The sequence below is a fragment of the Myodes glareolus genome, chromosome 7, assembly GCF_982192425.1.
Source record: "Myodes glareolus chromosome 7, mMyoGla1.1, whole genome shotgun sequence".
Taxonomy (NCBI): domain Eukaryota; kingdom Metazoa; phylum Chordata; class Mammalia; order Rodentia; family Cricetidae; genus Myodes; species Myodes glareolus.
Window position 1 is genome coordinate 5548566 of NC_142032.1, and position 72089 is coordinate 5620654.

The following is a 72089-nucleotide window of genomic DNA, read 5'->3' on the forward strand; positions in this document are numbered from 1 at the left end:
CTCTTTGGGAAATGACTTCTGTTAGGAAGCCCTCCCAGGTGGAGCACATCAGCCCTACCTCCACAGGAGCTGCTGCTTGCTGTAGCCGAAGGGAGAAGATTTTTACTTCAGTCGATTATTGATCCACCCACCTGATAGCTATACCATGAGTAAGACCCAAGAGAAGACATGGGTAGCAAGGCAAGCAAGCAAACAGCACAGGTGAGGGGCCTGCTTAGACTGAGCATGTCTTTCACGGAGCCCAACAGCACAGCACCAGTCCCGACCTCCTGGGTTGTCTTTATGACCTGTGTTCTGGTGGGACACAAGCCAAGGGAGCAAATGACCGCTCTAGAGACCTGACCCAGGCTGAAAGGCCTGGGAAGGCTTCTCGATGCCTATGACTTCTGAGCTGGGAACGGGCAGATGAGGATGCACTGATGAGGGGAGAGGGCTGGGAGGAAGCTGCCTATATTTGGGCTGAGCACACAGGCAGGCACTGGAGAATGAAATGACTTATTTCCCAAGGACAGGAGAGTGGGCTCAGCCTTTGGGAGCCCCGGGGTCCGAAGAGCAGAGATGAGGCGGAAGACACAGGATGGGGCCAGGTCACGTGGTGGTTTGAACTTTCTTGAACAGGGTGGGATTTTAGACTTTTCCCTGAGAACAGTTCAAAGTTCCTGAGAACTTTCTCCTAATGGGCTTATTCCACTTTGCTCCACTGGGTCCGAACTCAACTCCTGACTATTGATGGGAACCTCGTTGTGATCAACTGAACAGCAGAAAGAAGACACCAGAAGAGAAGAACCTCTAAGCAAGGTGGCTTATGTCACTGTTCCCTCTCTCCCTTTATCTCCTGCTGTCCAGTACAGAATATAAAATCTTCCCAGGGAACGTTGTGAACTTAGTTTACTCTCCTACCTCACAATCTTGCCCAGAGCTTCACAGGGGGCATCAGATACCACCACCCTGACCAATGAGACAAACACACTGAAACTGGGGAGCCAGGAGTGGGTGCAGAGCTGTCAAGGACCCCCTGGCACCCCCAGATACTCTGAGAGTCATGCTTTGGCTGGTTGTCAGGGAAGACTCCCCCATCTCCTGTCTGAAATACGTATTTTTAGGCTTAATTATGTGAGTTTGCTTGCCCTTAGCTCAAAGTACTTAGATACAGGGGCATTTTAATGCTCCACAGAAATGAAATTGTATTGAAGCCAGCCCGACCTCAGACCGAATGTCAAAGCCGTTGGATTTTTCGGCAGAAGCACAATACTTTTTATAGAATGGGAAGTCAATTGAGAAATCATAAAAAAAAAAAAGTAGAGTTGGGAAGGGCTCTGAGTTTCCCAGGGTCAGGTCCCCAGAGCGACTGTAGCCTTGTTCCCTGTGGTGAAGGGTTTAATGTTTTGTCCACTCAAGTTTTAAATATCTCTACTGACGGCTCATCCCCGGGAGTGCCTCTCCGCAGGCCGCTAGATCTTGCTGTCAAGACCCTTCCTTGCTGTTCGGTGCCACTTTCTGCATTTGCTTTTGGCAGTGACATAGATGGGCATATGCGGTGGTTGAAACAAAAAGTCACGCCTTTGCCTTCCCTTTCATTCCAAGATTCCCCTCCCTGCGGAAACTTCCAGATCTGGAGGGGAGAGCGAGGAGGCAGAAAGAGGGAGGCAAGCCGAACAAGTTGGCGTTTGTTCTGGAAACAGCCTGTTTTAAGAAGCCAAAGCCCCGGGCCTTGAGAGGACATTTTTGCTCTGGGAACACTCAGGTTCCACGGAGCCGGGTTCACTAAAGCAGCAGGAACCAGCCACGGAGTGTTCTGGACAGCCCAGAGCTGAGCTGCCTCTTCACAGCAGCTGGGTCAGAAGGTGGCAGCAGAGGATCAGTCTGCAAGGCCCAAGCAGTACCGAGGCGTCCCAACCCTCTCAGGCGTCCAGATTCCTCTTCAGACACAAAGCTCACTGGAGTAGCCTAGAATGCCATGCTTAGGCCAGGAGGGGCCTGAAAATCGAGACCCTGGCCAGCTTTTAAAGACAAACCCCAAACATCCAAAAACAAAAAACAAAACAAAACAAAACAAAAAACCACAGTCCATTTTCTACCTGAAAGCATCATGTAGACAGAATTTAATCCAATAGATATTAGGAGACATGGGGAGGGTCCCACATGATCTAAACACAAATTTACCCTCTCGTCCCATGTAGCTGACTTTGAAATGAATTCGGGATGAGGGTCTCTCTTCCGCTGCATTCTTTAGCACTTCCAGCCATCTCTGAGTTTGCCTCTAGTGATCCCGCCCTTTCATTTGCTGGTCTTTTAAGAAACTTATTTGGTAGCGTTTGCATGTTTCCAAAGCGGGCTCCACACCATAAGCACTTCTGACTCAAGAGCTGGACTCCTGCTGGGGAGCCCATTAAATGCCCTGCCCACCAGGGAGAGGGTGATAGTTTTTATTACTTTCTAATTTCGGGCCCTGAAATGGCTTCAGTTATCAGAACGTTTCTCTGCCTAAGAAACCTAAAGGAGCCAGAGAAACGATGCCTTTGATTTGTGTTTTATTTGTAAGGGTCCGTCCTGACCAAGTGCGTGCTGAGGATTTCCCCCGGGGCCCCAGAGTGCTGCAGGAGTGGAAAAATCAGACAAAGAAAACAGCGACAAAACTTTCTCACTGAGTCGCCTCTTCGGAGTGGGAAACTGTCAGAAACACTGGGAACGTCTTTCTTTCTTTGAGAAGTCGGTGAGCTGAGAAAAAATGGATAGAAGAATCGGAACAAAACCATTTCAGTGGGTTTAAATCTACTTAAGCGACAATAGTCAATCACAACCATGCCTCCTTCTCAGTACCAGTGGCCCCAGTGGTGGAGTGTTTCAGAAATGCCAGCTAGGGAGACTTGTGTTGTTTCTAAATGCGTTCATGGGAGGCCCAGCCGGAGGTGTGAGAGTTCTTGCTTCTAACTTCTGTTTGTTTTGTGTTTCCTTCTCTTCTTGAGTTAGCACGAAATAGAAAGGGTGAGGGAGGGAGTATAAATAAACCCTAAAGAGGAAAAAAATCTTTTTAAAAAAAACCTAAAAAAAAAAATGAAATTCTCCCTGAATGCTTGAATGTTTATTTTTATTTATCTGGTAACAGGCAAGGATGCTTTATCATCTACAGGAGCTGCTGGATGAAACGAACCCTACCATGAAGCCCACAAAACACCAGAAACTCAAACGGGAGTCGCTTCAAATCCTACCCACTTGCCACTGACAGGGGTCTTGACTAAAATTTCTTCTTCTTTTCTTCTTTTATTTTTCACCTGACTCACTTGTTTAGCCAGGAGGTAATTCTGAGTCCGTATCTGAAGTCCCTCACTGGTATTCTTGGGGGACATTCCTTCTCGTGAGGGCTCCCCTTAAAAACAGAGGAGTTTCTGCTCCCGTTAAGTATCTTTCTGTGCTGTGAGTCTTTTAGTGAACAGTCGACGGGCACTGAGAACGAATGCTGAGCCCTGCTTACTAACAGTTTTCACAAAACGTGCTTCAGAAATGAGCATTCGCAGAGCCGTCAGAAGTCAGCTACTGTGTGCTATTAGACAATGCTCTGCTAAATCTTTCCTATCTCTTATGTAGAAGTCTCTTGGGAACAAAAATGTTTATCCTGATTGTGTACAGCATCTGCAAGTACCACTTTATCATAGGCCTTAAAGTTCAACAACTTAGAAGACTGTATTTATTGTGTAAAGAAAGGTTAAGTGTTTCCTCTTTCTCATCTGATTATAAAGCCACAAATGAATCCATCCCTCTCCCTCCTCTCTCCTCCTTCCTCTTCCTTCCCTTTTACTCCCCCTCCTGTTATCTTGCCTTCTTTCCTCCTCCCTCCCTCCCTCCTTCCTTTTAATCCCCCAAACTGGATGTTGTTGAGTTCTTAAAGCCATAACAATTCACTGCTCCCCCAGGACAAAGCATGAGATTATTTAAAACGACCAATCTCCACTTTCAGGGAGAATATTTTATATAACTCCAGCTAGAAAGGCAATATCCCAGATTAAAATATTGCCCATCTTTACAACAGAGTCAATTATACAATAAGTACGAACATGTGAGTGAATTCCCCGAGACTTGACACTGAAGGGAAATGCTGAAGTGTTCCGTGAAGATATCCCCTGGACCACCGCCTCCCCCCTCAGTTCACACAGAGGCCCCATCACCTCCCTTGAGCTCCTTAGCAGCTTCTTGCCTCTGAAGAGTAGCCCTATTTGCAATCAGCCAGTTTGGCATGTTGTGTTTTACAGTTTCTAAAGTTAACGCCGAACCCAAACAAAAACAAGGCTGGCGCAGAACTGCAGAAAGAGGACCTCAGCATCTGGTGTCTTCAAATCTGTTCACTATCAAAATTAGCTCCCTAGTTTGTGCCCCTCCCATTCTGAAGGCCTACTGTTAATTGGTCAACATGTAATTAGGCACTGGTAACGACCAAGTTTTCCAGGACTCTAGCTTAAAGACAGTACTTTAGAGAAGTCTGGAAGCTGAGGGGAGGGAGATAAGGTGGTGCAGAGACACGTGACACTCTGTCTGGCTCCCTGCTTCCATCACTCCACAGAGCAATGATGCCACAGAGCACCAGGGCTGGTTCAGTCCTTGTCACAAGCAGAGCTGTTTTCTCGGGCTTCCCTGAGGAATGTCCTCCCTGATGCCTGTATGGGCTATGACATCAGTCTACCCAGCTGCCAGGGCTCTGCCCTTCCTGCTCAGTCAAGGTGCTCCCAAGGTTTAACTCACCATGGCCCTCGAATTTGCCTCATTTTTCAACCCGTTCTCATTTGGTTGTTAAAAAGGAGCCGTGTTTCTTTTTAAGTCGCTTTGATTTTACAGTTTTGGTGAGCTGATCCATGAAACTGGAGAGTATGTTGGCAGAATGGAAGTGGGGGAGGGAAAAGAAGAGGGCAGAGAAGACCGTTTAAAAAACAAACAAACAAATATTTAACAGCTCACTTTCCCCAAGGGGGCTTCTGGCCACCACCTAAACCTAAACCTCACTTCCTGGGGTGTGCGATCTCCAGGGCTCACATCCCAGGAAAACCTGCGCAGCCAGCAGACGGAATCTCCACAGATCTACTGTCGGTCCTTTAAAGTCTGCCTCCTGCACCCCCACTTTCCACCTGACCATTTTAATTTAAAATTTCCTTCATCACCCTTAACATATACAATTTTCTAAAGCAGAGAGCGACTCTTTAGAGTCTCCATGTGCCCATAAAATTCACCCTTTGAGATTTTATTAATAATCATAAAAACATCAGTGCCCATCAAGATCACTTTGGGCAGTGGGAGGCAGTGCTTCTGAGTGCTGGGACTGTCTGAGGCCGATGGGAAGGGCAAAGGATTGACACAAGGTTTGAGCTGCCTCCCTTGCCCCATCTATCACTCACTGCTCACCCGTGAGGACATGCCAGAGCTTGCAAGTGGCACCCACAGCCAGATGCAGCTGCCCCCACAGGAAAGCCTTCCAGCCTCCGCCCTGCAGGCTGTCCATTTATCTGTGACTCGAAGGGAGAATTGAGAGTCCCCAGCACTACATATATTTTTACGGCATGAGGATGTGGTTTTTAGGAATCTGAGAAGTCCAGAATGAAGTGCATAAAAGGCCCAGTCAGCCCTAAACATCAGCCAATTTGCCTTCACTTGTGGACTGTCAGTTAAGAACAATGGAAAGACCCAACAGGGAAATGACCCCTGCTCCGGGATCTGTAGGTTGGTACCCAGGACTCACCTTTCAGAGAAACTAGACTATGTGATCACGCATGTCATCCTCCAGAGAAGCTCCACCTGGCCTGTCCTGTTCACCTCAGACCGTAAGCCTTGCAGTTGGACAAAGCTTTGAATGGAGAAACTCAAAATCCTTAACGAGCAAATTTTTGAGAAATTTGCTGTTAGTTTCATTGTTACTTTGACTGAGTGTCTGACAGAGACAAGGTAAATGGGAGAATTATTTCTGCTATTCATGGTTTCAGACATTTCAATCCATCACAATAGGGAGGGCTCCGCGGAATAGCTCACACCCTGGCCGGCAGTTAGGAGTAGAGTAACAATAGGACGTGGTCACAGTAAGCTATAGCTTCCGTGGGGTTCCCTGGTGGTTCACATCCTTCAATCAAGCTGCACCTTCCACAGTTCCATTACCTCCAATCAAATACTGAAGCCATCATTGAACCCTTCATTAGATCAGAGTCCTCACAATCCAATCCCCTCTGGGAGCGCCCCCACAGGTAGTCTGACATGCTCTTTACCAATTTCCCTCGGGCAAGTTGGCAATCAAAATTAGTCTCCACAGATATCAAGAAATGGATGGTTTATACAATGCAATAACCCAATCAATAGGAGAGTTCCTGAACAGTGACATCTACAGATATCGAGGCATCTGTGGCTTCCAAGGTTTAATACTAAGATTCTAGTAGTGGGTACTGTTGACTCCTGACCAGATGCTGTGCCCACCCTAATAGTTCACTTACATTATCTTAAGCAGTCCTCTTAAGAGCTCTATGCAATAGGGACTGGTACCCTTGCCATTTCACAAACAAGGGAACAGGAGCCCAGAAATATTAACTACCTGCCCCTTGGTTGCCCTTCACTGCGAGGCAGAGCCCACTCACCCTAATGTCAGAGCTCAGACTCTGACTGACACTAGAACCCTCCATTTTGACAGTGGCCCCACTTCCAGAACCAGCTAGCTCTCAGGGCCTGTCATCAAAAAGGAAGGAAGGAAGGACGTGCCATCACTATTGCTCTTCGAGATCCCACTTCATTAGGTCAACAAGACTAGATGCACTTGCATTCTTTATTCATTCATTCATTCATTCATTCATTCATATTCACTCACTCACTCACTCACAGAGAGACTTGGAAGTTGGGATGAGGGAGGGAAGAAATGTGAACAATGGCTTTCTTATTAGCAGGAACCTTAGAGAGCCGATGGGGACAGACATCTCTAGTAATCTTCATTGCTCTCTATTCAGTTTAAGACAATTGTCCTCGATTCTGAGTATGCCCGGATTTTTTTCTATTACCACAGATGGCATTCTGTGCTCGATAAATCTTTGCTGTGGGATTGCCTTGTGAACTGAATGGTCTTTAGTGACATCCCTGGCTTCGACCCTTTACATACTGATGGTATCCTTCCCTGATTAGGGGCCAACAACAATTCAGACATTACCAAATGTACCAAATGTGGGGACAAAATTACCATCACCTCTTCTGTGGGCTCATATTATATTTTAATACTTCTTCTGGATGAAATACCCATGCTACTTTGTGTCCTTTGAGTGGTGATCAAAGGTGAAGTAAGCAAATACATTCATTTGACAAGTACTTAATGTACATTTCTGATTATAAGGTCAACTTTTTATTCAAAAGCTGTTCCACAAAGTGGAAATCCTAAACATTTAACATCCCTGACACTTTCTCAGTTACTTTGACGTTATTAGCCTGAAGTGACGTCATTGGGTAAGGATTGGTGGAAAATATGGGTTAAGAGGTTTACAGATGTCACCTGATAATATCAGGAGGAAAAGGAGAAACAAGAACCACCTAACACAGGCTCTGCTATTATTTTTAAAGCAATGACTACATCATTGAAAATTTTTGAAGTATTACTTTAAGCAAATCTTCTGAAGTCCACTTTCTTTTTTAAAAGCATTTTATAAGTGATGACTTTGAGGAGATAATAAATAGCCTGCAGAAGGACAACTGGGGAGAAATTCACTGGGACACTGAATCACGTTTTTGAATGACTGCATCTTGCATGGGTACCAAGTGCTGTGTCTTGAACAATTTAGAAGTAAAGATGGCGCATGGTGAAGAGCTAAGTTAGAACAACTTCAGTGACAATGAAGGCATGACATGTCTACCAGAAGAGGATGATCTGACTGTTTCATGATTTAATCCTTTGATAGGAAGACTAGGGACATGATATGTTTGTATTACCTATGTAATGCACATATATGTAAGTTGACACTACTGTTTCATAGGTACAGCCCGCTCCAGAGGCTCTTCCAGGGAAAGACCCAAGCTCAGCATCTGCAGCAAGGATTCCAGGGCTTACGTGATTTGGGGTTCTCTTTCCCGGCACCTCCATCCCCAGATCTTCCTCTGCCCTTACGACCTCTGCCCTTGGGCCCTCCTCCACCATCTTCTACTCTTTGACCCCTGACCTTGTGACCTCTGCCCTTGGACCCTCTTCCACCATCTTCTACTCTTTGGTTTCTCTTATCTTTGCACCTGTTCTTTTTTTACCTCCCCCCCCCCCCATCCCTCCACTTGGCAACCTGCTTGCTCTTTCCCTTTTCTCTTGAGAACCCCAGCCACGCTTCAGCCTCATTTGACTCTCCTTTCCCCTGGGAACTTGCCTTGGGCCCTAGATTTTCTTGGGCTCCTTTGTTTTCAGTTTTTACAAATGTGTAGCTCCTCTCTCCACACTCCAGTTCTTCTCACACATCTGTTGGTGTCGTTACTCAAGTGTGCCTCTCCTTTTGTACTGCAGCCCTGAGGAGCCTGACGTCATCTTTTCCTACATATCACCTTGTGGGCAGGGCCTGTACCAAAGCGGACAGCAAGTGAGTAGCTGTTGAGTAAACTGTGGGTTCTGAAATATGCGTCTGCCGGGTTTCATGAGGTTCCCACCACTATCATTTAGCCAGGCTTCAAGGAGACAATGCTAAGTCAAGCACTACGTGTGTAGCACCTTGTTTAAATCTTAGTAAACCCTGTGAAGCAAATTCTGTTACTACCGACATCTTTGTCTTCTTGATGGCAAAAGGGAGGCTGGGAAACGAAGGGAAGAGACTTGGTAGGAGTCGTCGGCAGAACTGCTATGGAGGGGAGCTGACATTTGACCTCTTGTCTTCCTTTGGAGTTTCCCACTGTGTTATTGCTGTTTGAATATGCCTCTACCCCAAACTCACTTACCGGACACTTGTGCACAAGGCCCCATAATGACATTTCTGGGTTTCTGAGATGAGGGAGAGAGATGCAAGCTGGCACTCTTGCCCTGTCTCCCCATGTGATGCTGTCCACCATGCTGGGGAGCATCAGGGAGGCCTCACAGGTGCTGGCTCCCAACATTGACCTTTTCATCCTCTGATACTGTGAACTAAATAGACCTCGAGACTATAAATTCCCTGGTTTGGGATATACTGCCATAGCAATAAAAGATATGGTACACTCTTTTAGGCTGTATTATAATGTGTTTTTCACGTATTATAGTCTGTTTCTATCATGGACCCAGAAAACCCGGTAATACCACCAGAGCTCTTGACTCTGCTCCTCGTTTCTGGCTTCTTGGCTGCGTTGATTTTTTTTCCTCTTAGGAATTTGAAATTAGAGTAGAGACTGTTATTGGTCTTTAATAGGAATAATTCTGGATGCCGTGGAGGTTTTGGCTGGCTCCCTAGCGTAAGTAATTGGTATCCTGGCTTGCGGAATCTGTCTCATTATTTATAAACATATACCTCATGCATCCATACCTCCTTGCTCAATTACTCCCTCACTGAGACTGAATTAGAAGGCCCGCAGAGGCAGGAAATGCGTCTCCTGTTTCTATATGACTCATGGCATCTGGCTCAGTGCTGAGGACGTAGTGACGATTCCCTATTACTCCTTTATTGCTTGATGACATCATAAGGATTTCCTTCACACAGTCACTGGGAGTTCAGAAATGAAACATAAATCAAGCTAAGTCCTCGAGGCCTTTGATGTTATTGCCTTCTGCAGAATTTGATCTCGTCTCTAGTGGAAACAGTGTTTGCTTTAAAACTCTTGTAGACTTCTACCCACCAGCTGACATAAATTTTTGTTGAGGGCCCATAGTTGGTCAGGACCTCCATGTTCCCCGTCCCATTTCACTTCCTGGCTTATGGAAAGAGACACAGGCCCAGGTGACACTCACGCCAGCACTCTGTCCTGCGTATCTGTTTTGGGTATCTAGGTGATTTGGTTAACTCACTGGACCTGGGGTAGCTCTTCAGGAAGCTTCTTCATTAACACCTCTAAACACAAGCAGTTCACACAGCCCGGGAGCCTTTCAGCATGCTTGGATGCTTTACCCAGGCATTAGAGCCTCATCAACAAGGGACCTGCAGGCTGTAGAGGTCGTCTAGGAGCTCGGGAGAGCAGCACGACTTCTCAGTTATGAAGCAATGGGTCAAGAGAAGAACCAGCTAGGAAACGGGAGGCATTGAGTGAAGGCCCCAGTTAGAAGTCTTGGACAGCTGCCTTTACACCCACCGAAACCAGGCAGACGCTCTGACAAGGAGACACAATGAAATAGTTAATGCGTCGTTTCCAGTAGGACTTTCACTGCTATTTGGCCTAATTAGTTGTGATATTTCGCCCTGCATTTGAGAAGCTTCTGTAGAGGACAGAAATAGTAATGTGTCTCCTTGAGAACAAAGAACAAAGGGTTTCTTCTCTCCCCAGAAGCTCTCCTGTCATTAGCAGCAGAGAGACTATGACCGCTAACAGGAAAACCTCCTGCAATCCCTGGTTACCCTCTCCCCATAATTCCTCAGTAGAAGAGAAAGGTCTGAAGACCCAGGTCTTGCACACAGGTTAGGAAGGTATAGTTAGGGGCCATTGTAAATGAAGCAATGTTCCTTCGCCATTTTGTGACAGGTGTGTGTGTGTGTGTGTGTGTGTGTGAGAGAGAGAGAGAGAGAGAGAAGGTTTGTTTCTCTATGTGCCCTCTCCTACAAAAGACTCTTTTAGACAGGATTGATAGAAAACTCAAAATAATAAAACTGTACACAAACCACGTTTATCTCCCTGTCATGGGAAGTCAGCAGGAACAGGTCAGGGCCCACTGCCAACAGGATCTCAGACTTTCTCGTTTTTCTCTTTCTCTGCGATCGCCTCCCCGTCACCCCCGTGCATGGCTGGCTTCACTGTATAGTTCAAAATGGTTGTTTTATCTCTAATCATTGTTGTCTGCTTTCAGAAAGAGAGGATGGGGTATGGCTCCTCTTCCCAACACACCCTCCCTAGAATTTTAACTAACAACACTTATATGTATAGCCATGGCTACAGGTAAGTCCTTACTGCCCTTAACTAACTCCAAAGAGATAGGGATGTAATTATTATTTGGAGAAACCAAACACTCAGATAAAAGTCAAGAGATCCTACACCTCTTAAACACGAGGACACAGGTCTTAGAGTCTTGGGAGTCTTGGATAAAGTCTTTCTCAATCTGTGCCACCTTCCTCTGGCAACAGGGACAAATCAATCAATCTGTAGTCATAATGATAACCCGGACACCACATGCCCACGAATGAGACTGATAATGCACAGAAAACTCAGTTTGCAGCAATCATGTTCTCTCTTCTGGAAATTCAGAATCAAGGTTCCAGGTGTTGCCGGTCTTTCGGCAGCAGCAACACTGGTAGTGGAGACATGTTCTGCAGATGCTTAGAAAGAAGGAGGCACAAGAGTCATGTGACCCTGGCCACTGCTTTTCTGGTTTAGGGTCTCAGTTATGTTCCTTCCTTCCACTTCGATTAGATTCTTACCTGTCATGGCCTAGAAAAACTTCTCTTTCACTTTGGGCTTAGGCTGCTTTGGGTGGCGTCCTTTCTTTCCAACCAGACGAACCTGGACGATGACCTGTCTCTGTGTGGCTGGCTCTGGGTGTGGCCAGGTGACAACGATCATCTCTGTAATCTCCATCCTGTCTTTTTGAGCTTGTACAAAGTATACCTTTCCCCCTCAGGATTGTGGCCCCTGCAGCTGGCAAATCCATCAAGCTGACCTGCCCTAAGAGTTCAAGCGGCTCTTCTTCCTTCGTGACAACTTTTAAGTAGATCTCGGACACCCTGGAGCTACCACGCCACACCATGAAGTACCACGTTGGAAACACACCGCTGGAAGTACTAGAGCATAAGCTAGGGATTGAAGAGTCGTTTAGGGATCGGTGGGCCATTGGCGCACCTCTGATCACTCCTAGTGTAAAGTTATTTCTTTGCTTAGTGACAGACCTAAAGATTTCCACCATGCACCTAGCTTGCTGGTAAGGAAACATCGTCCTCATAATTGTGCCTTCCGTAGAAATAAACACGCCGAAAGAGCGAGGGACAGCAGCTAAAGTACTAGATGTTACGTCTATGACTGAGGCTTGTTCTTCCGTCTTTCAACTATTTTGTATCTGGAGAAGCCATCAAATGACTGGCGGACAATTTTCCTGTCTAAATCAGATTCCCAAGTACAATGATCTAGCTCAACTATCTGTCTCTCTGGGTCTCCATTTCTAGCTCTGTATAATGGCATGGGGAGGGGGTGGACTTCCAAAGACCCTTGCAATGTGGAGGTTATGGGAACCACTATTCATAGAGAGGTCAAGAGCACCCAATCATTTCTGGAGAGAGAGGATTCAAATGCCGGCTATGTTCCTGACTAGCTGGGTACAGCAGGGAAATAAACACCCAACCCTAGACTCACTATCGAATATGTAAATGACGAGTAGTTGTTGTACCTTCCACAAGGAGGATGCTCTCCCATGGGGCTAAATGATCACACTAAATACTCAGCAGTGTGTTTGACACATGGTATATGTGCAAGGAATGTTCATCATTCCTGTTTCCCAGAAGTGGACCCATGTTGCCAATTATCACACCCATCCCCACCTCCATATGACATGCCCAGCACCACACGACTGACTCTTCATACTCGGTAAGTGTTGCTTTTGCTAATTGCCTCTATGCGAGGGGAAAACCGAAACAAGGGATTAGAGGGAGTGACCAAGAAGGTGTCTGGGCTGTGAAAAAATTACTAAGTTATTTTCCAAATAATCTGAGTTGGCAAAAACAAATGAGAGAAAATGCCCTGAGCTAGTACAGCTCCCGCTAATTTGCAAATCCAAGTGTGTATTTCAGCGAAGATTCAATCCATATGTCTTCTGATCCTAACCTATAAAATTATTGTTTGAAAGTAACAATTTGATGCTTGCTAAACACCCTTGCCTGTTGGCTATCCCACAGATCTACTGACATGACAGTTGTTTGAAGGGCAAGCAGTACCAGTTGAGACCCAGGGTACCTCTCTACTCATAAAGCTGTGAACTGACAGGACTCTCTCCTCTTGGCCGGCAACAACTGGACTAGGGCAGTTATCTGAACTAAGGTGGCTGGCCATCTGTGGCCATGTTGGTCAGCTCTGAACACAGCATGATTTGAAAAGATGAGCTTCGCAGATCTATGCCTGGGGAATTTGAACAAAGTGTGGTGGAATAAAATTACCAATGGGCTATAGGGAGCGCAAGCTGCATAGAGACATAAATGCTGGACTGTAGCCATGATGGGCAGCTCGAGCAGGTCCCTCTATAGAGGCTGAGTTTATTAGGGAGGAGGCCCTAGGTGCATTGACTAGGGATGGGAAAGGGGAAAAGTCAGCGAATCACGCGTACACAGAGGGCATCCTTGCTGGAGAGTTCTGGGAGCCTCGAAAGCACGTGACCAGGGATGAGGGCAGGGGATACCTAACCTCTAGCTATGACTTGAAGGTCACTCACAAGAACTCTTGATTTCCTAGAGATTGTGCCTGCTTGTGTGTGGAATTTGTCTCAAGTGCTGACCAATGGAACTGCAATGTTGCAAGTGTTTGTGCAGGGAGCCCACAGTGGCATCGTGACGGCTTCCGTGAAAGCTGAGGCTGGGGTGGGAGCCCACAGTGGCATCGTGACGGCTTCCGTGAAAGCTGAGGCTGGGGTGGAGACAACAGAAAAGAGCACAGGGAGAGAGACACGTGCCTTCATTTTACTTCTTTTTCAAGCATAATAGTTGCCATGTTTTCTAGATTCCCCAAAGACTCTATCTTTCCGATTGCCTCTCTCATTTCCTGGGTCTGATTTGAGTCATGTGAATTTTCAGTGAAAATGCCCCTCATGCTCTCTGGCTGGCGGTGCTGTCGGCGGAGGTTTGAGAAGCATGGCCTTGTTGGAAAGAGTATGGCAGTGGTGTGGCAGAGAGAGATTAAAGAATTGTGTCGTTTCTAGTCTCTCCTAATGCTTTGCGAGTTATGAAAGTGAGCTCCTTGCATTGTGTTTTAGCTGCCATGTCTTCTGCCCCATGCTGTGCCGTCTCTGCTATCATGGACTCTAACCCTCTACAACCATAAGCCCCAAATAAACTCAGTCTTCTACAAGTTTCTTTGGTCATGGTGTTTCATCATGGCAACAGCTTTCTGGTTCTTGTACAGAAAGAAATGAGTTCCCTTTCTTTGCCTGGACAGAAAACACATGACCACAGCATATCAGAAAATAGTTGCCAACTTCTGCCTCACCTCAGTACATCAGCAAGGGTGACAAAGAACAGAAATCAACAAAGATAAATTCGAACAACAGAAAGGACAATTTACTGGGAGGATTGGAAGCATGCAGGGATGGAACGGAGACCCGCAGAGCTCAGCTAGGGACACACAAGAGCTAGTCATGAGGTCTCTGTGTCAGGCCCCCGCCGATGCTTGCCTGGGTACTGATGCTGTAAAGGGGCACTGCTCTTGCCTTTCAAGCTTACCAACTGGTTAAGGAGCAGTGGCAAGCGTGACCAGTTGGCCAAACTCTGCTCCCATGACCACTACTTGGCTGTGCTACACAGTAGGAGAGAGTACGTGCAGAATACTCTGAGTACTCTGAGAAGAAAATGCTCTTGGGAAGGAGGAGTAGAGGAAGGACAGCACACACACACACACACACACACACACACACACCTACGATACCCATGGATTTGGGAAACCTGCTGTGTAATAATGAGAGACTCAAAGATTATAACACAATATAAGAAATGCTGTAGAAGAGGTATCTGCATACAAAGAGCTCTGGGGACCCAGAGAAAGAGATAATAGGGGACAAGGGACAGACAACAGGGATTGGCTGAGATCCAGTTCAACCATGAGTAATTATTGCATGCCAGGCACTGTGCCCAATGTGACACTTATGCAGAGTCTGCAAAGATAAGAAAGAGTTTCCCAAAGACTGAAAGCCGACATCCTGGGGGAAGGAACAGCATGAATAAAATCACGGAGGTGTGAACCGGCGAAGGCAGGGACCACGGGCACAGGAAGAGAGTGGGGCGGGGGGGGGGGGGGAGTAAGAATGGGAAACGGAAGCGAGCTGAAATCGGGAAGTCACAATGGGCTGTTCATGCCAAATTTAGGAGACTGACTGACTCCCAGAGACACTGTCAGACATGAAAGAAACTGCCAGCGAGCTCTGGCAGATTGTGGCAGAGGGATCCTGAGCCCAATTATGGGAGAGACAATTCACTCGGGGTCAGAAGGTCAGCCAGTGCCTAGAACACTGCTCTGAGAACAGTAAGATCGGCGTTGGTGGTAGAGTGGTGAGCAGAGCTGCCTTCTGAGAGCAGTAAGGTGGTGTTAGATCACGGTGTGTGTCAAGGGGAGTGGATAGCTATGGTTAGTGTCTGGAAGGTAGGATTGGCAGGATTTGATCAAATGGAAAAGAGATCATATTCACATGCCGGGTGACCACATGTAGCAGTAATTTTAATGCCTTGTTGTCGTGGAAGTAAGAAGGTCTAGTCTATTGTTCAACAGAAATGCAGTGGTCACCATGGTTCTGCGAGATGTTTCTCAGAATTTGACCAAGAGGAAAAGTGTGCCATGGAGAGTCGTAGAGGCTGAATTAGTTACATTTCCCATCCCTGTGACAGAATGTCTGATGGAAGCAATGAAGGAGAAGGGTTTGAATTTGGCTCACAGGTCTGGGGGATTTCAGTCTCTGACAGTGGGACAACTTCATCTCTGGTGTGGGATCTTGAAGCTGTCATTTCCCACATCTTGGCAGGGGACAGGGTTGGAAGCAGAGCTGAGCTGTAGACCTCAAAATCACCCCTGACCCACCTGACCCCACAAACTCCCAGAACAGCCCCAGTGTCCGAGAGCTAGCAGTTCAACAGGTGGGTCCACTCAGACTGAGAGCATAAGGAGGGAGACCAGTGCATCAGGACTGCCTGTTCTGCAGACCGATGCTGGTCCTGGTCCCCGCTGCCTGGCTCTTAGCTTCATTCAAAGTCCTTGCACCCCAGCCTTACCATCTACTCGTTTTCTCCTCTAACACAATACTCCAAGCTACTTGGCTGCTTTCCACCTCTGGGACCTTGTTCGGGCATCTCACCATCTCAGAAGCCTTCAGTTGCCACCACCTACTTCTCTCTTCCTTAGAGCTGACCAGAGAGTCTCGGGGACACTCTGAGGGGTGCGGTGTTGGCTCTCTGTCAGAGCAGCCAAGGAAACACAGTGATACAGGCAAAGCTGTTTGTGCTCTTGCCTCCAGAGACACAAGAAAGGGAATGGCGAGCTGGGACATAGTAGATAACACATCGAGAGAGAGAGAGAGAGAGAGAGAGAGAGAGAGAGAGAGAGGATCCAATTATTATCTGCCCATCTGCCACCTGGGATTTACGTGTGTCACTGGGGGTGGGCTTTGAGATTTCAAAAGCCCATGGCTTCTCTCTCTCTCTCTCTCTCTCTCTCTCTCTCTCTCTCTCTCTCCCTCTCTCCCTCCCTCCTCCTTGTGGGTCAGTTATAAACTTGCAGCTCCTGCTCCAGCACAATGCCTGCCTGCCTTCTGCCACCTTCCCAGCCATGACGGTCATGGGCTCACCCTCTGGAACTGTCGAGAAACCTCAACAAAATGTGTCCTTTTGTAAGCTGCTTTTGTCATGGTGCCCCTTCCCAGGGACAGAACAGTAGCTAAGACAGCTTCTACATGGAAAGTATGTACCGCAGACCTTACATCCCTGCCACAGACTCCCAGGAGGGCTGAGGGAGAAGAAATCCCCCATTACAAACACTCAGCATGCTGCATTGTGATGGTTGGCATTAGCAGCCTAACTAGCAACAGCTAGGAGGCGCCCTTTGTGCTCACCAAGGAGGGCTGTCTGGATTAGGCTGACCTGTGGGCATGCTTGTGAGGAATTATCTACATGAGGCTCAGGTAGGAAGACCCACCTCAACTGTGGGAGGCACCATTCTGTGGTTGGAGTCCTGAATAGCTTGAAAAGGGGAAAGAGAGTTTAACCCCAGTGTTCCCTGTTTCTTCTTTCTGGACGAGGATGTGTCCAGACTCTCACGCTTACCGACTGTCTTCCCTATCGCTTGGTCCTCCTCTGGTTCTGTAAGCCAAAGTACCCACTCTTTCCTCATCGTTCAGGGATTCTGTCACTGCAGGAAAGGGAGTAGCTCATGCATGTAAGTCATACATGTAAGTCACAGGAAACCAGTGTGTCTCATGGCCTATAGTTAGGTCTGAGCAGAGGATTGAAGATAGTCAGTGGGGACCATTTACCCAAGGGAAGTAGTCATGACATCTGCAAGAAGGTGATTCTGAGGTCTCGGACTGGAGAAAGACAGGGCGGAGGCCTCCTGTGATACTTCTGCCTTGATGAAGCCAACAAACCTGAAGACTTTCTACCCACTGGGATCTCTGCCTAGAAACCCCACAGACAGCTTTTGCTTCTATATAGGATACTCACAGTAAGAGAAAAGTTGAGTTAAATACAGACAAAAGGTCACAGAGTTCAGTCTTTATCCCATTTTCTACCATCTAGTTCTGCAGCTGTAAGCAAGTCCCTCCGTTTCCCTCGGTTTCTGCCCGTGTGGAACAGGCACGCAAGGTCGCTCAGTAGAACTACGGGCAACACAGTGGTAAATGTGGCTGAAGAAGTTAAGCAAACAGACATCCCTCTCACTGTTAACAACTGCTCAGGCTGGGGTGTGATTGTACTAGACAACACTCGCACACACACACCCCACTCTGGAGACGGTTGTCTAACTATTGTTCATCTGAAAACTATCTGGCTCTTACCCCTGGGGCACGATCTACTAGAGAGTGGACCTGGGACTTCATCGCTCTCGCTGTAGTGAACCAGAAGTTTTTGGGCCTCTCCCAAGTCAAGAAAAATAGCGAGTGCATGACGCTTGCTCAGCATTTTGGTTGCTGTGGGGACACGTGCCAACATGATATGGATCAGGGACTCAGGGGAGTGTTCAAGCCAATAACACACAAATGAAAATAAAACAAGTTTGGGCAAGCAGCCTGGGATGCTAATATTCTGTTCAGTGTTATGAGCCACCCTTCCCTGAAAGTGATTGCCCCTAGAGATACAAAATAGAAAACCAAATAATTACTCTCCAAAATTAGAGATTTTAGTCCCAAAGCCTGAAATCTAGCAAATGCCAAAGCTGGTTTTGCCCTGGAACTCCTTCGAACTCTTATTTGGTTGTTAATTGCAGACTCTCCTCATTTTATCTCACTTTCCCTCCATGGTCCTGGAATTTCTACTTTGTTTCCCTGGCAAAGACCGAATGTGCCGGGTAGAAACGTTTGCTCCCCATCAGTGGCTCTAAACACGTTGCAAGGCTTTCCAAACTCTAAAGTTTCATCTTGCTCCACAGACCAGCTCATCTCTCTGTCTGCAGCTGTGCCAGAGAAGGACTCATAACAGGAAGTAGGCAAAGATAAACAATCAAACCCTAAAATACCTTAAACGCAAAAGCAGACCTGGGAGGAAAGTTCTCTTAGCCAGAAAAAAATGAAAAGTCCATTTGGCTTTGTGAAGGGAAAGGAACGCGTTGAGCAGCTGTCGGGTCCCTCTGGGCCTGCTCATCCCTTCCCCAGACAGAGAACTGATGTTCCCGTATAAACAGAAAGGACGTGGGCTGAGCCCAGGGAGTGGAGAGACTGAGCAGGTTGACTCTATGAGACTGACAATGGGGGAGGGGAGAAGCGGTGCCAGGGGAGGGTCCAATGAAGTTTCCAGCCATCCTATGGACAGTTCCACATGAATAGGCAATGAAGAACTGTGGTAATAGTTCATATACCAAACCTGCGTTTTCTGTCCATGGCCTCTGCGATTATAAGGAATTGCAAAGTAAAATTATTACTGTGGCAGGCACATGTCTCCGAACTCTGGACCATAACCTGCTTTCACTATTTAGTTTATGTGCGTATGTGTTTGTGTGGCTTTGAGTATGCGGAGGACAAACGTGGAGCTCAAGGGACAACAAGCAGGGTTTTCTTCAGTCTTTCTGCCAAGGGATCCTGAGATTGAACTCAGCTCCTCAGACTTACCAGCAGGTGCCTTTACTGAACTGTCTGGACAGCCCCTCAACCTGCTCTTCTGTTTCCACTGGTGGAGCCCGGCTTTCCTCTACACATGCATTCTTACTTTAAGTTGGTCCCCAGTGAGGAAATTAGCTGCCAGTTGGCACATCCCCACTTACACGGTCTCTGACAACATGCATACAGCCGTCAAAGCACCAGCCAGACCTGAGGTCCACCCCGACTCTGTGGAAGAACTAGGAAGGAAGGCCGAGTGTTGCGGTTTGAACAAGAACTGTCCCCAAAAAGGTTCATGCCAACAGCATTCCAAGGTGAGGCTGCCTTCATCTGAGGAAGTGATTGGACCATGAGGGCACTGCCTTCATCAGCAGATTCAGGTAGAGTCCATCATTTGATATCGTTATTGGGAAGGGAAGGCAGATTCAAAGAGAAACTGTCCTAGCTGTGGGAAGTAGATCATTAGAGCATATCCTCAGGACTAACTCATATCCTAGGCTTCCTCCTATGTCACTTTCTATCATTTCTTGGTCACCCTGAGGCCAGCAGTCTCTGCCACATGCTCCTGATGCCATGATACCCTCCAATGATCCAGCAAACCTTGGGTACAATGAACCTAGATAAACTCTCCTCTTATCGTTTGTCAGGTGTTCATCTCAGCAACCAATAGTCTGAGTGCCATGACGACATACCATCCTTATGGTCCAACCGTTCATCTCAGCAACCAAGACTCAGTGTACCATGATGACATACCATGCTTATGGTCCAGTCACGATTTTGATGATTAGCATCATTCTGTTCAGTAGTACAAAAGTTCCTCTAAGCACTTGGAACTCATCCAAATACTTGGCCCCATGAACACTCAGTTCCCCAAGAGTGTCTCAGGTTGGGTCTGTCTTACTCTTTCTCCCCCCTCTTCACCCAGCCTAACCCTTATCCTAAGTCCTTCATCTTAAATTCTACTTCCTCTATGATGAGCTTCCTGGCATTTCAACCAAGTTTAAACTAGGTCCTTGTCCTACACTCTCCATCCAGTGCCTTGTCTTTTTCCTTCTAGAGCACTTTTCACGATATTTCATAGCTGCCTGGTTAAGAATATTTTATTACACTATACTGAAGCCCCAAGGGAAAAAAAAAACCTATCTTTATCTCTTGGGTTCCCACTGCATCCTTGATGCCTCGAATAGTTAATAATGAATAATAAATAGCAGTTAGGTAGATGAGTCCCTTGTAATCTTTAAGCCAAAAGCTTGTTTACACAACTTACCAAAACGTCCTAGCATCAAAACCTTGGAGAGCAGTACCCTTGGTGAACTTTCAGGCCTTAGAAGGGGGCTGGAACGGAAAAGAACACGAATATCTGAAGGAAGAGAAGAACTGTCCAGACAGCACAAGTCATCACTGACCCTGAAAAACACAAGTGAAGGTGTTCAGTTGACTTAAATTATTGAGAATTCTGTAGCCTGCTCTGGTCCATAAACTCTTTTTGCCTCCCTTCATAAAACCTGCCACTCCCAGCAGAAAATGTGGACAGGTTCCAAGACAGTGGCCTTTCTCTGTCCAGGGTCAGCCCTTCTCATTCCTTTTGGTTCCAGCTGGTGCCCTGGACAAGGCACCAGTCACTTCTCATTTACTTTCTGCGTAAACTGGTCTCACAGCGTTTGAACATCAGTGGGCTCCGGTGTCTGTGGTTTACTTCACACACAATATTCTGGCTTTGAGCCCTGACGCCAAAGTGTTCACATGCACGGAAGGAAAGAGTTTAAAATAGTTTAATAGTTTCAGAAAAAAAATGATTGGTGTCTCACACCTTCTTGTCCTTGGTGATTTATTTTAAACTGAATGACTGTAAAATCTAGGCACTGTAAGGCTGACTATCCTCTGGCTTCCTCTCCAGAAAAAAACCACTTTGAACAAAATCAGTTAAAAATTGTATTAAGTGATGGGTATGTCCAACAAATAACAATAACAATACATGGTATCACCTTTATGGATTTGATTTTTATCTATAAAAACTGCCCACGAACATAACCGACTGTTGGTTTAGGTCACAAATTCTGAGTTGGTTGTGGGGTCTTCTGCTCTGAGCTGGTTCAGTTTTCCACCAATGGTCTCTCATGCTGCTAAAGGTCATAGGTGACTTGGTGACCATGTGGCTTGTAGTCTCTCTCACAGGTCAGATGATCTACAGGGTATATGAAGAGCAGTGGGGCTTTCATCCTCCAAAAAACATGTGTTTAACTCGAGCTATGGGGCAAGCCCAGCAAGAGAGACATCTCTGGACCAGCAATTTTCAGTCTTCCCTGTTTGCTTCGCATCTGCTAATGCCCAAGGCACTTGGATAAGCACGAGTCAAGAGGTGGAGAAAGGTTTCGTTCTGGTGAAGTATCTCCTCACAGGGGAAAAGAAGGGAGGAAGGACACAGGCATGTTCCTTTGCTTTGTCGTGGCATCTTCTCCACGCAGTTTGCTTTGTCAAGGGTTCATTGCTGCCTGGTGAAGGGACATTGACTTCCACTCTGTGGCTGAAGACACAAACAGGCAGAAGACAACTACATCTAACAGGATTTTAACACCAAGCCAGGGCTGAGCTGTGGTCTGGGCTCAGCTCCGGGTGGCTCTGAAGTGTGCCTTTCTAATTGTTCTGCTTTGTTTCTAAGCCAAGCACAGGCCAGTTGCTAGCAGGTTGCTAATCAGAATTCAAATCTTAATTAAAAAGAAAAAAATTGCATAGCTAGGCAACAACTTCTGCCTGTATTTCTTAAATACTTTCAAAATATTTTGCAAAGATTATTTTCATTTCAAGTTCAATGAAACTGCAGGACCCAGATGTGGTTAGCAGAATTTTCTCCTCAACTCTCAAGCCCTGGTGTTGTTTATGGTAATGTGACTCAACCCCTTAAGCTCTTTGGCGGCACTCCTTCCCACTTACACAACAGAAGCCATCTTCTATCCTGAACCCAGGAAATTCTGCCTCTTCCTCAACCCTTGGAAGGAACAGACTTAGAACCCAGGGGCTCATCCCTGCTTCCAGCCGCCTTTCTCCATCAGAGGGAACTCAAGGCCACACCCAGGTAGGTAGCTCTTTGAGAAGATAAGAACTGATCTTCAGGGATGAGAAGACGGCTCAGGAAGATGCTGACTTTACAGCCACGAGGACACAGGTTTCATCTCTAAAACCCAGACAGAGACAGCAAGGCATGTGACACGCTATGGGACAATGGTATTATATTTTATAAAGATTGGTGCCTTGTATTTTAATAAAATGCTGATTGGCCAATAACCAGGCAGGAAGTATAGGTAGGGTGACCAAGCAGGAAGTAGAGGCGGGGTGATGAGAACAGGGGAATTCTGGGACAAGGAAAGAATCAGTCTACAGTCATCATCCAGACACAGAGGAAGCAAGATGAGAATGCTTCTCTGATAAAAGGAACCAAGCAAAGGGGCTAGCACAGACAAGAATTATGGGTTAAGATGTAAGAATTAATTAATAAGAAGCCTGTGTTAATAGGCCAACCAGTTTATGATTAATATAGACCTCTGTGTTTCTTTGGGACTGAATGGCTGTGGGACTAGGCGGGACAGAAACCTCATTCAACAGTGACACACACTTACAATATCGGTGTAGGGAAGGAGGCAAGGACAGGTAGATCCTTAAGCCTTTCTGGCCATCTGGTTTTGCCTTCTTGCTTTTCCAGGCCAGTGAGAGACTCTACCTCAACAAAGAAGAAAGGAAGAACAGAAACAAAGATTAGTGGTGCCCGAAAAGGACACCTAGACATAACTCCTTTTGCCTTCACACCCTGGTGCATACAACGGCATGTGGGCCTCCATGACATGTGGACCTGCATATACAAGAACACAGGGACACATGCACACACAGACACGCACATGCACATACACGCAGAGGCACACATATGCACACATACACACACTCACACACACATGTACACACACATATATACACATGCACACTCACACAGACACACACACAAGAAGGTGAACACCATTTCTCTTTTCTGACCCTTCTGAGCTCTTCCCAAGACCTGCCTTTCCTTGCTGACTTCCCAGGGCTGCCCCATTATGCACCCTTCTCCCTTAATTTGCCCTCTTTCATTTCTGTTTTCCTCCCATCCAAGCTCCATCCGCCTCCCATACTTCTCTGTCTGAGGAGCGGCCGCTTAACAATGGCCATGGCCCCAAAGATGCCTTTGGGCAGTGTGGTGAATTAAGTGCTCTTGAAAAATTTGGCAATCCTATTTATTTTGAAGGAACCAAAACACATTATTATTTTATTATTTTTACTTACATCCATCCTAATTTGACTCTAGAGTCTCCCACTGAGTAGAAACAAATTTATCTTCATTTGACAATTTTGTGACTTAAATCAGCCAGCTCTGTCCATTTTTCTAATTTAAATGCAACCTGAAGACTAGAGCACTTTCACAGATAGCCAGGAAAGACCAATGGTGCTTGCTATCAAGACTGGGTTTCCCAGCCTGGGTGTGGGGCTCTGTGGGTGATGCTCGGCTCCTGAGTGGCCATTATTCAGCAGCAGTGGATGGTTCAGTCGTGGAAACAAGTGCTTCATGTTTTTTCTTTAAGATTTATTAAACCTCCTCAGAGGTTGTTTTTATAAAACCCAGCCCTTAAAGTGGCTGACCTTAAAATGTGTTTATCTAAGCTATATTCCCCAACCCGTTGACCAACATGATAAATAATTTATTTAACGTTTCCTTAAATATTATTTGGTTTGGTTTAAACCCAAAGTAGAAGGTCTTCTCCCCAAAAGGAACACTGTCTCATTTTTTAGTACAATGGAAACATTTGGAAACAAACAATCTTTTTCACAAATTTTGGTTTACCAAGTTAACCCTAGTTAACCCACCAGCTGCAAAATATAGTGGGTGTTAAATTAGAAGGTGGGGGATTTGGCTGGTGACTACGTGCTTACTTTGTGCATTTCTGTAGGCAAATAAATATCCACCACCCACAAATAAACATGGCAAGTAGGATACGTAGGGAAATGTCCCCTCCCGCAGATGCTGGAACCACCGCTTAGCCATGGAAGGATCTCGTCAGGGAATTTGCTGCAAGTCCTCTGTGAAAGAACTGTCTGTCCCCTACGAATGTGTCAGTCACAGCATTCCTATCTCTGGGCAAACCTTAAGCTAGGATACCCAGTCAGACATCACTCTCTGGGGCCCTGCAATTGTTCAAGCCAACCACTTGTTTATCTTGAGCTGATTATAATCCTTTCAGTTATGTTTGAAATACAAGGAGAAGACAATCTCCCGTGAGGTTATGAATCTCACAGTACATACAGTTCTGAAACTAGTCTATGGATGCTCATTTGGGGTCCAGCGGAGACATGCTCCTGGCTTTAAAAATGGGGTTCAGTCCCTCAGGTTGAACACCTTACTTGTACAGATGTGTTACACTCTCCCCCCAGATCCTGTACAAGCAGGTACCATTTCTTCTTATTTCACAGATCAAGAATGAGAACAGCTCAAAGCCTTCTCCAAGTCACACAAAAAAGAACTGTGGAGCTTGGATAGAATGCCAGACCTTGGGCATCCTATATCTCCCTAGACCTGGGATAGTGTGTTGAGAAAATAAAATGTATAAGAGTGACCCTTTGTGGGAGACTAGTCCCCACCAAAAATTTGGAAGGGTCTCTTAAGAGGCCACTAGGAAGAACATGGAATGTAGGGTTAGACTCCTAAGGACTGACATGTTGTCTTCCTCTTGGGACCCTCCAAGTGTCTGTCCCCTCTGATGTAAAGAAACACTGATTATTCTACAGCATAGAGTCTTCAAACGCAGCCTCCAGGGATCCCACCCCCCATCCATATGTGGCTCCCCTCTCCGCGTCAAGAAAAGGGGCTCAATTCTGCTATAAAGCCTGAGCTGGTTTCAGGATTCGCTTGTGCCAGTAAAATCAAGCTGAGGGCTAATAACATTTCTGGGGTTCCAGAGCCCTTCGTTTGGAGTTTCTGCCCTGTCCTCTTCGGAGCCCAGGCCCCAGCTTTTAAGGAAGTCCAGCTTAGAATAATGAATGACTAGAGGCTCACATGAGGCCTCAAACCCTAACAAAGCTCTCCCATTAAACACAGCCTCAGGAAAAACCCCAAGCGAGGAAACCCTGCCCAGCTGAAGCCCAGCCAAGCCACAGAATTTCAAGAAATGATAGGTGGTGTAATTTGAAACTATTACGTTGGGGGGTGATTTGTTATGTGGCAATGGGTACCTGACAAACTTACATCATTGGGTTGTTGAGGGGGATTAAACAGGCTAATGTATTTGAAAGCCAGACTGTTCGGGAATAGAACTTGACATTGGGGTATTTGGTGTGCTCTTAGCTGGGTGAATATTTTGTGTCCAAAATCGCTCAAGGCATTCAGGATACTAAGAAGAACAAGGTGGTCTCTCACCTCCCAGGGTTTATGCTGAAGAGGGGTGGGGGGAATATAGTAAGTGATCAGTAATAGAGGCTACACTGTCAAGGACTGCTTTCTGCCGAGAGGGTGAGAGCCAAACAATTCCACATTGCTTGTGCGCACGCTGAAGGTTTTTAATCGCCTTCGAGAAAGTCCATGAAAACAATCCACGCAGGCAGGTGGAGAGTGGGAGGTAAGGCTGATGCTATGTCTGATTCAGCAGTGGACCCCTACAACCTCAGTTTTAATTGTCTGTTTCATTTTAAAATGTGTATTTGCACTTATTCTTTGAGAGTTTCATGTGTGCACACACATTGAATATATTCACCCCAACTTTCCCTCCAGCTCCTTGCAGATCCCCTCCACACGTGCCCCAAATTTATGTTCTCTTTCTTTCTTATAATCCACCCATTACAATTTGGGTTATCCATCCATATAGGAATGTGGGGTTATTGACTCTAACGTGGTCAACCTATCAGAGCCCTCATTACTAAAGAAAATTACTGATTCTCCTACCCTTAGTAACGATCACCTGTCGATGATACCTCAGGTAGAGGTGGGGCTCCTCCCCTCCTCCCTCTCCTTGCTGGATGGAGTATTGATTGCCTGATCTGGGCAGGCACCAGCTCCTGAGTCCACAGGTGCAGCAGCCCCGTAGTGTCCAGAGACACTGTCTCATTCCTGCCCTCACTCCGATCTGGCTCTTATGGTCTTTTCTCTCCCTCTTCTGTACACCCTTATCCTTGATGGAGGGGGTGTGATATAGATGTCTGTTTATGGCAGGGCACTGCGTAGACACCTGGGGTGGGGTGTATATGTCTGTTTATGACAGGGCACTGCATAGACACCTGTTCCCTGCAGTTTGACTGATTATGAGTCTCTCTATTGATGCTGATCCACTGCACAAAGATTTTTTCCTGATGAGGAAGCTGATGTTGAAACGCTGAGAGGCTGTGGAATGATTAGGAGGCGAGGCCTGGCTGGCCGGCAGCTCCTAGGACAAGCCTTCGGTGATCATCGCCCCCTCGATTCCACTCTGCTCCTGCTTCCCGCCTTCTTCCGTGGGAGATAGCTCCACCATGCCTCTCGCCACCGACAGCTCTATGCTTTTCCCACTACAATGGGTTGAAAGTGGGAAACCAAATCCACCCTTCTTTCCTTGTTTCTGTCAGCTAGATAATCACTGACACAGAACTAACTAACGTAGATCATGTGCCAGAGGGGCCCCTTCAACCAGGAGCCTTTGAGCAGAACCCCAAGGACACAAGGACACCTACTTTCATCCACGTGGCCATGATTAGGCGTCTATTGTAATCACTCATTTTCATGTTGTCTACCTGCCTCGACTGAGTGCCCTCACAGGAAGATGTAGTTCTCAGGCAGATCCCTGGGGCTCAGGTAGGAGTGATGTCCCACAGGTGCCCAGAGAGCATTTGCTAGCTGTGTGAATATACATGGTACAAGCAAAGTAGGCTGTGTGCTGTGGTTTAAACCACGGAACTGAGAAGACCACGGATGTGTTCTGGGGAGCACTGAAGGGCTTGTTGGCACCCTGTCCGTCAGGCAGCTTTCATGCTTACCCCGAGGAAGCCTCCGTTGAGGAGTGGGACCCACCGTCCTGCGCTTCTACTGCGCTCACAGGAACACTAGAACACTGTTGTAGGGAGATGGAAATCTGCTTCCGTTGAGCTGAATCCATAGAGAAGCCTCTGAGGTACAGGCAAGGACAGGAGAACCCAGAGGCCTCCAGCAGTTCAACTCCTGCACCATCACACAGCTTCCTGGGGTTTGTTGGGAAGAAAGTTAGGTGGAGCCAAGATCTGTGCTCAACAGCAGAGAACCCACTTCACACCCCCCACCCCAGGAACAGCACCCCAGTGTACCTCACGCAGAATGTCAGAGCTGATTTCAAAGAAGGACCCTCGGTGTACTCAACCCAGGCCAGTGGGTGAGCATGTCCTTCTTTATTCTCTACCAGATCAGATGGCATGAGAGCCACTTTGTGGGGCCCCACGTCCCACAAGGAGCTGCCACCAGCAGCCTTCTCCTCCAGAGCCCTCGCTCTCCCCTCCTCTCCTCCAGCTGCTCCTGGTTCAAGCCGCTGACTGCCCCAGCTAATAATGCCTTGTCACGCGGTGACAGAATTACGGTCTCACGCTGGTTTCACATGTCACAAATAATTGTGCTCCTGGCGCATCATATTGAAGTTGTCAGGACTCTCTTACGCCTATAATTTGTGTGAGTTGATCATACTTTGGTAAATCAGTGGGTCATGACCCGTGCCCTTTCACCCCAGTGGCTGGCTGAGAACGACCTACAAATCTTGTGACAGGGACAACAGAGAGGGTACGAACTGTTCAATTGTTCGTGTCTATTAGCTGCCACAGAGAGAGCCTATGTGATTCCCGCCTCTCGCCATAAGTCCAGGCCATCCAACACCACACCTCACGTCAGGCCAACTTAATTTCCTCACATCTGGCTCTTTTCTCCCTAGATTTCTCTCTGTCTCTGTCTCTTTGTCTCGCTTCCTGTCTCTGCCACAAGATACTTTGGTATCGAACCCGAATGTCTTTCTTTCGTATGTTTTAAACACCTCCTCCGCCCCTGCATGCATCTGTGATAAATGCGAATAGCCCTTCCTCTCAGAGTCCAGCCTTGCAGAAGACTGCCCGGTGCTGTGGTTAAATCCTGCTGGCAGCTTTATGAGCGCCATTGCTAACACTTTATTGGATAACACACTCACCAATAGTGTCTGCCAGTCTCTGCTTTCATTAAGGCACAGCCTGTACCATCAAGTTGTGTCGAATTCACTGCCTGTGTTTTACCCACGGAATGGCTGGCCAAGTCCTCTAGTATCTGTACAGCTTTTAAGAGCCTGAATTTTTTAGTAATTAGTTAAAAAAAAAAAATCTGTGGGAAAAGTTCCAAGCTGTAGGCTCACCAATGTGCTGCAGTATGCTTGAAGGAGCTGAGAAACAAAACGGTTTTATGTGGGTCTGTCTCCAAGGAAGCTGTTGTAAGTCAGGAGGCCAGAGAGGGAAGAGAGGCTCTGCTTTAAGGGAAAGTCATGCCAGTTGTACCTGGAATGCCCCGTGCTCTGCTCTACACACCCTCCCCCGCCCACAGAGACACACCAGCAGATAGAGACTCTGAAAGGGGGTCCTGAGGCCAGAAAGAGAGAGTGACACCGTCTGTTGGAGAAATAGCAGATGTGGGGACTGGAGAGATGACCCAGGGACTAAGAGCTCACACTTCTCTTCCAGAGGACCCAAATTCACCTCCTAAGGCCTGTGCGGGACTGCTCACAGCCACCTGGAACTCCAGTTTCAGCAGCTATGACACCCTCTTCTGGTCTCCTTAGGTACCCCCCCCCCCCCGCCACACGCACACCCAAATCCACCGCCCACACTCACGCACCCCACACCCCACACACACCCACACACCCATGCACACACACACACCAACACACATCTACCCCCAATCCCACCCCCACCTCCACACCCCTGCCACACACACACACACACACACACACACACACACACAAACGGCATTGACTCACCTAGTCACATCATATGTAAATAAAGGCAATAAAAATAACCTTTGAAGATGAGAAAGAGCAGATGTCCAAGCACCTGGAGGACGAGGGACCAGATAAGCCAGGCTCCAGCTCCACACTGGACAGGCGCATGCACGTGCTTCATTTCTAAAGGCACCAAGGAGAGGGCACAACTGAGGCTGACTTCGGGTCACACTCGCAGCACAGAGATGCTACAGGGGCCAGAAGCTCAAGTTCAAGTCTTTCTGTCCCTTGTCACTTCTTCTCGTGATAGGCACAGAGCCATGGCCCTCTCAGCACTTCTGATGTAATTGTGAGGACGCAGCTGTAGAGCAAGCTCAGCACAGATACAGGTATGATATGCTCCAAGCTCAGGACTCTATGCCCTCTAAGTTCCCTGTTCACCCCCTATTGATGAAAGCATTTAACCCTTACAGTGTGCAGATGGGAGATAAATCACAGGACCACCATAAACTAACCTGGCAAGTAACCTTCACACTGTGGTTCCGACTATATCTTATCTTTTTGGTTTTTTTTTTGTTTTTGTTTTTGTTTTTGTTTTTTTTGTCTATTCCAGGTTTTTGTTTGTGAGCCAAACAGTCTAATAACTACGTGAAGTCGAAGGAAGTGTTTATAAGGATGCTAAGTAGCCTTGGGTCACCAAGGAGTCTGCAAAGCCAATGTCACTGTTGCTGTCCCCTGGGCTGTGTCTGGTCACTGACAGCCACCTGGTGCCACACTGGGCTCCAGACTTTCAAGAGCCTCTGCTTTTCTCTTTCCAGATTCGAAGTCTCCACGGCACGGCATCAGCTGACTCCAGGTCACGTGACTGCGGCTGCACTGGTGGTACATGGGAAGCTAGTATGTACCATGGGAACCAGGAAGACATCGTAACAGGATGAAATCCTTAGGTAAGTTTCCTCCTTCTCCTCCTCCTTCACACAGGGCTGGGGGAGGTTTTGAGGCATTTGTTCACAACCATTTAATACAGTACACATCTTGCTGGCCCTTGGGCAAGGGAGAAGGGAGACCCTACACCCTAATATCCTGGCCCATTTAAATGTCCAAAGCTGTGCACTAGACAAATGCACTGTTTGACAAGACAGCACTTAGATGTCTCATTCCTAATGAGCAAATGTGGGGAGACTCAGGGGAAGCAAAGAGATGGCATCCTGTAGGAACAATGGACACACACGATGGGTCACTGGTGGGAAAGACCTCTGGGTAACTGGCTGGGGTGGCTAAGTATGATGGTGGTCAAATTCATGGATAGGAAAAGAAGGAAAACATTCCTGAAGATTCAACCACATCCTTCACTATTGAGGACTTCTGTGAAGGAAGCTCAATGTTTTCGTGGCTTAGCGCTCAGAGTTGGTGATCTGTCGCTGACATCATCATAGGACGCCTGGCCCCAGAGCTTAAGGGAACATGGAATTATCGAACACACTATGCAGCCTGTGCCTTGGAACTTTTTTCCAAAGTAGGATATGCTTGCAGATCCTCTGGGGACAGCAGCACACACATGCACAATGGTACTCCCAGGGCACAACAGCATGAGTGCTTAGGAAATGGCTGGTGTTCTGTCTCCTCATCTCCAAACACATACTGGGGCTGAGGAGTCTGGGGACAAAAATCTTGAGGAATATTTCATGATCTGGAAAGCCCCAGTTCCTTTAATATGAAAATGCTCAACATAAAGTATTAAAGATGTAAGGATTCGGAGGCTACAGGGGGCCAGGGAAAACTACGAGATTCTTTATTCCAATGGGGTGCGTAGCATCTCTACTATAGGGTGGTGAGACTTCTCCCCGCCCCCTCCACTTCATAGGGAAATTGTTGCAAACTTTGAAGGAATGCCTTCTTTGTTCTTTAAGTTCCATGATTAATTAGGAAGAAGCTGTGTTTCAAAAATGTTTCGTCATTTATTTGTAATTCTCCCCGAGCGTGTGCAGCAACTTGGCTCCAAATGCACAGAGAACCTTGCCAACGCCAATCAGAGCTGCGACTTTTTTATATTTCCTCCTCTTCCCTCTCTGCCTTCCCCTGTGATACACTCACTGGAAGAACAAAGTTGTGTTGCCCTCAGAGTGAACACTGCTCCTTATGGATTTCCCTGGCCTGTTGGTAACCCCTACAAGAGGGCTCTGACACAGCCAGTGGGGGGCAGTGCTATCCCCACATGAGGGTGGAGACTGCAGGCTTGCCCTGTGCCTCTCAAATGAAGTTGAACATTTGATCTAAGTCTGCTTCCATTCCCCCATTTCTGTCTGTGTACTATACTCTAAGAGTGGCCTCTGAGGGCAAGGCAGCAAGCAATGGCGTGTAGTGATAAACATGCTTAGATCTGCTCATGTGGTCTGACTCAGTCTTTTGAGTCTCATTTTTCCTATCCATAAAATGTGAGTAATAATGGCTTTGGTGGTCCATGGGGGTTTTTATAGGATGGAATACACTTTGGCTCAGTGCTCCATTCAGAACTTGCCCTCTGTGAAAGTTCACCATCATGTCTGTCATTTTTAGCATGGTTCAAATCTTGATTCCAAACATGGGCTGTGTGTGTGCATGTATATATATATATATATACACACATGCCCTGAGTGGGTGACTCTGGTGCCAGTTTGAATCTGCCCAGAGAAATACATGTTTCTGCACGCACATACACATGTGTGCGCACGCACGCGCACATGCACGCAGACACACACACATAACCAAGCCCAAATGCAAATGTGCACTTGTATGCACACACACAGCCTCTAGGTTCAGTATCTACATAGCACTTTTGCTGACACAGGGCAGACACAGCTCCTCCTTCTGTTCCACCAGATTCCCAGACTCACTACTAATGTATCTTCATCTTGAAGTTTTTGTGCATCCCTCATTTTTGTCAAAAAACACCTCCCCAAAACTCAGGTCAGACATACAACCACAGGCTGTCTTCCCTTTGCTACTGTTGGTGACAACAGGATGCTGGGGTCACTTAAAATAGACTGTAGGTGGTTGAAGCTGTGACCTGCTACCATCAGGCTTCATCAGCCTGGGGCTTCAGAATATATCGGACTGGATCACTGGGTGCTGTTGTTGGATAGTTGTACACTGTGTGAAGATGCATTGTTGTGATTGATGTCATAAAAAACTGAACAGCCAATAGCTAGGCAGGAGGTATAGGCGGAACTTCCAGGCAGAGAGAACTCTGGGAAGAAGAAAGGTGGAGTCACCAGATAGACACAGAGAGGACATAGGTGCAAGATGGAGAAGAGGTAATGCCACTTGACAGAAGGAAGATTAATGTGTACAGGTTAATTTAAGTTATAAGAACTAGTTGAGCCAAGCCTAAGCTAAAGGACAAGCTTTCATAGCTAATAACAAGTTTCCGTGTCATCATTCAGGGCTGGAGATCCACGAATAGTCTGATGAGAAAGTACTGCTCCAGGGTGCATCTGTTTCCTAGGGCTGTGGTAGCAACGAGTCATAAGCTAGCGGACTTAAACACCAGGAGTTTGTTGCTCTTAGTTCTGGGGTCCACAGTCTAAGGTCATGGTGCTGGCTGGGCTGGTTCCTCCTGCTGGGTATGAGGGTGAATCAGCTGCCCGGCTCCTCCCCTCACTGCTGACGTTTTGCCAGCCACATCCTCTGTGTTCCTTCCTTCATGGACAACACTGCCAATCCTGCCTCCATCTTCATATGGCACTTGACGCACACATGACTCTACCTCTTATCCAGATTTGTGCTTTCATATAATGATATAATTATTTAGAGTAGGGCCTGCCCTAACGACCCCATAGTAACTAGGGCATCCTCAAAGACCCTGTGTGCAGCGAGGCCATGTTAAAAGGTACTTGGGATTAGAATTCCAGTGTCTTTTTATCCTGAAGGGAAGGGCCAAAGTTGCCAGTCAACCCACAGTGTAGGAGTGGATGGGTAATGAGAAATCGGCAAGAATTCAGGAAAGAAACACCCATGAGAAGGCCTGGGCCTGTCTTTAGCACCAAACTCAGATTCTTCTAGAACTGTAATTGTCAAGCCACGTAAGGATCACCTGTAAGCCCTTAAGAGAAAGTTTGAAAAGTAACAAACAGTGATGCTGGAGGTTGGAGGACAGGACCAGTGGGACACAGACATCGCTGTTGTCAAGTAGAGCTTGACAGGACCAGACTAAACACACAAACACCCCAGGTGCTTTTCCTTGGTCTAGCCACAGAGGCATGACTTGTTTAAGGACGTACAATGTTACTCAGGATGTTTAAATGACTCTTAAAAAATTAAACTGACCTCTTCTACAGAATTCCATAGGGAATATAGAATGTTAAAATTCTCCAGATGGTTGAGATTAAGGAAAAATAGACTCTTTCCTAAAATATGCAACCAGTACCTTATTGTCTGCCTGCATTCAGTGGATCAACCATTGCCTAAACGGAGTGGTAGAGACTGAGGTCTCCATGATAAATAGTTGTGAATTCTCTAAGATGCAAGAGGGAAAGACAGGACAGGACAGGGGAGGAAGATGCCATTTCTGTGATGTCCTGGATGACATTCCAGACAGATACACAATGTCTCTGAATGGTTTGGTGTGCTTTGTGGTCATATTGGCATCCTGTGTTCCCATAGTGGATTGGTGCATGAGGAACTAGCCCACAAGCCCAGATTTGGGAGAGAAAAGTCTGCATGAGCATTGTAATGATAGCAACAGGCAAGCATGCAGAAGTTCATGAGCACCTAACAGGGGAGCAGCATCCACATTACTCATAGATTTTGGCCAAAATTCAGTTGTGAGCTGTGAAGCAATTGAATGACTACATTCTCTCCTACACTCTAGAAATATGAACACAAACTAGATCCCTTAAAAATTAAACTGCTTAGAAGGACAAAAGACACCTAATCTTCACTGGCTGAGAATAAGTTCCTAAGGCTGGCAAAGAGTGGGGTGTGGCCCCTTATAAGGGAACTATGAAACTCCGCATCCTGGTGAAGTTCCGCTATCTATTTCAGAGGGAGCTGGAGGAGAGGGTATAAGCGGACATAAGACAGACAATTGAGAGTGCCTAATTGTTTGATGGCAGAGTCTCCAAACCTCAGAGATGCAAATGGTAGCCTTGGCTTCAGTATCTTAGCTATTGCATTGGCAATAACAAACCAGAGCTGGAGAGATGGCTCAGCAGCTAAGAGCTCTTGCTGGTCTTGCAGAGGACCCAGCTTTGGTTTCCAGCACCCATCAAATGGCTCACAACTGCCTGCAACAACAGCTGCTGGGGATCTGATGCCCTCTCCTGGACTGTATAGGCCATTGCACACATGTGCACATAACCCATACATGCTCATAATTTTTTATAAAACAAAGTTGTTGTTGATGATGATGATGATGATGATGATAGCCTATTAGTGGCCACAGGTTTTGCATCAGAAGGGCAAGGAAAATACAGACTGCTTGGGTGCTGCCAGGATAGAGAGCAAAGAACCCTCTTTTGTCAAGAAGTTAATCTGCAGTATTTATTTGGATGCAAGCAAAGTGGAATAATGGGAAAGGAGGTCCTCCATGTAAAAGAAACTCAAAAGCTTTACAGACTGACTTAGGTGTAATCCTTATGGGATCCCTGGCAGCTCATAAATAACTTTTAATGAGATTTCCAGCAAGCAAAATAGCACATGGGGGGAGAAGTATTTCTCTCTTTTTTTGTATTTTTATTTTGTGTTCAATAAAGTGCATACTTCATACCATTGTTTTCCAAACCCCTAACAAAAAGAAGGGAAGCCATCGCAATAAGAAAATACTAGGGCTGAAAATATTTAATTAACTGATAGGGACAGGAAACACTTGAATATGTCATTGGAAATACTTGACATTGAGCCTTAATCTATGGAAGCTTACAGGGCTGAGTCTCAAGCATGTTCCAGAGTTAAGCAGAGAAATAAATCAAGGTTTGCAAATGTCATTTAAGTTTTCACCTGTCCCACGATTCAAAATTATTGGCTTTCCAATGAAAAGCATATGTTGTGTCCCTTGCCTGGGGAGCCGTAATGAAGTGAGGCGGACACTCTCCAGCCTCCCTCCCATTGTGCCCCTCTTTATTTCCCATCGAGTAAAAATAATTACTGAACCCTTCAGGGAGCGCTTCCCTGCGTCTGGTCCTCCGATAAGCCCTGCCATGCTGGCTCCCCGAGCCCTGCCCCTTTTCCTTCAGGGACCACAGTTTGATTTATGAGAAAATAGTTGGCAAATTGGGATGTCCATCTTGATGGATGACATCATTTGTACCATTTTGCTGATCATGTATGACTACCTTTTTGTATGTTTGTTTAGCTTGGTTGCAATTGATCCACGGCCCCAACAGCTGAAAAGGGGAGGGGTAGTTATTGACTCCTCTTGGAAAGGCCACCAAGCAGAAAGATCTCTGGCCTTTGTTTCCTGAAAAGCCACCAGTGAGGTTCAAGTCATTCAGAGGGCTCTTGTAGACGTCATCTTCGGCGGTCCAAGGAAAGACTTAACACACGCAAAACTGATTATGCTTCTTCTTTTGGAAGATGGGGAAAGGGAACTCAGAGATTCTGACCGCTTGGTCCGACATCACACAGCTAGTCAATATCATGGCTTCAGTCCAGATATTTTGACTCCAAAACAAGCGTCCCTTTCTTGTTGTGCTGTACTCTGATGTTCCCCACTCCTGGTAGCAGTCAGCCCTCTATAGCATAAAAGTGTGCACTCAACGACAGACCCTACCTCCATCTGCACTGAGCAGTTTGTCTCCCTCGCTATTCCTCAGTTCCTACAGTTTCCTCCCAGCTCCCTGCTCAGCAGCACAAGCATTGTCATTAGACACAAAGAAGCCACAAAGTCACAAAGTCACTGCACTTGAAGGCGGTTCAGCATCTCCCATCCCCCACCCACAGAACTTCTCACCTCATTCTCCCAACAGGAAAGTTATAGAAGTGTGAAGTGGGTGTCTGCTTCCAATGTCCTTGAGACTTAATGCTTTACCTTAAAATCGAACCTAGCTGTTCCTTTTTACTCAATACATCCTTATTCTTTTTCAGTTAGAAACGGTAATTTTCATCTGAAAATTGTTAGTTAAAGCCATTGCCTGGGGTCTGTGCCTCTTCACTACTCTGGCTTTATGTACTTCTCAGTATACCTCTTCGTTTGAGGGAGGCTGGGACCCATCCTAGCTCCAAGAGATCAAGTCTAAGACTATAACTTAGACACCAGGGCCCAAGTTTGCTAGCTCTACTTACCTCGCGGATTCACTGCCTTACCCTTTATACCGGGTGAAGGCAATACAGGTCTCCAATACAACAGCCATACTGACTTTCCATGCCTCGGTGTCTCTACGCAGCCTCTTTTCTCCACTCATCCTGAAACTCCTAGCAAGAAACACACTTCACTTCTATAACACAGAAGTGCCTGCCCCCCACCCTGGGTATGGGTGCAGTTACAGCCCTACTGAGTGCACCCCACTCCTGGTAGCAGTTAACTCTTTGCAGTATAAACATCCATGGCTGTGCCTGTCTCCTCACTAAGAAACCTGCCTTCACCTGCCGGTATCATCGGCACACATTTAGAACTAGATAACTGCAGTAAAAGGATAAGAAACTTTAGACACACTTTCCCTAGGAACTTTTCCTAATCTAATTAATCTCAGTCATCATACATTATACAGTTTATAAGAGCTTTTACACATCTATTTAGAAGCCAACAGTGAAATCACTGTGTTGTATGCATGCCATATGCACGATCCTGTTTGATCTCTGTGACCATGTTATGAAGCCACTCCAGGAAATGGAGGTGAAACTCGGTGCTGGGCTTTGGATGCCTGTAGTTGGCTTGCCCTCACTCCCAGCTCTATGTGACCTCAGTTTTCTGGTCTGTAAATTGAGATTAACATGATATTTCCAACAGACAGTTTACCATGGTAATCAAGAGAATAAGCGCTACAGAGAAACACCCAGGTCAAGGACCAGGCAACTATAGCCATGGAACAAAACGAGCTAGCTATTCTGTGGTCTTTAAAGTGATATCTGTCTGTCTGCCTGCCTGTCTATGATCTATTTATCTACCTATCTACCTATTATCTATCTTTCTATCTATCTATGTATCTATGTATCTATCTATCTATGTATCTACCTATCTATCTATCTGTTTGTCTGCCTATGATCTATTTATCTACCTACCTATTATCTATCTGTCTTTCTATGTATTTATCTATCTACCTATCCATCTATCTATCTATGTATCTATCTATCTTCTATTTATTTAATAGTGTTGGGGATAGAACCCAAAGTCTTCTGCGTGATTAGCTAAGTATTTATCCCTGAGGTACAATCCTCAGCCATGAAAAGTTTTTAAACTTCAAGAAAGCAATAATAAATATGTCATGACACATGGACATTATATGCAATCAAGATACTGCTGTTTATAAGGAAAGCTTTGTTGAGACATGGGCCTCTCCACCTGTTCACATAGTGTCTGTCACTGTGTTTTATGCTGGAACAGCCGGGTTGAGTATCTGTGACTGAGACCTTAGGACAGCCTAACATGCCCAGTGCTGGCCTGCACTGAGGACGTTACTGGCCCCTGGCCACAATCAAGTCCAAGCTCCAACTCTCACGTGCTCTGCGACCTTGGGAGGAAACTCAAGAATCTACTTTGTGCCTCACTTTCCTTCTTCGTAAGCGGGAGATGGTAGAGCCGGTTTCATTGGCCACCATGAGATCACTCCAGGGAGAAAATAGGAATGCTTTCTGAGGACCTGGGAAACATCACAAATAGTACTAAACTACCCTCCCACGAGGCACTGATTTGCCAAGTCACGTAAGATGGGGTTCTAGTTCCTGCTGTATGATCTAACGGGATGTAAGACCTGAGTACAGCCCAGAGGAAGGAGACCACAGAGAGCTAATATGTAATCATTCAGGAGGGTCTGAGCCTCATTGGTCCCACTGCTCCCAGGGAGCTAGAGGGACAAAGTCAAGACTTACAAATCAAATTTATATAAGACCAGTTCCAAAGTTAGGAAGGAACACCAAAGACAGGGAATAGGGGATGAAGGGCTCTCTTCCAGGTTCTAGATGTCACTCTATGCAGGAGTTTGTTTAGAAGGCTCACCATTCTCGTCTCCCTATAAGGAGACGACAGCTCTGTGTGCTGGTTTGCCCGGGAGAAAGCAATAAATGACTGCAATGAGCCAGGCATCTCCATCCATCCTAATGTTAGTCCCTTTACCCACCCAGTTCTTCAGAGTCAAATACTCTGTGGTTCTCAGGAACACCAGCACCCACTCCGAGACACACACACCTGCAGTTGGGTTGTCCTGTCTCTCTAAGAACAGAGGGCGGTCACTTTTATTGAACCATCAAGTTGGAATCCAGTGTGCTTTGTCCTGCTTGGCTCTTACTGCATATTCCTGGTTGCTCGGTGTGTAGTGTGGACTTGTGCTCTGCAGGCTCCGATTTTCATTCAGCAAGGCCTCTGGAAGGCCTTGTTAGCCTACGGGTACTTTTTTTGTTGATAGTTTGGCAGCAACGCTGCAGATGGCTAATTGTTTATGATGTCAGGAAAGCAGTGATCCTAGACACACTGGAAGGTGAAAGGAAAAAAAAAGTAGGCAGAAAAACAGTGAATAACTAAAAAAAAAATATAGGCCAAGCATAACCTAAATGTTTCAACAGGCACTTTATAGAAATGTCTTTCTAATGTCGATATGTCCTCACAAGAGGGATGCAGGTGTGCAGCCCTCGCTCTCTATCATCTCTAATAAAGATGAGGAAGAGTGAGTTCGGAAGTCATCACCCAGGGGTAGGCTGGGGAGTTCTTCTGTGAAGTTTAATGCCACAGAATGTTTGGGCTGTCCAGGCAAAAGTGTGGACTCTTGTTTATTTGACAATTTTTCTCTCTTGGACGTTGTATTTAAACAAGTGTCTCCTTCTGGTTCAGCGTTTCTCCATATTTATTTATAGAAGGGCTTTGCCTTTCCTCCTCCTAATCTGTTTTTCATATTTTGGTGAAAGGGATAATATATAAAATTTTACAAGGGTTTCACTTTTTTGCATTTTCTATGCGTGGGCATCTGGAGTTCTCATCAGGTGAGCGATATCCATTCATGGACTCACCACGTCTCTAATTCATGCCAAAGAGCAGGCAGGGATGTGAGGAGGCTGTGGAGGGTCTCCTTCAGGTACCCACGGAGCAACCTGGTGCTACTTTCGATCTGCTCCTATCTCTACTTTCCAGAGTCCCCTTTCTGTTCTTTTTTAATGATAAAATACTTAGCGTACTGTTTTCTGTGCTCGGCCCAAAGCACACTGATTCATGCTATAGGCTTTCACTAGGGCCTGTGTGAATTTTAGGGCTAAGGAGAGCAAGAATATGAGTGCGAAAATTGAAGAGTGGGAGAGAGAGAGAGAGAGAGAGAGAGAGAGAGAGAGAGAGAGAGAGAGAGAATGAGAGAGAGAGAGAACAAGAGAGAGAGAACGAGAGAGAGAGAGAGAGAGAGAGAACAAGAGAGAGAAAGAGAGAGAGAGAGAACAATGCAAGCAAGTAGCACTGCATACAAAGAGTTTCTCGTTATAGTGAGCCCTTGAAATACTATACGCCTATTGAGAGCACCCCAGATTCAGTCAGATGGGGAAAACTCCGATTTCCAATCTCCTGAACGTGATATAAGCCCAAGATTGGCTCCGTTTCCGTGATGTCACTGATACATTTAATTGTGTGCAGAAAGGTTTGGCTAGCATAAACAAAACTCACAGGAGCATGCACATGCATACACATGTGTGCAATGCAGTAGTTCATCCCCGGGCCAGGACGTGAATGATGGTCCTGGAGTCTGCATCTCAGGGAGAGTCTCTGTAAACGCTGAATGGTGTCTTTATCGTTATCACGGCGGTAATTAGTGTGATGACTTAGAGCAGAAGTAGCTACAGAAAATGCATCATTGTTCATTGGACTCAGGTAGAGAGAGTCCTCTGGAACCAGGCTTTGAGTAATTTTCATTATTGTACGAAAGCACCAGTTGATTCTGGAAAGTTCTTAGAACACTAGACTGTCACTTATATGCGGAAACCCATTTAAGCTGACAAGCTGACGAATGAGCTGCCTGGGTAATAGGGATGGGTGTGGGTAAACATATTGGGTGCAATGTATTTTAATGATGTCTAAACAGTGAGATGCTGGTCCATTTAGCTGAGAAAGGTCTGCTCAAATGGAAATGCTTTGTTTCCTTCGTGCTCATTCTTGGTAATTTATGGTTCTGAATGCAGTTTGCAAGTTTGTGTATCCTGTTGTCTGCTTTTCCTCAGGGTTGAGACAGGACTCTGCTCCATTGGCTTGAATTTCGGTGGTTCCTGGGAGTGTATCCCTTAGCAGCAATTGGAACCCCCAGAACAAAGATGGACTGATCATTCTCCTGATGCCTCTGAACCCCACATGCAAGTTTGATGTTCAGGGCATAGAAGCTGTCCTAGATACAGCAAGGGGATGGGAGGCCGACTAGAAACAATAGGATGGGGTGCCAAGGATTACAGTGTTTTACCATTTCATGCACAAATGTTTTCTGGAACCCATCAAGGTTTGAGACATGACTCACAGGGAAGGCAAGGGATAAGAGAACAAGGCAAACCACACAACAGGGAAGCAACCAGACAAGGCCAGATGGAGGAACCTCCTGCAGGACCTCTGCCTTCCTCAACAAGCCAGAGACATCGAGAGGATTAGCCACACGGAGATGAAAGAAGCGGCAGCTACCAAATACAATGTGTAGCGCTTGTCTATACAGAGGTCTGGGCAAGCACCTCTAATGGGCACATCGGAGTCAGCTGGGGAAATTTAAATATACTTTAATGTTTAGAAGTGAGAGAGTTTTGAAGTTTGACAACACACCATACACACACACACACACACCACACACACACACACTATGAGGGAGGATGTTTGATACCCATAACAGTCTCCCCATTCACAAAACCCCTCTTATCACATACGATTACATGTACAGTGGTCCCAGGAGTAAGAACGTGTTCATCTTAAAGAGCATCGGTGGCATTATTTGCCCACATGGTAGAAAAATGCTTTCTTTTTATCCGTGTAGTTTTGCCCATCTATAATTCTGATTTTTATATAGCGTGTGTAGATTAGATCTTTAACATTCAACATGAAGTGGTGTATTTCCTTTTGGGAACTCTGCAGTTCTCCATTGGTGAACCTCAACTTGCAGAGGACAAAGGATTGTCCCACAGGTGGTGGCTCAGCTCCATCAGTAAGGAGCATGGAGGTCCAGGTGAGAGGATGCTTCGTCTCCACGAAACTTTGTGTGGACCACAGCAAGGCCATCGCCATCTTTCACTGAACACCTTACGCATACCACGTTCCCTGACTGAACACCTTACACGTACCACGTTCCCTGACTGAACACCTTACACGTACCACGTTCCCTGACTGAACACCTTACACGTACCACGTTCCCTGACTGAACACCTTACACATACCACGTTCCCTGTGGAAGTTTCCTGAGTTTATGAACCTATTTTATAGGTAAGGACCCCGAATATCCAATTCATTAAGCAACTTGTCCAAGGCCACCATTAGCTTGTTACAGAGTCAAATTTCAAACCCAGAGCCAGAGCGTTTAACTCCTGTTCATGTTTTCTCAAGGGAGAGAACTGGAATGTCCGAGACGTCTCTCGATAACCATGAGCAGACAGTCTTCTGAAACCCATGCTCACAGTCCACGCTGACAACGGCCCTCACAACCACAGGGCCAGAATTCTCCGACCAGGCAAACAAGCACAAGTAAGTCAGCACAGCTGGTCTGCAGTAGGACAAAGGTCCCCAGCTCCCTGCCTGCCTGCAGGTCTGTCTTTTCCAGAACAGACCTCCACCGATTGTTCACACAACGCCATTGCTCAACAACTGGCTGCTAGAAAAATAATCTTTTGCTCCAGTGTAAGAAAAAGTAATGAAATGAGAAAGTTAAGATTGTGTCGATGATGTAGGCTGGAGAGACGGCTCGTTAGAATCCTAAGCATTCATGTGGCAGATCACAACTGCACACACACCTGCAGACAAAACATACATACTAAAAATAATATTAATTTTTTTTAAAAGATTGTGTTGATGCTTCTGACTGACCTGAGAGGCCCATAGCTTTGGGGAAAGAAGCCAGAGCTGACCTCTGATGCCATTTGAGGGAGACGCAGTTGGGGGGATGGCAGTGTCTGCAAACGGGTGCGTCTTCCATCTCCTTGCTGATCCCTTTACACCAGGGAAGGCTGCAGTGACTTCCCAGCAGACCATAGACCGCACGGGCCCATGGGCCATAGGCTTTTTCCCACATTTCATTTCTCCTACTTGAAAGAACCACCGAAGGATGATGGCTTAGAACTCAGGTCAGGACCCTGGCTCGGGTTTCAGTGGTCCGGTCTCTAGGATCCTTGATGACTATCCAGTTGGTTCCGGTTCGCCTGGCCATATGTGTGGCATAGATCCAGAGAGCATGCGTGCCGTGAAACACTTGACTTGAAGATGCCCTCTGGTATGTAGAAGAGACCTCCCTTCGCTGGATGTGGTGTCTGACCCCTTCAGTTCTCAGCCTTGCTCGGGCCTCCAGTAGGACTCACTGATTGGAGCTATTGAAAACAGTCTTGCATTTGCCTCCTTGCCTCCACCATCCCTCGCCCCACAATTCAATGCTTCACTGTCCTGAGGCACTTCTCCAAACCCGGAGGCACTCCTTCAAAAGTGGCTCAGTGGCTCCCTCTTGCTCCAGAACAGGATAATTGCTTCTTTGAGGTTTTGACCCAGGTTAGCTCATTTCCTTCTCAGTCATTCTGGCACTGGCTCTGGGAGTCAGCACTGCCCCCCAGTTCCTGTAACATCTTCGACATGACCCCTGGTGGCTTATGGCTCTAGACAACAACATGGAGCCTGGCAGTAACTAGCCTGAGATGTCCCATACTGAACACAGCAAGAGCCTGGGTGAGTGCAGGGTGCCGATAGGTCAAGGGTACTAACATCCCAGTCCCCTGAGGCTGCCAGAATCAACACAATCAAAGTCACTGGTGCCAGAGGAGGTAGGGAAGGGCTTATGGTCCCCTCTTGGTTTCTGCAGATCCCCACACTTTGGAATATAGGAACAAGGTTTGGGTGCAGAAAACAGCCTAAAGCGCTCTACCCACAGATCCTCAGTTTTTCATCATGGCCTGCACACCCCTTTCCTAAGACAAGCCTACTTTCTCCTGGGCCAAGACACTGGAAAGCAACAAACACGGCCTCCTAGGTGTCCAGACATGCCTGAGTCCCAGGGAAAAGACTTTCCGAAGTATTCCACCCTATAGTATGAACCAGGGGCGTTTTGCCTGATAAAATATGTCAGCCGCATGCATCCAGGACACCAGAGGAAAGCAACCTTCTCTGAGGTCATGCCTCTGACTTTTCCTTTTTGTGTTTGATGTTTCTTTGGTTTTAACCAATAGAGGTATGAGAGAGATACACGGCCAATAACTGGAAGTGTGGGCTCAGGGCAGAGCACCCTTTAGCATGTCAGATGCATGCATGGCCAACTATAGGGAGTGTGGCTCAGGGTACAACACCCCTTAGCATGTCAGATGCATGCACGGTCAACTCTTGGGAGTGTGGCTCGGGGTACAGCATCCCTTAGCATGTCAGATGCATGCATGGCCAACTATTGGGAGTGTGGCTCAGGGTAGAGCACCCCTTAGCATGTCAGATGCATGCAGTCAACTACTGGGAGTGTGGCTCGGGGTACAGCACCCCTTAGCATGTCAGATGCTCTGCCCCATCCCCACATCACCCTAATCACTTCCACAGACCTGGGAAAGTCACCTCGGAGTCCACTCTCAAGAGAGGCTTCCACATGCTTCTGCTTTTGGCAAATGACCAGAGTCTCCACCAGAGAGCCAACGACATTTTCTGAGAGTCCCTGGAACCCACATCCCTGACCTCAATACCAGAACCCACCTCTGCCCTCATTCCGCTATCAGTCCTGTCCCAGCGAACAGAAAGCCACCAGCTCCAGAGCCCCAGCCCAGCCCTAAGCTCTGGGACTCCAGAGCCCCACCCCCTCCCTAAGCTTTGGGGCCCCAGAGCCCCACCCCCTCCCTAAGCTTTGGGGCCCTAGAGCCCCAACCCCTCCCTAAGCTTTGGAACTCCAGAGCCCCACCCCCTCCCTAAGCTCTGGGGCCGACCGACCGTTCTGTGTGCTTTGCAGCTGATGCCAAAAGCCAGAGCTTAGAGGAAAGTTCTTCCTTTTAGACATTTCAAGTGGGGTAAAAAAGTAAAGAAGGAAAACATATCCGGATCATTTTCAAAAATCACTGACAATCAGCTGGAAGGTATTCAGTGAACTTTGTTTTACAGCGTTTTGTGGCCAGTTACAAATTTGGGTCATGCCCTGCAATCAGTCTCTGCCGGGAACTTTCACTGAGTATATCAGGGGAATTAGACATAAAATGTTAGAGGCCGAGTCAAGAATGCACAGATGAGCTGGGAGAATGTGTGGCTGGCTTTCTGGACACAGGATAAAAGAACAGCTGTATGACTCTGGTCCAGCCCAGACCCAGGTTCTCATCCAATGTCACTCAAAATTAACGTTCAACCGTTGCTGATGGCGAAGAGACCTCACCGACTTAAGCGTGGAGAACAAGCCATCTCTTCGTGATTATTTTACTGGCTGAAAACACCATGAAATAATGGTTACAGCATGAAACTGCCTGTATCTGAGAGGCCGGAAGGAACGGCCAAGTCTACAGAATGTTCTATGGCTTATCAGCAAAGGAACTCCCTCTGCCCGAGAAGCTGAGCAAATCTATAAAAGAATGAGTGCAAATTTTCCCCAGACTCTGATGAGTAAAAACTGTTCTCCTTAATCAGTGTTCTTCCTTGGGGGGACGAGGAGGACCTGGCCTTCCTCTTGCAGCAAGCCCAGTGGCCGTGGAGACCATTGTCAAAGACACTTGAGGTTCTTCATGGAGGCTGGATGCTAAGCAAGCAGCCTTGTCTCTCCCCAGCAGTCTTCTCTGAGAAGAATTTTCACAGCAGCTGGAACTAAGACCTACCTCCACATGGGCAAGGCTTTTCCAAGATTTCAGTGGAGAAGTTGACCTCTAACATGAAATTCCCTGGGTGAAAAACAAAAACACAAACAATACAAAACAGAAATCAAATCCCTGGATCTTAATGATGGTGGTTCTTGTTGACATCCTATGTAGTAAGCAAACTCTCTAACATCTTAAAGCAGGAAACTGAGCTATAAAGCAAGTTTTAGTCATTTCCCGGATTCCATTAATTCTTAGAAGTGCTAGTTAGAGGGGTGGTGGGAGGGTTGTTGGAAGGGGAGAGGGTTAGAGAGAAGGGAGTAGGGGAGGAATGGAGAAAGCTCGGTTGACCGGGATGGGGGGAAGGGAGGAAGGATGAATGTGGGATCAGGGAAGAATATATTTCAACTAAGGGAGTCATATTAGAGTTTACAGGAAACTTGATTATATATGGGATCCCAGGTCCAAGGAGAGATCCCCAGATTGTTCTCTGGACAGAGGAGGGGGTGCCTGAACCAGCCTTGGCCCGTGACCATACTGATGAATATTTTGCTTATCACCATAGATCCCTCACCTGGCGTTGGATGACGATACAGATGGAGGCCCGCGTTGGAGCACCGAACTGAGCCCCCCAAGTTCCAGACGAGGAGCAAAAGGAGGAAGAAAATGACGAAGGACTGCGAGGGATACTATCACCCACTGATACAAGGGGTCGGATCTAATGAGAGTTTACCAAGGCCAGATGGACCATGACTGAAAGAGCATGTGATCCAACCAGATTCTCTGAATGTGGTTGGATTTTCTGAATGTGGCTGGCCTGCAGTCTTACTGAGAAGCCATTGACAATGACACTGGGACTGGTTTCCTCTGCATATACTGGATTTTTGGGATCCAGTCTGTTTGGATGCTCACCTTCCTGGACCTGGAGTGAGGGGGGAGGAACTTGGACTTCCCACAGGGCAGGAGACCCTGACTTCCCTTGGGGACAAAGAGGGAGGAGGAGAGGGAGGGGGGGAGTGGGAGGGCGTTGGGAGGAGGGGCGTAAATGGAAACTTTTTATAATTTAATAAAATTACTAAAAGAAAAAAAAAAAAAAAAAAAAAGAAGTGCTAGTTAGAGACAATATAACCAGTCACTCTAGCCACAGGAAATGGCTACCACTTTAGTGTCCTTATGTGTGCTAGGGTCTCCCCTACATGCTTTGCCCTTTAAGAACTCTGTGTAGTAAGTACTGGATGTGTAACTCGGTTGGTGGGTTATTTGTATAACAGGCACTAATCCCTGGGCCCCCTCCCTGATGCTACACAAACTGGGCATGGTTGGGTTGGGTGCACTTGGATTCCCACACTCAGGAGGTAGCCTTCACGGGCGTCCTTGGAGCTAAAGCAAACCTGAACTACTTGAAAGCCTGTTTTGTTTTTGATTGTTTTTGTTTGACTCCTACAGCATAGACAGTACTACCACCAGTGTTATTCTATGAGTAAAGAAACTGAGTTCAAAAGTTAAATAACTTGGCACAGCAATGAAACCGTATGGTTAGGGTTCAAACCCTCACCACTGTGTGCCCCGTGCTGGCTGTTGTTTCTTCTTCTTCTTCTTCTTCTTCTTCTTCTTCTTCTTCTTCTTCTTCTTCTTCTTCTTCTTCTTCTTCTTCTTCTTCTTCTTCTTCTTCTTCTCCTCCTCCTCCTCCTCCTCCTCCTTCTCCTTCTCCTCCTCCTCTTTTTCCTCCTCCTCTTCCTTCTTCTTCTTCAGAAAACAAACTATATTTTTCATTTTACATAGCAATCACAGTTCCTATCCCTCCCCTCCTCCCATTCCCTCCATCTTCCTCCCGACTCCATCCCCCTCATCCACTCCTCAGGGAGGGTAAGGCACATTGGTTTGAGAAAGTTCCAATGCCATCCCTACTATGTCTAGGCTGAGCAAGGTATCCATTCAAAGAGAATGGATTCTCAAAAAGCCAGTACAAATAGTAGGGATAGATCCTGGTGCCATTGCCCCTCAGTCTTCCCCAGCCATGCAACTGTTATCCACATTCAGAGGGTCTAGTTTGGTCCTATGCTGATTCCTTCCCTATCCAGCTGGAGTTGGTGAAATTCCCAGGAGTCCACAAGGATGACCCCAGCTAAGATTCTAAACAATAGTGGAGAGGATGCCTGAACTGGTCTTACCCTGTAGTCAGATTGATGAATATCTTAAATGTCACCACAGAACCTTCATCCAGCAACTGATGGAAGCAGAGGCAGAGACCCACAGAAGAGCACTGGGCTGAGCTCCTGAAGTCCAGCTGAAGAGTGGGAGGAGTGAGAATATGAGCAAAGAGGTCAAGACCATGATGCGGACACCCACGGAAACAGCTGACCTGAGCTAGCGTGTTGACTTTTTTACTTCCTCATAGCTGAGGAGGGAGGGCGAGAGTGGGCACGCTGCGGGACTGGGGTCAATACTGAGTTACAATCACGAGGAAGACAGCAGAGCTTGAGAAATAAGTCACTGGGGTGCTGCTCTGAAGTCCTCTGCCCTAAGCAGGTGAGGGGACAGCTGGGCTCCAGCGGAGAAAAGGGAAAGGCAGGAGCGAGGCTCGAGGCTAGTGTGGGGCTTTCGGAGGAGCAGGAGACCTTCCCTGAGTCAGCAGACTCTCTTCACTCAGAGGTCTAGATGCATTTTCATGGCCACCAGAAGTTTTGGTTTCTAGATGGAGTAAGGAATGTTTGGGAATTCAAATGGAAGGATCGGTGATGCCCATAGAGTCAGTGTGCAGACCATGAGTGAAAATACGAATGCATGCCTAGCCTTGTGCTCGGCACCCCAGACGCCCCCAGGGAACACGGGACAGTAGTTGCCTTATGAGGCTTATGAAGCTGAGAGGAATTTTCAGATGGATTTTTCACCCATGTCTCAAGTCCATCCTGGGACAACCAACTTCCTTTCCCAGGGAAGATTCAGGAAGCATCTAGAGAGACCAGTCTCCCATACCTTTCCCTTCCTGTCCACTCCTAACAGTCAAGGAGAGAGGTACAAGCCTGCACACCTCCCTCTGGCCCACTGAGTGCCACTCTAGTAGATGACACAGAAACCATTCCACACCTGGCCGTGTTCTAAATCTGCTCATTGGTCTAGAATTCTTCTTCTAAATAAAAGTCAACCTGCTTCATCTCAGAGATAAAAGAAGCTTCTGGACACAGACAGTTTTGATTATGAAATGAAGGCTGGCACTCAGACAGGAAGATGCTGTTGAGGGTTCTACTGAAGGTGTAGGTGAGGCCTGGGGGCAGCCATATTGACTAGCAGACTAAAGCAAACAGTTGTCTGCTCTGCTGACCCCTAGGGCGATGCTATCCTTGCCCTCCCTGGTGACCATTTCATTTAACTGTTGGAAGGCAAAGTTTATGGACTTTTCGCCAGACCCCAGCTCCATTGGAGGCACCTCAGGTTTCAGATGTTTACAAGAGTTGACTCAGGTTAGGATGCCCTTTGTGCAAAACACATTCACCTCAGGGGTCCCAGGGCAGGATGGTGCAAGTGAGAAACTCCAGGTCCAGAGAGAGGCCCAGCAAATATCCTTCTAGAAAACACAGCAGTGCGGTGTCAGAATTAGAACCACATCCACCCACCGTGTCATGCTAAAAGCGGAAGGCTCCGTCATGGGACTGCAGTGGTCCTCTCTGAGGGCCTTAGAAATAGAAGCCCTGGGAGACACTGGGAAAAGTCTCCATTGAAAAGACTGTTGCTGCCTTCCCGCCTCCACTGAAAAAGAGCCCAATTTTCTGGTATTTGAGAATGAGTAATATTTAAAGGTTTAGGGAAAATTAGTCAAATGCACCTTGATTATAAACACATGTACCCATTTCACTTGGCTATTTTAGAATGTGGGTTTTAACCAGCTGCCATTAACAGCGAGGGCACCGCCCGCTCGTTAGCCACTCCTCTTGTAACAGGCACGGCAGGAGGAGCACAATGTTTAGTCATCTCGGGTCTCTTTCCAGAGCAGGAAGAATTATTGAGTATAAATTGTGTCTTTCTATCACATGAAACAAATGAAACCTTCCAAATTAAATAAAAGGAAAATTAACAATCAGGATTAGGTAAAGAGCACTACATTTCCTCGGGGTTCGAGTTACAAAGATATGTTTTCGTAAAAGAAAGAAAGGTCAGTTACTACTATTAAACTTGTATATTGTTTTATACTAAGCCCTTTCAGTGGCCTCTCTGAGGGACCGTTTAGTTTGTATTACACTCTAATAAACTCCAGGTGTACAGGACAAACCGAATAATCAGAACCCGATGGCCCAAACTAGTTAAAAATAATGTGGTACATTCCTGGTTCTCTGCATTTAATTTATTGTTAATCACTGTTATTACTTACATTTATTGGGTAGTTTTTCCAGATTTATTAGGCACTGCATTTAACAGTGTTATCGCTTGTAACTGACCATCAGTGGAATCGAAAACATATTTTGTAAAGTCTCTTGCCCTAATTAGTAAGACGCTTCCTTCTGAGACTAAGCAGACCCCCAAAATGACTCTTATCCCCCCCCACTTGGAGTCACAAGGAAAGTACAACCCAAAATGCATGCTCTCCAAAACCACCTGCTGGTGATAAGGAAAGGGGCGCCATTGCAGGCTCTGAGGGAACCTTCCTCTCGGAGGAGACAATGTGAAGTGCATTTTACAGAACACAGGGTTCCCTTGCTGGGACAGGATGTTTTCCTGTAGTTCAGTCTCTAGGATGTCAAGGAAGGCTGATGTGGGGTGGGGGTGATCTGCCTCTTGCCTGGCAGCCTATCACTCAGAAACCAGACTAACGATAAATGGGAAAGGAGGTGGTTGCACTAGTTCACACTCAGACATTAGTGGGCTCACACTCCTTAGCACACAGCACAGGGAGCCACAGCAAGAGCTGCTCCAAGTGAGGAACAAGCACTGAAGAACAAAGCCTTCTGATTTTGATTGGAGCCTGGGGGAATGACTAGGCAGCCTCTGCAGTAGGAACTAAGAATCTTAGTCTCTTATTCCCTCTGCTGTGAGACCTTGGACAAGTCCTAAGCCATCCTGCAAAACTCGGTGTTTCTCCTCACCTGAGGGGGTCAGGTGATTGCATCCAGGACCCCAATTCGTTTACCTTCCCTGAATCCATATCTTTATCAGGTGAGTTTTCAGTTCCTCTCACTAAAGAGACTGAGCTCATTACTTCACACCTTAAACTTGAGTTGGTCCTTCTGATATGCAGACGTGACTGTGTGTCCATTCTCCTAAAGGTCTTGGGAATCCTGGATGCTTCCCTGCTGTCTGATCTGCCAGCTCTGTCTCTCAACCAACCTTGGCATGTCTGAGAGGAACAACAAAGGCTTGCGATTCCCTGCCCCTGGAGTTTTGTGGAATTTCGTGGCTGTTTGTCAGACAGTGCTATGGTAATGACGCTTAAGGATACATAGAGTAGAATTAAATAATCTCAAAGGCCATTCCAACTGACATTCCACCAGCAACTTAGAAACAGATCCAACCTGTGGACAAATGCCTGGTCTTAATCATATTCCTGAGTAACACTAGCCGGCCTCCTAATCTCCCTAGGATCACTTTCGATGAATAATGAAAATCACTATCCCTTCCTGAATATCTCAGGCTGGACCCTTCTAGGGGATATTTTCAAGGACAAATGGAATATTCAATGTGCAAATACTTTGGACCAGAAAAAAGGCAGGCTGTATGTGTGGTTAGCTAATTCGTCACCATATCAATACTCTTAGGGCTCTAAGTAGGAAGCAACCCTAAAGGGGTCATTAAATAGAAGACAAGCAACAAATTAAATCGATGTTGTTTAAGGACTAGTGTGGGTTTCCCCAAGGTATCCTCATCGTGTGCTCTGAGTTAGTATTTCTGCGTCAGAACAACTTTTGATGCCTCCAGGGGCACTTGCTCATTAAGGTATGGTTTTGATCCAAAGTGCTTTGATCCATGTTTTAACTACCTAGAGCTAAAAGAGAACAGAGACTCTGAGAAGGGGCAGCAAGATACAAAAAGACAAAAGAGAAGAGAGGTGGTCCTCCTTTTGCCCTTCCATTCTTGCAGTAAAGACCTGACAGGAGTCTATTATGCCAGGCCTGTATCTGGTCCTGGGCTTGGTGGTAATTAAATCTAATCCAAGTCTTTTCCTCTGAGGACTCCAGGTACGCGGTAGAGAGAGGAAGACACTGAGCAATTGATTACAGGATGCCAGGAAGCCAAATGACAACTGAATTATGGTGACGAGAAAGAAGGGCTGTAGCATTCACACTGCTTCCCTAATATTACCTAGGTCTTTGGACAACTAATTGGGAATTGAAGAAACGCTTCCCTTTTTTAGAAATATCTTACGAGAGAGAGAGAGAGAGAGAGAGAGAGAGAGAGAGAGAGAGAGAATATTGTAGAGCTGGGAGGCAGCTCAGTAGGTAAAATACTTGAAGCACACACACCAAGACCTGGGTTATGATCCCTAGCAGTCATGTAGTCATGTGAAAAGCGGGGCATAGTGGCATATACCTATAATACAAACACAAGAGTGGGCACAGAGACAGGAGGATTCCTGAGAGCCTTTGGCCAGCCAGTCTAATGGAATAAATGAATTCCAGATTCAGTGAGAGATCCCATTTCAGAATACATGATGGAAACCTCGACAGTAATAGGTTTCAATACAGTTTTTCAGGGGCCTTAAGTGTTCATTGTCCTTCCCTGTACGCCCTGCAAGATACACTAGTGAAATAGTGGCACGGATGTTATAGGCGTAAGCAAACACTTTCTGATCTGATTTAGGGCCCATCTCATGAGATACATGACTGATACTGCTAAAGCGGCCAAGAACCTGGGAACCTAGGGGAAAACCACATACTGTTTAATATTCTGCTCCAGGAGCATAGTGATAAAATAACTCCTGGTGGCATACTACTATACCCATAGATCAGTGACTTGCTCAGCCATCATCAGAGAAGCTTCTTCTCGCAGTGAATGAGAACTGACACAGAGATCCACAACTAGACAATGTGCAAAGGGTGAGAAATTTTGGAGCACTGAGTCCTAGGTGGGATGTCTTCACCAAACCCCTCCCCTCAAGACCCAGGGAGCTATGCAGAAGAGGGAGCGGGAAGACTGAAAGGGCCAGAGGTCATGGAAGACACCAGGGAAGTGGTGTCTTCCAGCTGCAGCAGTACTGACACACATTTGAGCTCACAGAGGCCACGACTGCATGGGGCCTGCACAGGTGCCAGCCCGATGGAGCCCCAGCTCTGAGAGGGAAAGAGGACACAGGATCCCAGACACAGGCTCCCACCCCTAACCAAGAAACTACCTAACAGTTGACATCTAGGTAAAGGTTAGACTTTACTGATTTCTGGGAGTTAAAAGAAAAAATCTATTTTCCTGCCTTTCCTACATTCCAGAGCCAAACGCACTCATTTGTAACATGAGGGCCTGCTCGGTTCTCCAGTCATTTAGTCCCAAAGAAAATCATACAGAGAGTTTACATTAGGTTATAAACTGATTGGCCCATTAGCTCAGGCTTCTTATTAGCTCTTATAGCTTATATTAACCCATTATTCTTATCTATGTTAACCACATGGCTCAGTACCTTTTTCAGCAGGGCAGGTCACATCCTGCTTCTCTGGTGATCTGGACAGGACTGGGAGGAATGGGCTTCCTCTTTCCCAGAATTCTTCTGTTCTCATCACCCCACCTCTATTTCCTGTCTGGTTGACCCGCCTATACGTCCTGCCTGGCCAATCAGCATTTATTTAAAACATGATTGACAGAATATAGACAATTCTCCCGCACCATTCATTAGCCATAGATTCTCTGTTTTAAACACCAGCAAGTCCTTTCACACCCGTCTCTGCAAACTTCTGCCTCCTTTGCCTACATGGAGGAGCCTAGGCAATGACATTGATCCCAGTGGATAATTCAGAATGGGTTCAATAGTTAAGGACAGTTGATTTGCAAATTCAAATCCACCCACAGCCTTAATTCTGTTTTGAGAGATACAACATATTCAAAGACTCTAAAAATATCCCCATTGGACATTTTGGGGAAGCCTTATAGCCTACTACACCAGGTTACATGCTGTGTGTCAGGCTCCTTCTTATCCAGGAGCCAGAGTGATAGAGGATAAACATGTGAGAACCTGTGATAAGGGAGCTTTGCTAGACTAGGGAGAAAGAACAGAAAGGAGTGACCAAATCAAAACACATCAGATCTCCCACTGATCTGAAATAAGAGTGAAGAGGAGAAGGGAGGTAAAGACAGCTGTGCCTCTGTCCTCCAAAACCACTATATGTCAGTTTACTCCTCCCAACATCTGGAACCAAGGCCCAGTGTCTGCTTTTCTGACCCATGGTGTCCCTGTTTTTAACTGATGGCTTTGTTTTGCTTTGTTTTTGAAGCTGAGTTTTGGTGATTGGGGCAGGTCCCTTTGTCTCTGAACTCAGATTCAGGCTGACTATTTCTTTAAGATCCTAGAACATTCCTGATACACTGCCTTTCTGCTTCTGGTTTCCAGCAGAAACATAATAATGGAGATTTCCTAAGTACCTCACCCTCTACCAACCTGCCTTGGTTGGTATAGAGGCAGCAAATAAAGGGTTTATTGAAATAGGCTATTCCAAATAACCCACAGCATCATTAGAACATCAAATTAAGTGAACAAAAAACAAACAGATTGGAGTTTCTGTCTGTAGTCAGATATTCCTTGCTAATGGCTCTTAGCATTACAGTTCCAGCTATGCCAACTGTGGCTTGCAGGTGAAGAATTCATTTTACAAGCAAAAAAAAAAAAAAAATCTTTAAATACTGGAAGAGGAAAAGCAAGGAAACAGCTTAGCTACAATAGACTTCCCGAATGAGCTCAATTTGCCCAAGCTTTCAGAACATCACGGAAGGGCAATCTTCAATCTTCAGCCTGCATCCCAAAGCAGAACCCCCTTTGCACAGTCAACCTCCAGCAACACGCTCCCATCTCTTCAATGGGAGAAAGGCTTCTTCATCAGAGGCTAGAATTTGATCAGGTGATCCAGAGTCTCAATGGAACTCCTGGCCTTTGGGATGGATCAGTTCATATGAATATGTTGTGGTCTTTAGTATTCCTCCACCCTCCCACTGAAGTCCAAGTGAGCATCATCATTGATTGAGCAAAGATGCCTTCAGACACTCCCGTCCTCCCCCCCCCACATCTAATCAAAGGCATTTCCAGCTGCCTCAGTCCATAGCTTCTTCATTCACAAAGCTCCCACAGTGTGTCCTCTCTACAGAGGGCTCACACTCATCACCATCGTTGTTATTATGGCTGAGATGCACTTGGGTCACCAAGAACAGATGTTGCACCCATCTAACACATCTGTTTCAGTCCTGAAAATGGGTGTGGATTCCCAGCTAGAGCACAGAGAAAAATTTGGAAGCACAACACGGAGGTCAAGGGGAAACGGGGTTTCAATCCAGCCTTTGATCTTTCCCTTATATATGACCTTAAGTAGTTACTTTCATCTCTGTGAGTCTTGATTTCTTTATCACTTCCTGGGTTACGTGAAGCAGAGCAGAGTAATTCATGGGAACTGCATAGATCTGCACCTGTCACTCAATACTTGCTCGCTGAAGACGGCCCTTCCGTCATTGATTGCATCGACAGGGAGCTTCCCAGAACGGAACATCACTTCAAAGGGGGTAGCACAAGGAGGTTCCAGCTGACTAGATGCGCTAGATGCCTTTTCTTCTTTTAGGTACTCTTTTAGCCTACAGGAGGAAGTAAATGTATTCTTAACTAACAAGTCATGGACCTAAAAAAAATCATGTGCCATCAATGGGCCAAGAATACTTTGCATTGAATAACGTCAATGATACAAACGGAGACACAATCTGCGAAGGAGATTTCCGTCTGGCTGTTAACCTTGGCCAGAGCGAAACCATTCACATGTTTGCTTGAGCCAGCCACCTTTGAATATTCTTTCGCCCCCTCCATCCACCTCCTCGCACTGTGCCAACTCCTCTCCTGTTCCCACTGCTGCCACTCAGACCACAGTTATCGCCACTTCTCCTGGAACACTGTGGTGACACTGTATTTGTGCTGTAACAAATAAAGCTTGCCTGAAGATCAGAGTGCGGAGCTGGCCACACGAGTTATCCAGAGAGTCCAGGCAGTGGAGGCGCATGCCTTTAATCCCAGCAATCAGGAGGCAGAGTCTGGTGCATCTCCATGAGTCTAAGACCACCCTGGGCTATACAAGATTGATCCAGTCTAATAGAGAAACAGAGGCGGGTGGTAGTGGTGGGTGGTTCACATATTTAATCCCAATATTTGGGAGTCACATGCCTTTAATCCCAACAGTAGAGACAGGAAGGGATATGACTGGACGGGGAGGGAGGAGACAGGAGTTCAAGGTAGTCAGTCTGAGGACTTGTAGAGACAGGACACCCCATTCGGTCTAAGGATTCATGGAGACAGGGTCTTGCCCACTTTGTCTCTCTGATGGCTGGGTGTTCTGCTTCTCTGTTCTTTCAATTTACCTTGATATCTGATTCCAGGTTTTTACGATTAAGACCAATTAGAATTTGCACTACAGAGCTCTGCAATATCTTCCCTGCTTAGCTCATTAGTCGGAACAAACCTTGAGAAACCACAGGAGTCCATCATTTTCCTGCTTGGGAATCTCCTAGGAAACTGAAACCCCATGATCCAGTATCACCTGGCGCTGTCCACCTCTCCCAACCCTTACCATCCAGGCCAAGTCCCTGGCTCACTCTGCCTCAGCCTCCCTCTCCTTCCCCGCTAACTGTCACCAAACCAAGCTCTTCCCTCCTCAAGGTGCCTGCGCACCTTTGGCTACAACTCTCCAAAGCCAGATCTTTGCGATCACACATAAGATTCGGCTCTTCTCTGCTGCTTTCTAAGGTCCAGAAGGAAGTCTGGGCTGCAACAAGCACTTGAATCAATAAAGAATCAAAACGGTCAGACAGAGCTTCGTGGAGGATGATGGCCACACCCTGCGTAACGGGCGACAATTCTTTCTGTGAGGGTTTCATCTAGTTAAGGAAAGATTAGTCTGAACCCTCAGAATTCCCAGCTGTGTTGGAGAAAAGCAGAAAGGGTGAGTCCAGAAACACAGCGAGCTGAGGGTTGCGTTCTTCAGGCAGATGAGCATCCGTCTATGCCAAATGCCATGTGTCGCTGCTAGAGTTAACCACCCTGTTTGACAATAGCCGAAGAACAGCCAGCTCGGCCCACGGCATTATCTGCAGCAGGGCTGACATTTCAAAGCTAATTTGATTACTTTGTCCTTCCTGGAAATTCATGATCCGGTCACATAATGGGACGCTATTCAATTAGGAGATTCCTGGTTGTTGAAATGTATAGAAAAAGTGGTTGATATGGGTACTGTTTTCCAAACTGGCTGCAAGCTTACCTTTCCCTGGAAAACAAAGTCAGTGTCGCTCTACTATCTGAGAGAAATTCTTGTCTCTTGATGAACAGAATTGCTGTCTGAGGCCAGTGTTTCTCAGTGGATACTCACGATTGCATCCACAGCTGAGGAATTAGCATGCTTGGTAGACAACTTGCCTAGCAGACACAAGCACCACCTAAACCAGATACAGCACTATTATACACCTGAAATTTCACCACTTAGGATGTACAGGCAGGAGGATCAGACATTCAAAATCATTCTCGGAAGCTTAGCCAGTCTGAGGCCAGCTTGAGACGTAAGAGGCCCTGTCTCGAAACAAAACAAACCAACAAAAACCAAAACAGAAGCAAGGTGAGGCACCTTGAAGACACAGCCCTGGAAACTCCAGGGGGTCTACCGTTGTCCTAATGTCTCCCTGACTCCATTGGCATCACATAATACAGTCTTTAAAAGCTGCTGGATTTTGCGTTTTTCTACCAGGGTTCAGCTCTGGGCCTAATGCATGAATCGGGAATGGAAAGAATAGACATCAGAAAACATCATTTTTAAAACATCAAACTGCAACATCTCAGTGCAATATTCAGTAGACATCAAACGTAGGAAATCGCCCACGTAATAGCATGTGTGCTGGGACCACAGCTGTCCTGCTCGTCTCGGGAGTCCTCTGCCCAGAATGGCAGAAGCAGGGACAACTCAGACCAGTTTGCCCCGACTGTCCTGCATTTAAAACAGAAAGCCCTGTGTCCTGGGAACCCCTCTGTCACCCTCAATAGAGCTTCCAGCAAGCGTTTGCTGAATGATTGAAAGATGTAGCTACCCCACAGAGATGCTGGAGGATCAAAGAAATTATATCTATAAAAGCCTTTGGAAATTCTAAATTGTGTCCAATTGGAAAGTATAGTCCAATGTCAAATGCAATTGTTACGAGTGTGTGCTGACTGACAGCGGGAGAAGGGCCTGCATCTTACTGTGGCAGACATACTTTCTCACCTGTCCTCAGCCCTGATGACATAGATGGACTCCTGGGATGAGGGATGGGCGGCTGGAAGGCTACAGGATGTGGTCCCCAGTCAAGCAAAGCTGTGTGAGCCCACCCCGCATTAAACTCTCAGGCTGTGGTTTCTATCTATGTTCTGATCTACAGGGGAGACAACGAACCCACACTGCCACCCAGTCCCCAATGCTGCCACCACCAATAAAAGACGGGAAAGCGGAGGTGACGAAATTGCTGACAAGTCAAATAAAATGAGCTTCTCCCGCCATTCCCAGATCTCAGTCCATAGCCAGGAAGACACTCATGAGTACAAGGCAGACGAGCAAACCAAGGCGGTTGGTGGGATTCAGTTGGTTCACCTATCGGGTTGAATGGAGGGCAGAAGAGGCAGGGTGGCTGGAGTTGAGGGGAGTTCTGTGGAGCAAGGTGGGAGGTGAGACACAGCAATGGACATTTTTATGACGCTCTGTGATTTGTCAATGTACCCCCTTACAGCCTCTATGTAACATGAGGCAGGCTGGTTTGTTTGTGTTTTCTGTCCCCGTCTGGTACCCCACAGCCGGCAGGCCCCAGAGAAAATCAACCACACAGAGATATCTATAAGTTATAAAGCTGATTGGCCCATTAGGTCTAGCACCTTATTAGCTAACTCTTACATCTTGATTAACTCATTTTTCTGATCTATGTTAGCCATGTGGCTCAGTACCTTTTTCAGTGGGGCAGCTCACATCCTGCTGCTTCAGTGGTATGGGCAGGAGTGGGGGAGGGAGCTTCCTCCTCCCTAGCCTTCTCCTATTCTCATTGACCCGCCTCTACTTCCTGCCTGGCCAATCGGCGTTTTATTAAAATACATGATTGACGGAATACAGACAATTCTCCTGCACCACCTCTACAAGAAAACTCATCAGCAAACTTCCCTGCTTTGGGTTTTTAGAGTGAACATGGCCACTCTCTCCTTTGTCATGTAAAAGCACCCTGCTGGATTTGGGCTTCACTTTCATTGCACCTGGTTCATGAGAAACAGAGCTGAGCTTCTTCTTGGTTAAATGACAAACACAGGCTGCAGTTGAAAATGGAGGAGAAAAAAAATGCTAAAGATATCTCAGCAGTGGAGTGACAGTCTAGGATCTGAGAGGCTCCAAGTTCAAGTCCCAGGACTACTATAGAGTGTGAGAAGGGCAAAGAGATGTACTAAGAACCCCCCACCCCAAATTGAGCCTGACATGTTAATGAAAGAGGCGGAGCCTGTGATGGGGACCGAGGAAGCATGCCATCTCGAGGGCACCCAAATAGTCATTTCAAAGGAACATGCTGTAGGGCTAGGTGCTGCGTGTTTACTGAGTCAAACCCCAGCATTGTTTTCTCCCATCCATAAACTTTACGTGCATTCTTTTGTAGCACGGAAAATGACAGAATGCTGTCAGGGAACCCGACGGCAAGGCCTTTTCTCCATACAGTAGTAGCTGAAGTCCTGGGTGCTTTGTGCCTTCCTGCAGTTCTGCGCACATTCATTATCTGACTGTTCCAGATTGAAGCTCAACAAAGGAGGCTGAGAGAACCTTTCCCGTTTAGCTTGAAGAAGCAGTAGAAATAAATCAGCCTGAAGCCACCTCAGAAACTCTGGCTTCTTCCTATGCCCCCAACCTCCACCCAACATTCCCATTTCCAGGGAGGAGGAAACAGACTTGAAGACCTGGAGGTGCCCGTGGAGCTGGAAACTAGACTGACCCAGCAGAAAACGGACACTCAGTCTGAGTACGAAGAAGTGCTGTTCCCAGCAGCCTCTGGGGCTTGTGCATATATCCCTGGGGCTGGATCTCTTCTAGTGATCTCATCAGAATTTGCTTCAACTCTTCCTGCTGAAGCCTTTGTGAATGTCAAGGCTAGAATCTAGACATTCACAGGACTTCTTATGAACTGTCAGCAGGGCCCTCTGGACCGCTCTGTGAAAAGACCCAAAATACCCCAGATTCCTCAGGGATGCCCAGCCATCAAAAGCCCTGACAACAGCCAACTGAGAAACCCTGATGAAAATCACTAGGTCATATTTTTCAATGAGCATCGTCACCTACTTGAAAGGCTGAGTCATTTTGCCTGTCTGGGGGAGGGGGGTGTCATCTGGATGGGAAGGATCCTTTTTTTCACCTTCTTTAACCTACTTCTCCAAGCTTTTGCTTGAGCACTCATTGGTCTGTCCTGCTCTTAAAATATCCCTATGGGTTACATAAGGCCCATCACACTGCTAGTGCAAGGCCACTGCTTGCATTATTGAATCGAAGCCTTTTATTACTCAGAATGAATGTTCTCGTTTCAAAACTCAGCCCAAGTTCTAATAGCAAAAATAATTTCATATCCTCCCACAGAGCTGGAAACTTAAACTCAATTATGGAAGAATTGGGCTTAAGAATCAGCATTGAAAAATAACAAAGTTTAGCTTCCCAGTACAAAGTAAGCAAAGAACTAGAGGAAGGAACAGGAAAAAATGAATGGGATGTAAAGCTTTCCTTTTTATCCGTTCCAGAAGACCAGAGTTCTCAGAGCGACTTAGGGCAGGGCTGTGCTTCCTCTGGTTTTAGTTTTAATGGGAGATGCTTTTTTTGGAATTTGTTGGCACAGTTCAGAGAAACCTCAAATTCTCTTTTTAATCTAGCCCAAATATGAACGGACGGGGAGGAGAGAAGAATGAGAAGAGGTGAGGTTCCTGCAAAGGTCGCTCGGCCACCTGATGCTCTGACACCAGGAAGGTTCTGGGGCATGGGGGCAGGCTACTGGGAAAGGCTGCACAGCATGGGAGCCAAGATCTGTCTCTATTCTTCCGTACCAGAAGCCTTTGCCAGCCATGTTAAATTCTCCGAGTTCACAATGAAACTCAGAAGCCTTTAATGTGCTTTTAAACCATCTTTTGTGGGTCAGAGTTGTTGCTCGGTGAAATAGCACTTGTCTAGTGTGCATAAGACCCTGGGTTCAATTTCGCAGTGTGTGTGTGTGTGTGTGTGTGTGTGTGTGTGCGTGTGTGTGTGTGTCTGTAGCAAGAGCAAAACAGGGTGAAGAATTGGGCTTATACTTGCTCAGTTCAAATGTCCAATCTTCTTATTTGTATCATCGAATTCAGCAGGTAGTATTAATTATATTATATGGATCTATAATTGCTGGAAAGCAAACACCCTCAACACCTAAAATTTGTCTCCCCTCCCCACCTCCTAGCCTTCCACAGACTAGGCAAGCACTCTACCACTCAGTCGTAGCCCAGACCAAAAGCACTGCTGCCTTGCTTAGGCACAGAGAGGGCTTTTCTGAGCAGCTATAGGATCTGCCGAGCTCGGGCCTGCTTTGCTATACTTTGTTCAGCTCAGCAATCTGCGTTCTCACTCAGGGAGCCAGGCTGAAGTTGCCTTGGTTCTTCCTGGTAGAGAACAGTGCCTCCAAGGACAAGGAGAAGCACTCGATGGCAGCCAGTGTCTCTGCTCACAATGGTCCACTCGGCTCCTCCATTCACATCCATGGGTCAGGGCAAGACAAACGGCTGAGACCAAAGACCATGAGCCAGGAAGCCTGGACAAGAGAGAACATAGCTGGATACTGGACTGCTTTCCTGTTGCCATGGTAAAATACCATGACCAAAAGCAACTGAAGAATGAAAGGGTTTATTTTGTCTTATGGTCCCAGAGGGAGAGAGTCCCAGTTGGTGGGGAAGCGTGGCAGTGGGAGAGAAAGACGGTCATCAGTGAGTAGAGGTTACATTTCACCATCCCCCCCGACACACACACAGAAAGCAGGGTGAGAAAGAACAAGAAGCAGGGTGAGGCTCTAAATCCTCAAAGCCTGTCCCAGGAGAGGACGTCCTCCAGAAGGCACCACCTCCTAAGCCTACAGAGGAGGATTATTAACACCCTTCCCTTAGCACAAATACTAGCGGACAGGCTACCCTGAGGGCCCAGCTGGAAGAAGAGGTGGCTCGCACTCAGCGGTTGTGGTCTTCGTTTTACCCATCAATTTGTCTGAGTCGGTGTCTGGGTGTTGAGTCAAATCTAACTCTCAATGTTTCCCTGAAGGAGGAGTTTGTATGAAGCTATCATTTAAAAGAGAGGGCACACACCTAAAAGCTCTGGGAAAAAAAAGGGCTTTGAGTCTCGTGGAATAACCTCCATAGCGTGCGTGAGCCTCGTCCAGTCAGTTAACCTCCATAGTGTGCGTGAGCCTTGTCCAGTCAGTTAACCTCTATAGCGTGCGTGAGCCTCGTCCAGTCAGTCAAAAGCCTGACTAGAACACATCGCTCTTCGACAGGAAGGAACTCAGCAAACACATGGCTCTTTCCTGAGCCTCCTGCCTGCCAGGCTCCCCTGACAACGTGGGACTTGGCAGTGTCCGTAATCCTATACACAAACAAACAAACGCATGGTTTGGCTCTGCTTCTCTGGGGAATGCTAGCATAGGGCTTCTGAGTGGCTGGACTCCCTCATCAGCTGTGGTGGATGGCCTTTGCTGAGATTTGGATCACGTGTTCTGGGAGATAATCCCCCTTCCTTAGCCATTTTCCAGGACTCCTGGCCCTGACTCTGGTAAGTGCATCCTGCTCTCCAAGACCCAGCTTCAGAAAACAGGGGCTGAGCAGCCACCATAGTCTGGATTCCACCCACGAGTGCTGGAGGCCAGAGATTAGTGTGGCATCCTGGATATCCACTCAGCCCATAAGGCAGGCTGGCAATGCTGTACTCAGACATTGGTTTCTCTCATTATTGTTGCTGATTTTTCATTTTGATTGACAAATTTTCACGTAGGCCAAGTTGGCCTCTAACTCATCATTTAGCTGAGCTGGTGGTCCCTTGGCCTCCACTCCACAAACACCGTGATTCCAGACACTCCTTGCTATTGTTGACTTAGAACCAGTTTGGTCCCAGAAACATCTACAGTCAGCACTGGTACCCACATGGTTTATATCATGTTTCCCCAGGTTTTCATCTTTGGGTTGACGTAACTGTAGGTGTTTTGGACTGAGAAGGACTTGGTCCAAAGACCCTCTGAGGCATCTTTAGCCTGAATTACTTACACATGCAAGTCCAAGAGCTGGGTTGGGGGTGGGATCACACTGGTTAGAGGTCCAGGCAAAGAAGACTAGTGAGTTCTCCCTTCTGTTCTTGACCTAGGGCTGAGTTTTCATGTAGAAATATTTTGCTGGCCAGGTGTGAGTCCTTTAACCTAATTCTGAGAATTTCTGGGTCTTTCTTCACTGCCTCTCATCCCTAGAAGCAGGAAGGTTGTTGTCAGAGCCATCTTCCAGGGCAGGTTGCCCTAGGTGAGTCATAAAGAATGATCAAGAATCTAGCTAAACCTGGCAGAAGGTACTGCTCCAGCAGGGCCTGCAGGGAAGAGAAGTGTTGTGTGCTGTGATTACCATTAATGAATAAAGAAACTGCTTTGGACCTATAGCAGGGCAGAACTTAGGTAGGCAGAGAAAGCTAGGCTGAATGCTGGGAGAAAGAAGGGTGGAGTCAGAGAGAAGCCATAGAGTCCAAGATAGACGCTGAAAACTTTAGCCAAGTGGCTATACACAGCTTAATGGAGATGGGTAAAATCAAGATGTGAGAGTTAGCCAATAAGAAGTTAGAGCTAATGGGCCAAGCAGTGATTTAATTAATACAGTTTCTGTGTGATTATTTCAGGGCTGAGCAGCCGAGAATTAACTAACGGCTTCCTCTAACAGAGAAGTCCCTAAGATAGAAGTCAGCTAGCTGTCCTAGAGGGCAGGGTGGCTACAACTGGGCACATTTTAAGAGGGAGCACTGGAGACCCAGACTGTGGAGAGCTTACAAGATAAGAGGAGCTGCAGGGTCACTGGGCAGTGTGCTGTCCAGGGGGTGTCCAAAGGTCATAACCAGCAGTTGTGTGTCAGACGTGACTCAGTGCGTCTTTCTTTACACAGTGTGTGTGTGTGTGTGTGTGTGTGTGTGTGTACAGCCAAATGTCGACCACAACCACATAAGGCCTTACAGTTCCATTTTTAAGACCTTAAAAACAAAACAAACAAGAAAACTATGCAAAGTTGACTGCTAAGGTCAATTTTGCCGTGGCAGGTAGCAGAGAAGACCAATTGCTCTCAACAGCACTGGTAAGCTGAGGCCCCGTAGTGGGCTGAGCAGAGGCCCCGGGGTGGCCTGAGCAGAGGCCCCGGGGTGGCCTGAGCTGAGGCCCCGGGGTGGCCTGAGCAGAGGCCCCGGGGTGGCCTGAGCAGAGGCCCCGGGGTGGTCTGCTGCTCAGTTTTGTTTTTCAGAAACCACCTCTTGCTCTGAAAGTTTCTTCCCCCGGAGGCACATCCACACGTCCAGACTAGCTGGCATAGAATCTGCTCCCGTCCTAACGGGACCATAGGCCTTGAGATCGTATCTCCCAGGGATCACCGCAGCCTCCCAGTTCTAAGGACATGTGACCACACTGTCTCTAACTCAGCTTGGGTGTTAGAAGGTCTGAGGCGGTGGGGTTCTCTAGTTTCTTTCTGTCATCGCTATTGTTCCTTTTAAAAATAATGATGATGGGATGGCCCCCCGGCTCTCAGAGTCCTGCAAGGATGGCCGTGAGTCCCTGCAGCACCATGCGGGCGGGGAGTCAGGTGGGCGGTTACAGCGGATAAAAGGCTCATAGGACATAGTATTATTTAAAGAAGAGGGAGACATTTATTGCTTAAAGGAGAGAATACAGAGAGAAAACAAAGACACACGTACATACGAGACGAAACAAACACACACACGCACACGCACGCATCCATACACACACGCGTGCATCCATACACACAAGAGAGAGAGAGAGAGAGAGAGAGAGAGAGAGAGAGAGAGAGAGAGAAGATGGCGGCGGGGGGGGGGGGGGAGAGTCAAAAGTGGCTGGGATGGGCGTGGTTAGTTCTTAAAGTGTCCCAATGGAATAACAATCGCCTCATGATTTTTCTGTGTCATTTACACTGTCTGGCGAAGAACGCTCCCTTTCCTCCTAAACTAGGTCTCCATACCACAGAAAGGCTCGACAGGGGTCTAGCCACTAACTCGGACTTTGGCACAGGATTAGATCAGATCCTCCACCGAGAGCCCTAGACTCTGGCCTCATCTCTGCCACTTACCCAGTGTGCTTTCTGAGGGAACTCACCAACCGATCTAGAGGAGAAGTTAAGTGATGGGTTTCATGCCTCTAGAGCAGAATCATAACCTATTATGTCATCACTGATGTTCACTTTGGGGTCTTCCCAAGAAGGCGAGTCAGACCACTGGCTGAGTTTGGAGTTTCCTGGGTTCTACTGTGTGTGTGTGTGTGTGTGTGTGTGTGTGTGTGTGTGTGTACTCAAGTGTGTATAAGTGTCTGCAGGTACACACGCATATATGTGCATATGGAGGCCGAAGGACATCTCAAGTGCATCATTCCTCAGACATCATCCACCTTGGTTTTGAGACAGTCTCTCACTGGCATAAAGCTCACCAACTAGGCCACACTAGTTGACTGGTGAAACCCAGCATCTACTACTGGTAATCCCAGTGTTGGGATTACAGGCACAAGTCACCACACCTGGCTTCTTCACAGGGATTCTAGAGACCACACTTGGATGCTCTCATTGCTTTATAGATGACATCACCTTTCTCTTCTCTCTGCCTTGTAATTTCAAACATCTGAGATGTGAGATCTCAGACCTGAAGAAATGCACAGAGGTGATGGAGGCACCAGGAAGCAGGATGGTCAGGAAAACAGGTTCAAGTTGGCAAAATCCTCAACTGAAGTATCCTATGACAGCTCAGAGAACCCAGTAAGAGCACTCTGTGATGGTGTTTGTAGAGAGTCAATCACATAGACAATGGGAACTCTCGGGGTGAACACGATATATACATACAGAAAAAAGAGATTCCATGTGACACCCGAACCTGGTATAAGGTTCCCAGAGAGCAGTTCCAGACTTTCTGGATGGAGCCTCCCACCAGCCCTTTGCAGCTGCTACCACACATTTAGCATTTAACATGAGGTGAACTACCCTAAGTGAAAGACAAGTGCTCCTCTTTCTCTCCCTTGGAATCACAGACTAACAGGTTCCCAGAGGCAGTCTACAATGTTCTAACCAGAGCAACATTGCACAGTGGAACCCAGTCGCCCCTCATGAAATTTAAATTATTTTGCAAGTTTTTTAGACTAGGAAGGTACAAAAATATAACTAACAATTTATTTTCATTTTAGTCAAACAGAACCCTGTCTGTGTTTTCCTTTACTTTTATAAGATGACACCAAGTCTTCATGTCTTCAGTATATTTTACCTTGGTCGTTTTCTTGTTTGGATTCCATCAGGTGAGGAATGAGAGCAGTTAGCACCCGCCACTCACGGGAAGCAAGTCTCTTTATGGAACCCCTGAGCTGCCTGCATTCCCTTTCATTACCAAAGCTGGTAAGAATAAAGTCTTACGTTCTGCCCAGAAGGAGCAGGGACACAGAGTGTTGAGAGAGGCAGAGTGGCCCACACGAGAGATTTAATTTCGCTCTGACTGGCTTCTTTTTGAAAACATCTTCTTGGGTGACCTGGGGAAAGAGGAGGCAAAGTGAAAACAGACGGCAACAAGTGACCTTCCGGGAGGTTTTGAAACAGTGTATCTGTGGCTGGAGGTAACCAACGTCAGCCTGAGCAGTGGGAAGGAACCCCCCTGGTACTTGGTAGATACGGCTAGGCTGAGAACAGGTTGGGGGTCCGTCTGTGTGTTGCTACTCAGCCAGGTTTTCTTGAAAGTGAGACCGTGGGGGAAGCACAAATAAAATGGGGTTCAGAGACCTTGAATGAGGAGGAGGCCACAGTGCAAACCCCATCTTTTCTGTCCATGGATTGTGTGCCTATTGTCCTGAGTACCAGGAAACAGATCCATCAACAGACACACAGGAGACAAGCAGGGTGGTAACAGGATAGCCCATGATTATCATGAAGCTACTCAGAGTTAATTGCATGTTCACCCCCTTTAGGATACTGATGTAGGTGGGCCTTCTGTCTATGTGTCATTTTCATTGGTTAATAAAGAGACTGCCTTGGCCCTTTGATAGGACAGACAATTAGGTAGGCAGAGTAAGCAGAACAGAATGCTGAGAAGAGGGCAAAGAGGCAGAGGCCATGGAGCCAACCATCAGGTCAGACATGCTGAATCTTTCCCTGTAAGCCATCACCTTGTGGTGCTACACAGATTATTAGAAATGGGTTAATCAAGATGTGAGAGTTAGCCAGTAACTAACTCTCTACAGACAATGGGCCAGGCAGTGTTTAAATGAATACAATTTGTGTGTTGTTATTTCCGGGGCTAAGCTAGCTGTGCAGGAGCCGGGCGGGATGAAAAGCAGGCCTGCCCGCAGCTCCTCACTATAGGAAATTAAGGCAGCCTATGAATATAGAGCCTTAGGAAACTCATCCCCTCCACAAGACTCGGCAAAAGGCAGACACCACTTCTGTAACATGCTCACCCATATTACAACATGGTTCCCATAAACAGGGAAAGCCAGATTCTCCTCTCCACTATGGTTTGACTTCAGTAACTTGCTCCCGATGGATCAGACATGGTAGAGGTGATGCTGGGTGGTTTCCAAGACCGGATCACAATAGGGAGTAAGCTTCTTCACACTTCTCTCAGGAAATTTGCTTTGGGAGTTAATCTGGCATGCTGGGAGGAAACACAAGCCATGGGGAGGAGCTCCTGCTGAAGGAAGGGTGAGTGGCAGCACCCTGTTTTGCTGCACAGTCTAAGGAGACTTGGCTGAGACTTCTGGGGGTTCTTCTACCACAGTCATCCATCACAGAGTCCTGAACCCCTGGGAATATGCTGGCCTTGGTGTCCCTGAGAGCAGCCAATGGGAAGTATGGTTTCATCACAACATGGCGGCATGCTTCAGAGCCCAGCAGCTTCTGCCTCATCAAGTCGATCGACTCAACTGAGACAAGAACAGACCTGTTACCCATGCTTCCCCAGAAGCCCAGGAGCTGCAAATACCTATGACTGGGTACATATGATGCATGGTGAGAGTCAGTACCTAACGGCACCCGGGGGAGGCACCTTCCACAACATTCTTCTTGGATGTAATCCAGGATCTCTGGATTTCTGACAGCTCCTTATGCCACCTCCCTTGTGATTTGGAGGGGCGACACCCAGTACAAGGTGGGGTGTCTAAAAGACTTGCCATCCTGAGACCCATCATAGCAGCAACAGGATTACTCTAAATCAAGCCCCAAGGGGAGAAACCTGAGTAGGGACAAGAAGATGAAAGCCAGTGTTGATTTGAGGGGACCTCCTGCTGCCTGGGGAAGGTGAACCTGAGGTTGGGAGTGCGAGGAGAAGCAGAGTCAATGTGTTAGTTATTTCTCATAACTGTGAGGAGACAGCAGGAAGACGGTGAGGCGACAGGTCACGTTGTGTTACAGTCAGAAAGCAATGAGTGGCTGATGCTGGTCGGCTCAATATGTCCTTTTTCTTCAGTCCTGGACTCCAGGCACACAATGAAGATATCTATGTTCAGAGAGTATCTCCCCCAAGGTGTGTTTTCTAACGGATTTTAGATCCTGTCAAGTGGACAATTGACATTAACCATCAGAGTTGTCATGGCCCAGCATGGAGCTGGCAGGAACACATAAAACCATTATGGGCAGTGTCTGCTCTTGGTCAAGGGGAGTAGGGTACATGGGCTCACCTGGGAATCTGGGGTCACCTGGGAAGCTGGAGTCTCCTGGGAAACTGGGATTGCCTGGGAAGTTCCAGATAGAACAAGTTTCTTCTACAAACCGTTTTAGGGTCAGAGGCAAAACAATCACAGGGTGTAGGGACGGGTAAAGTTGAAATGTAGGGAATGCACCTCAAGCAAAAGAAAAGGACCACAGTCTTTCAGAGGAACAGAGTTCCTTGAGGACCTGTGAAGAGTTTAAGTTGTGGGAACAATTAATCATTGCCCACCCACGCACACACACTCACACACACATACACTCACACACACTCACACAATCACACACATGTGTATACACACACACACTCATAAATGACAAAAAGATGCTTTCATTTTTTTATAATTTTAATATAAAATTTCTATAGCTTGAGATCAAACCCATCCCCACTCCCTCTCCTCCAGCTCCTCCCCAGCTCCACTGTCCCATTGACCTCATGTGCTCCATCTTAAACCCTGAGTCACTCTGTGCCGCTGCTCTGTGGCTGTAGGAAGGGGTATTGATCGATACAGACTCCTGCCGAACTGATTCCTCAGGAAACAAAGTGAGCCGGCTTGTCTGCATTCCCACAATGCCGTGCTCACCACACATGATCCGAACATGCTTCCCTTTCTGATTTGGCTTCAGGGAGTGCAGAATCAAGCTGACAGGTGTTTAATCACAGATACAACTGCATTTATTTTTAAAATTCTAATATTTCCCCTCTGCTGCCTGCTCTCACCACTGTTCACTGTTGGTATGCTAACTCATATTTGTCCCAGTCTGGAATATATATATATATATATATATATATATATATATATATACACACACACACACACATATATATATATATATATATAAAATATATGTATGTGGAGGGCAAAAAACAATGTACAGGAGTTGGTTCTGCTTCCCCAGGTAGGTCCTTGGGATTAAACTCAGGTCAGATGGTCCTTGGCAGGGACCTTTCACCTGGTGAGCCATCTCACTGGTCCTGCACTGTGTGCCTTTACTGTTATAATTGTTACTCCCATTTCTTTTTACTAGTGACTTTAATTTGAATATATGAGCAGGAGCTCTCACAGTTATTCTGAAGGGACAGCATTACCTGAGCAATAGGAATTCCTGTCTCCTAGAAGAGGAAGCCAAGAATAAGAAGCCACTTGTCCAAGGCCATCAGAGGAATAAGAGGTGGAACCTGATGCTGACAGTCTGGTTCCCGAGTTTAAACTCTATCTTACTGTGCCGTTGGCCTTTCTAGACTAGAGTCACAGAGGAGTGTGTAAATAAACACACACACACACACACACACACACTCCCCGCTGTTTCTTTTGACTTGAAATTCAACAGAAACAGCAAGGGGATACCATCTGGAGTGGGGGTGGGAACAGCCTAGAAGAACAAGAGCTTTTTGCAAAGGCTGGGCTGGAGGAGACACTGTGGCCTTCCTCAACCCTCACGGGATGCTCCCCGCTCGTCAGGGTAGCTCTCCGTTGTACACGATGCCACTGACATTGTGTGCAGAGCAAGAACGAGCTGTCTCGGTGCCCTCCGCAGCCCCATGGCTAAGAGCCAGCCATGCGCGGGAAGAGCCAGGGGCCAGGAACGCTCTCCATCGATCGCACTTGCTAGCATGGGCTTGGAAGTCAATATCTGCTTGACATGCTGCGAAGTGTCCTCGAGCACGCCAGGAGTCCGGCTCCTCAAGAAATGTGCGGGCTTTTTTATTTTTATTTATTTTTTTCTTTACTGTAGTTGATAAAGTAGAGATGGGGGGATACGGGGGAGACAAAATAAGACATGGAGAGACTCAGCAGTGTTTGAAGCTCTTCACTTATTTCCAAGTAGTAGCGCTTTGAGACGTTTCTCGTAAAGAGTTTGGAGCACTGTGGCTGGAGAGATGGCTCACTGGATAAGGGCTCTTCCTGCTCTTCCAGGGGACTTGACTTTGGTTCCCAGAACCTGCAACTTAGGACAGTTCCCAACTGCCTGCAACTGACTGCAGGGATCTGTCGGTTTGTTTTGCCTTCCACAGGCACCTGCACACATATAGCTAACATCCGCACAGACAAGCACGCATGCATATAAATAAAAATACATTCTTCTAAGGATTCTGGCATATTGATGTACAACTAGGGGACCAGGAATTTCCGTGAGTCTGCCGAGTACCCAGCACCACGCTGAAGCCTCACTGCCGAGTACCCAGCACCACGCTGAAGCCTCACTGCCGAGTACCCAGCACCACGCTGAAGCCCTCGCAGAAGAGCACTGAGTTTCAGTAACAGCCTGCGGTCTGTCAGCGAATCTGCATTTCCTTCTTCTGTTCTGGGGGGAAATTCCTGACTGTAGATGTCACGCCCGTCTCCCGCCCCTCCCTGTACCCTGCGAAGGTAGAAGAATGGGGCCCAGGGACAAGCCAGTTTGGCTCTGTTATTTTCTCTTGCCTCTCTTTGGAGTCCACCTGGATACAGTGAGTCCCCTGAACCCCCTTTCTGGCGAACAGTGCCTGGCTCTGCTCTCTCTGGTCACTGAGCAACATGAGATCTCAGGCCTGCTTGGGTTTTCGAGGGTGGGTCTGTCTCCTCCCAGGGTTCACATGTTCAGATCGCTGTTGCCGTTTGTACGTGAACCCGAGCTACCTGTTCCAACACAGAACACGGACGCGAGGAAGATGGTGTTTCCATCTCCACCTGACTTCTGGGTCTGTTTGGCCATCTGGGTCAAACTATGTTGGCAACGAGGATTTTTTTGGGGGGCGGGAGTGGGGAGGTCACACGTTTTCAGTCTCCAAGGGGATCCTGTAAGATAGATGCTAGTATCGGAAAGGCTGAGTCATTCGTTCAAGGAAACAGATGCAAACAAAGCATTTGCTTGCAGGCAGTCTGATGGCAGAGCCCTTGTTTTAAAACATTAGTCTTTCTTGCTATTGTAATCACATGCCAAGTCCACATGACAGATGGGTTATTTCGACCCACATTTTAGGGGAAAGAACACAAAAATCTTTCACAAAGTTATGAAAAGCCACTTTCATGAGGCTCTAAAGCACTCACACTTCCCACCCCATTGAGCATCACTGAGGTTCCACACTATGCTGTTTTTATATGTTTACTGCAGTCTTGCACAGTGAGATGACCGACTGTTCCAAGACCGTGCCACGGGCTCATTTTCTACAAACACTAAGACCAGTCTGTCGTGGAATGAGGTGACTGTACCTGGTCCTGGAGTACAGGGTCTCCTTGACAACTCACATCTATGGGGAAATAGATGGGTGTTAGAAGTGTGTGTGTGTGTGTGTGTGTGTGTGTGTGTGTGTGTGTGTGTGCACGTGTATGTATATATGCTTATGTGTAAGCCTGTATGTGGAAAGCAGAATTCCATGTCTGGTGCCTGTTTCTATTGCTCTCCTCGTCATATTTCGAGACAGGATCACATACAAGTGAACCTGGAGACCGCTGATTGGGTGTGGCTGGTTACCCAGCAGCCCCTGGGGTCTACTGGTCTCTGCATCCCCCAGCATTTGGAATCAGACACGGATTGTCATGTATGTACTGGGGATCTAAAATCATACCTTCACATGTGTGTAGCTTTCTCCACTGAGCTGTCTCCCCAAGCCTGTTTGGAGGAGGGGCTGTTTGTGTTTTTAAAGACAGAGTCTTTCTGTGTACTCCAAGCTGACCTCAAACTTACAAACCCTCTGCCTGGGTCTCCCAAATAGGCTCCAATTATAGGAATTTGCCACCAGGCTCGCCCAGCTTAACATTCTTCAAATTCTTAAGGCAACCGAGAAACTCCAAACTCTAACTCAGCAGGCCCCTAAGGAAGATGGCTGCTTGGGTTCTCCAGCAACCTCGCCGATCACTGTTGCTGTTAAGTTTAGCCAGAGTCAAAC